This window comes from Hordeum vulgare, chromosome 6H (genome assembly GCF_904849725.1).
Source record: "Hordeum vulgare subsp. vulgare chromosome 6H, MorexV3_pseudomolecules_assembly, whole genome shotgun sequence".
Lineage (NCBI taxonomy): Eukaryota > Viridiplantae > Streptophyta > Magnoliopsida > Poales > Poaceae > Hordeum > Hordeum vulgare.
The window spans coordinates 301,425,601-301,497,689 of record NC_058523.1 but is presented as its reverse complement, the minus strand read 5'-3'; positions in this window follow the sequence as shown (position 1 = coordinate 301,497,689).

Here is a 72,089-nt window from a genome sequence, read left to right as displayed (position 1 = left end):
TCCAAAACCACGTCCGGAGACCGTGGTTTCGACCCCAGCCTCTCTCTGTGCCCCTTGCACGCCACGGTGAAACCACCGAAGCTTCCTGCGTGTTGCACCGTCGTAGGCCTATATAAGGCCACCCCCTCGCTCCAGCACCCCTCACTCCACTACACCTTGACCCTAATCACCTCCCTAGCCACCCCATTGAGCAAGCAGAGCCCCGGTGCTCGAGATCGACTAAGGCCCCTCCGCCTCGGAGCTCCGGTCCATCTCCGGCTACACGTCGGTTCTCGCGTCCCTCTGCCCACCTACACACTCCCCGTGACCCCAGGATCATTTCCCCCCTCTTCCCCGAGCGATTCCGTGCCCGTAGACACCACCTCCACCATTCACCGAAAAATCTCCGCCACGGCCACCTCGCCGCTGGTGAACAAGGACCCACCCGTCGTCGACTCGACCACCAGCAGGTAGGCGACGACGAGCTGGACCCATTCCCGCCGTTGTTAGGTCCTAGGGACGTTGGTAGCCACGCCGACGTGCTCCTCCCCCTCTCTGTCCAGAGGTAGGAGACAACCCCGACAGGTGTGCCCCACCTGACGGTGGCCCATCCTCCTCTCCCTCGCTCCCCGCAGTCGCTGACCGCAGGGGCCCGCGCGTCAGGTTCAAACCTGACGGCGCGCGCGCCTGGGCAGGCAGGCTGGCTGGCCATCTGGGCCGACTCAGCCCTAGGCCGAGCCAGGACAGGGTTGTTGCCCTTTTTATTTTTATTTTAAACTCTGTTTTAAAATATTTTCATAGACAGATTTAACAAGTGGAAATTAATGATTCTTCCACTAATATATTTCTCAAATTGAGGAGTATTTAATAGAAGTGGTAGGCAAATTTTTAGGACCACTTATCTGTTTTATAATAATTAAAAATGCTATTTGGAATAGTTTTGCTTCTATTAAATTGATTTTTAAAATATTGCTTTCATTAAAACCAGAGATAAATATTTTTTATATAACAATATGGATTTATCAGAATTTAACAACATTTTAAAAGTGATTTTCTGATCTGTTTTTGAGTGAGCTACTTGTTGCTTTTATTTAAATACGATGATAGAAACTATTCTTCACAAAGGAATTGGACTTGAAGACCCTGAAGAACCCGGATACTTAGCTGATCGAGGCATGCATCCCTTTGGCCATGTTTGAGCATTTGTTATAATGCATGCTAGCGTAGCAAATATTTTCGTTGCATGTGACCGTATGTATCGGTAAACCATTGAAGTGATGTTACCGATGGCTCCGCCGGAGCACCTGCATGTTGGGCATGATCCTACCACCTATGAGGGTCACGCTAATATCATGTTGACAAGTAGATCTAATCATAGTAGCATGAGCATGGTGTTGGTATAAATCAAAGGTTTATGTAAACCCCGTCGGGTGCCACTAATGTCCGAGGGTGATGATGAGTTAGGTGGCCACTTTTGGTGAAGTGGTGCACCGGGTATTTTGTGTGTGTATGGTTTCAGAAATGCGAATACATTTATGATGTGTTGACCGTACCAACTTTACATATGCGACCACGTTACCCCTTTATGGGATGCAGCTTTGTTGATTTCCCCGGTCGATGCTATCAAAGAGCCACATTACTAGTGACGGGAGTGATGTGTGCTGACTCTCGTGATGGGGTCATGCCAGGTAGGGCGACTATGCCGTTTTTACGTGTTCCTAAGCACACCATTAGTCCCCGCATGGATGATACTGTCCAGAGTCGATGCTCGTAAGACGTACAACATGTCGGCTGGGTACCAATCGAGTGGACCTGTTTGTCTAATATCGCCAGGGGAAAGGCATTGATCGGGTACTTACCTCGGGTATGTTCTATACCGCGAGTATTGGATGACACGTAATTTTCCCAGATCTCGTGAGTACATGATACAACCTTTGAAGAGTGTAAAACTATTCGAATAGCCGTGTCCACGATCGAGGACAGTTGGGTGGTGGTGCTTAAACTACGTCCAGTCATTTCCGCATAAACCAAGTGTGTGTGTGTTTAATGGTTTTAAAAAGGAAAGTGTGATATGACCTAGTTTGGTGACTTGGCATATCGGGTGAACCTGGAGCGTTCAACCCTTATCAGATATATTGATATTTGTAACCTGTTCTACTAAATACCATCTAGCTTATGTTGCACATCCATGATCATGTTTATTTACAGTTAAGTTGTTATCCACCAAACTACATATACTTGTTATTCTACCAACTGCATTGTTCATATCATGGTCTGTTTGCGAGTACATTCAAAGTACTCATTGGCTTACCACTTGTTATGTTATTGACCAGACATGGAAGGACCGGAGTTTGGAGAAGAGTACGTCTTTGGAAATGGCCCTACGAACTAGGACGCTTCCCAACCAGAATGCCTGTTGGTGTAGGCTGATGGCATGGGTACCCGCTTAGCCCTAAGATTTCCGCTACTAGTTGTATCCGTGTGATTCGGCCTTATAGGCCCTACCTTGTGAACTTGACCCTTCGGTCATGTGTTGTAATAATTCGGTAACATCTGTGTGTTCGGTAACATTGATCTATGTGATCGCTAAGCACGTTCATTTGGCGATCTCGACTCAAAAGTCGGGGTCCCCACAGAGCTGGTATCAGAGCCATCTTGACTGTAGAAAGCCTTAGGTAGCATGGACGATAGCCTAGACGAGTAGTGCACTCAGCGTTTGCACTTGAGATTTTATGCACCCACCAAAAGTTTAAACCCCTCTCCTACAAACTTGTAGATGGCCACCGTACGTGAAGTGCTTCTGGAGACGGGCTTTCCCCTACTTTTGGAAGATAGCCTCGAGAAGTTTGAAGTATGCCGCACGCCCATCTTCCTCAACCACGAGCACTGGGTCAATGCTGACACCAAGGAATATCACGTGGACGTGATAGTGAAGGCTAATGACTCCCCAACTAATTGTTTCTTTGAAGGACCACAGATGGAGGATCTGATGTTGGCACTGGACACAGCCACACGAGAGGCGCTCGTGCGTCTCCACGACATCCTTCCCGAGATTGCTAACGAGCCAGCTACTCGTCACCTGCCTTTTATTAAGGAGGGGATTGACGGGAGTTGGACACTCAACCCATCTTCAGAGGACGAGATGCCACTAAGGTTTCAAACCTACTTAAGCCTCTCCTCCGACACAGCGACTCAACTTATGGTCAAGGAGTCGATGAAGTTTCGCCAGGAACTGCACCAAGTCAAGGACCTACTTCGCCTGGAGAAGATGAAGAACCGCAAGGTCAAGAAGGAAGGAGGACCCGGAGGGCGGTCAGCCATTGCCTTCCGAGGAGGAGTACCACCTCTCTAGGCCACTCCAATTCAGAGTCGCCGTCAGACCGCAGAGGAGTACACTGAGCTCCTCACAGCTTCGCCAACTAAGAGATGTCCTGATGGACAACTTCCATATCCTTGGCCTTATAGGATTTACCTTGTGAACTTGACCCTTCGGTCATGTGTAGTAATAATTTGGTACTTGGATGTAAGACTCTTAATATTCAGCATATGTGTGTTCAGTGACAATTGATCTTTGGGATCACTGAGCATGTTCATTCGGCAATCTCGACTCGTAAGTCAGGGTCCCAGAAACATGTTGCATTCATGGCATAATATCCTGTGTTGCACGTATCTCTTAACCGTAGCTCCGTTCAATGTACTTTTGTGTTAACAGGCTAGTATGTCGTGTAGAATCACATGCTTCACCTCCTGCCATATTAACAACATTTAAATATTGCCGTGTACCTAATCGGGAGTGAACTAAATAATCCTTATGTGGAGTTTCGTCAATATGCAACTCGTTGCATACTGAGCTTCACTTATTGTGTAGTGTTTGATTGTTGTGAGTTGCCATGCCATGACCTCCATAAATGAACTGATCATGCATCATATTAGGGTGAGCATCATACCGTGCATGTGTCTGGGTAAATATCATGTGTTGATTCTTGTTTCCGGTTTGCTTCGTCTCGATAGAGTTCCGCTAGCGTGTCGGAATGTGAGGATCCGGTCAACTCCATCGGTTCACCTGCTTCACGGATTCGTTCTTCTTCAAAGCGGGTTCTCAGGCAAGATGATCATTTCCCTAGATACCATTACTATCATTGCCATTCTAGTTTTCTCATGTCTCATTTCCTACCACCTGTTAAATGTCACCCTCTCAACATTGCCATGAAACCTTCAACCTTCTACAACCTAGCAAACCACTGATTTGCTATGGTATCGCTTGCTTGACCAAGTGTCAGCGTTGCTAGTTGTAGGTGCAGTTGCTCCATGTGATAACATGAGTTCCTTGTTATATCACCATACAAATGCTATTTAAATTAATGCACCTATATAATTGGTAAAAGGTGGAAGGCTCCGCTTCCTAGCCTAGTATTTTGTTCCACCTTTGCCGCCTTAGTTTCGGCTGCCGATGTTATATTCCGTAATTGAGCGCACCTAACACGATCGGGGTTGTTCTGGGGACCCCCTTAATAACTCGTTATAGTTAAAGACTAATCTGGCAAGGCCCAACTATGGTACTATTTGCCTAATAACTAATGAACCACATAGGGAGTAGTTAACCCAAGGAAAGTTAATGAACAACCCGGGCCAGTGCTCCGCATGAGTGTTGGTCCGAACCGGGTGATGTCCGGCGCCCCTTGGTCACCCGAGGTTTCAGCCAATCCAACGTCCTGCTCATCCGGTCGTTCCCTGAGAACGATATACGCGGCCCCTATCGGGTCTGTCGGCATGCGGGCGGCCTTGTTGGATTAGTTTTACCTTTAATGAAGTATCTTCTGCATTGAGGTTTTCCACTAAGGAATCTGAGGAGATCACGAGTTTCCTGATCGAGGCTTTCTATGCGGCTTGTGGTAATTTGCGATGGACTAGTTGGACCACCCGTGCAGGGTTAAATCTTCCGGAAACCCATGCCCCTGGTTATGTGGCAAACGTGGAAACTTTGTTAAATATCCAGTTCTAGATAACTTTAAGTAAGCTTAATTAAAATATGCCAACTGTGTGTAACCGTGAGTGTCTCTCTCGTGAGTTCCTTTCTCCGACTGTGGACATGGTGGGGTTATGTCTGAAGTAAGTAGGTGTTCACGATCATTTATTTTATCATTAATAATTCACGTCCAATTATCCTTAGATCATCCCTCTTTTATTCTTGTACATGTAAGGTAGCCACCACAAATAAATGCTTAGTCGCTTGCTGCAGCCTCACCACTTAACCATACCTCACCCATTAAGCTTTGCTAGTCTTGATACCTTTGGAAATGAGATTTCTGAGATCCTATCGCTCATAGGTTACTACAACACCAGTTACAGGTATAGGTAAAATGACATTAAAACATGAGCGCGATGATTGTGCTATTTGGAGTTTTCTTCTTCTTTATCATCGATCTAGAATGGATTCCAGGCCGACAGTGTGGGTTAGCAAGGACGGACGTCATTATTTTATCGTTTATTTTCGTCTGTAGTCGGATCCTCCTCTTCTTTATGCTGACCGGATTTTGTTTTATTGATGTGAACTTTTTGTAGCTTGTGGCGAGTGTAAGCCAATTCAATATACTCATCTATTCTATACATGTACTTGTAACGATATCCACTCTTGGGAAATGACTATCCATCTAGCGCTTCTATCCCTATCGAGGCCCTAGCGACAAAATAAGGATAGGGTCACATCTTGGACGTTTCATGGCCATGAAAGAGTGCGTCGATGACATAATGATGCATGCCAAAGCCGCGCTATCGAGCGCGTCAGAGAGCATCCCATGTTTGACCTTACTCTCGTGCCTGTTTCCGACTTCGTCGAGCCACTCCCTCACGCCATTCGAGGCGCATGGGCATCCACAATGATCCGTTCTATTGCCCCCTCTCTCTCTCCAATGACCATCCCGACGCGTGCCGAATGCCGCTCGAGGCGCAAATTCGGGAGCTCACATGCACACGTCTCTCTCTCTCCCTCTTACTTCCCCTGGTCGTGGACCTCGTCTTCGAGCACCCCCCTGGCCCATTTGCCTCCTCCCATGAGCCGTGGCGTCGCACCCGACCCCGTCATGCTCCCTGTCCATGGCAGCTCCGGCTACGGCTATAAAGGGACCCCCCGTGGGCCTCCCTCTCAATCCCTTTCGCACGCACCTAACCGCCGAACCCCCATTCCACTCCCTTTCCGCTTTTCTCTCTATGTGGTCGGAATCGAGCCGGTTGCCACCGCTTTGGGTCGCCGCCCTTCAGGAGGTAAAGAGCCCCATTTATCCTCCCGTCGCCTCCTTTGTGCCCCCTTGTCCGTTGGTCGTATTCTAGACGGAGCCAAGCCCCCCTCTTTGGGATCTTCGGCCACCGCTCGGGCTCGAAGCCGTCGATGGTTCGGTCACCTCCGGCGACCTAGGTCCCCCACTCCACGGCTAGCAACGGTGCCCTGAGCAGGCTCCTGCCCTCGGCGCCTTAAACCGTTGTGCAGATTGCTGCCGGTGAGCTCCCCTCGCCCCTGTCGAGAGGTAGAAGACGACCATGGTGTGGGACCACTGCGTCGGTCTCTCCTTGCTCTCCCTCTCTTGCTGGCAGACAGGGCCCGTATGCAGGTTTAAATCAAAACCTTCCGCGCCAACCCCTCGCCGCCAGTGCAGATTTCGCATGGGCCGGCTGTGCCATGCTGGTTTCGACCTGTGGGCATTGTCCAGTTTTCCCTTATCTTTTTTGTCTCTTTTACAAAAAATCCACAAGATTAAATAATAATCCAAATGCAGTAATTCCAAATCCTAAATTTTCCTAAAAACCTAAGCTATTTCATGGTGTGACTTGTGTAATTTTTACAAAAACTTTAACACACTGTTTTATTTATAAATTTTTAACCTTCTGTTAAAATGTATTTCTCAACTTTTTACACTTCAAAAATAAAACCCAGCAATTTTCACAATACCTACACTCACCCTAGTATTTTACAAAAATACGGTGACATTTTTCTAAGTAAATTATTTTCCTTGTTTTTGTGGTGTTCTTATTTTTCCCATTAATATCTTGACGATAGATTGCGTTGCTGACGAGGGATTTGGACGAGAAGACTTTGAAGACCCAAGAGACTTTGTTGAGAAAGGCAAACAACCCTTTGACCATTTCTAAGAAACCATTTATTTTGCATCCATATAGCACTATATTCTGTTGCATTTGATTCATGATGAGTCGGTGACAAACTTGGTGGGTTGTGCGAGCGTGAAGTAGATAGATTTCTGATAGTTTCTATGCAAATGGCACGAGACTATGCATGGTGATGTGAAAGAAATAATTGCAAGGGATTTCGTGAACCTGGTCGGGTGCCACTAATGCCCGAGGGAGATGGTATTGAGATGGGTAACCACTTGGGGAGATGGTGTACCGAGAAAACTATTGTGTGAGTGGTTTCGAAAACAGGAGAGATTTACGATTTCTCGATCGTTCGAACCTTACATGTGCGACCATAATACCCTTATGGGACGGGACCTTGTCGATTAATTTCACCGACTCATGAGTCGAGATCGCTGAATGAACGTGCTCAGTGATCCTAGAGATCAAAGCTCACCGAACGCACAGATGCTGAATAATAAGAGTCTTACATCCAAGTACCGAAATATTACAACACATGACCAATAAGGTCAAGTTCACAAGGTAGGGCCTATAAGACCAAATCACACTGATACAGCTAGTAGCGGAAATGACGGGGCTAAGAGGGTCCCCATGCCATCAATCTACACCGAAAGGCATTCTGACTATGAAGCATCCTAGTTTGCAAGGCCGTCTCCGATGACGTACTCGTATCCAAACTCCGGTCCTTCCATGTTTGGTCAATAATATACCCAGTGGCAAGCCAATGAGTACTATGAATGTACTCACCAACAACCCATGATATGCACAATGCAATTGGTAGGATAACAAGTAATATGCACTTTGGGTGGATAGCAACTTAACTATAATAGATATGATCATGGATGGATGCGTAACATAAGCTAGATGGTATTTAGAAGAACAGATTACAGATATCAACATATCTGATGTGGGCTGAACACTTGCGGTTCACCCGATATGCCAAGTCACACAACTTGGTCATATCAACGCTTACTCAGATAACTCCATTACACACACGCACACTTGATTTATGCTGAAACGACTGGACGTAGTTTAAGCAGCACCACCCAACTGTCCTTGACCGTGGACACGGCTATTCGAATAGTTTTACACTCTACAGAGGTTGTAGGCTGTACCCACGAGAGCCTGGAAACTTCTTACGAGCCCGAGGTAAGTACCCGATCAATGCCTTTCCCCTGACGATACTAGACAAAGAGATCCACTCGGTTGGTACTCAGCCCACATGATGTACGTCTTACGAGCACCAACTCTAGATAGTATCATCCATGCAGGGACCAACGGTGTGCCCGAACAAGTAAAAATGGCATAGTCACCCTACCTGGCACGATCCCGTCACGAGAGTGACCACACATCACTCCCGCCACTAGTAATGTGGCTCTTTGCTAGCACCGACCAGAGTAATCACCAAAGCCCCGTCCGCCACATCATAAATCTAATCCCATCTCCGAAAACACTCACACCAAAATATTCGATGCACCACTTCTGCAAAAGTGGCCACCTATCTCATCATCTCCCTTGGGCATTAGTGGCACCCGACAGTGTTTTCATAAACCTTTGATATTTACCATCTTCATGCTCATGCTTCTACTATGCTTAGCTCTACTTGTCAACATGGTATTGGCGTGACCATCATAGGTGGTAGTATCATGCTCAAAATGCATGTGCTCCGAAGGAGCCATCGGAAACATCATACCGATGATTTACCGATACTTATGATCACATGCAACAAAAATATTTGCTCTACTAGCATGCAGTATAGTATTTTCTCAGACATGGTCAAAGGGCGGCTTGCCTTGATCAGCTAAGTATCCGAGGTCTTCAGAGTCTTCAAGTCCAACTCCTTCGTCAAACGTGGTTTCTATGGTCGTAATAAATAATAAGCAATAAGTAGCTCACCCAAAAAAAATCACAAAATCACATTAAAAAAGTTGCTTAAATCCATATTGTTATTTTAAAAATATTTGTCTCTGGTTTTAGTGAAAGGATTATTTTTCAAATCATTTTAAGAGAAGCAAAACTATACAAAAATAGCCTTTTTAATTATTATAAAAGAGAAAGGTTGTCTCAAAAAATTTTCAAAGGCTCTGTTAGATACTCCTCATTTTTAGAAGAAATATGGTGGAAGAATAATAAAAATATGTTGAATAATTATTTTTATTAAAATCTTTCAAAAACAGACTTAATAGAAAAAGAAAAGGGGCTGGGGCTCAGGCCTGGCTTGGCCCGAGGCTTGGGCCGGCCCAGCTAGCCAGCCAGCCCAGGCGCGCGCGTGGCTAGGATCAAACCTGACGCGCGGGCCCCTGCGGTCAGTGGCAGAGAGGAGAGAGCGGGGAGACAGGAGCCACCGACAGGTGAGCCCCACCTGTCGGGGTCGTCTTCCACCTCAGGACAGAGAGGAGGGGAGGCACGCCGGCAATGCTACCGTCGGCTTCGAGCCCAACCAAAGGCAGAAATGGAACCAACTCACCGTCGCCTACCTGCTGGTGGTCGAGGGGTCGGCGGGGATGCCGTGCTTCACCGACGACGAGGTGGCTACGACGGAGCAGATTTGGGAGGCTGATGAACTGGGTGCTACAGACATGGATAAGCTCGGGGAGGTGATGGGAAAGCTCCCTGAGGTTGCTAGGATCCCGTAGGAGGTGAAAGAAGCACCGGAGCTAGCTTGTAGCCCGAGATCGACGAAGCACTGAAGCGGCGGGGCCTCGGTCGATCTCGAGCACGAGAGCTCACTGTGCTCAAATGGAGGAGCTATGGGTGGAATTTAGGCACTGGAGAGTTGGGATGGAGGTGCTGGAGCGAGGGGAGCCCTATTTATAGGCTCCCGACGGTGTACCGAGCCGGTGGTTTCACCGCTGCTCGCAGGAGAGGCATTGAGCGTTCGGGGTCGAAACCACGGTATGTGGACGTGGTTTAGGACCCGCGTGACCCACTGAGAGGGAGAGAAAGCAAGGGGGAGCATGCACACGTGGCCACGGTGTTTTGGTGGATCTGGCGCGCGTGGGCACGCGTTGCTCCGGCCGACGGAGGGAGGGAGAAGGGCCCGTGGAGCTGCCCTTATGCATAGGGGTGGTCGGGGCCTCGAAATGGCAACAGGGGAGGCTCGAATTAGCCGGGGCTGGCAACCTAGGTTCGGGTGCGCCCAGCAGCGTCCCAGAGCATAGTTTTGGCATGCCACGGCATGCTGGCACGCTCTGGGGTGCTTTCGCCTTGTCTGGGCTGTCTTGGGGCTTGGCCTGGAGATGCCTAACCATTTGGGAACCGAGGGGCTCACTGTTGCCCATGGGAGGAGAGGAAAGAAGACATGCCAATGCTATACCAGAACTTAGAATAAGGATTCTGGGGCTTTCTACTTGGATTCAAGGAGGGGCCACTCTCCTGCAGTTGGGGAGTTGTGCTGGCTAGTTGGTCAAAGAGTTTGGAGCGAATAGCTTAAGTGTGGAGTGGGGTAGGAGTTGTTTTGCTATTATGGCAGTAGGTGTTCGATGGTGTTTGGGGTAGCCACACCTCACCACTGGTGGTGAGAGTTAACATGATTAACTTGGGTGAAAAAATAAGATACTCCACCAAATTTGAGCCTCATTGGACAAGTTTGGCAATGCAAATTTGAAATCACCCCCCAAATGGTATATTTGTCCCTTCCAAAGGAAGTGTGTGTAGATTACCTCCTGCTAATCCTATTTTTGGCATAGACTCCTTATTTGGGGTGTTGAACACTCCTGCAAAGTTTCAACCGAATTGGATAAACTTTCAATGTAGAGATGTTTTAACTTGATTCTGGACAGAGAGGGTTTTGGAATTATTTAGTGAACAAAACCACCTTGGAATGAGGTGAAACTTGGTGTGGCCACTAAATATAGCTTGGGAAGGTTTTTGGATTTTAATGGGATTTTATTGAAAATATTCCGAAAGATCAAAATAGAGATAATTGGTTTTCAAGGATTTACTCCAATATTTGAATATAAATAGGGGTTGAAAATCTTATGTATGGAAAATATATGTCCTCTGAGTATCTCCAAAATTTCTTAGTTTTTTCTAAGGTAGAAAAGTATTTTTCATATAGGAATATCATTTCTGGCCTCAGAAATGGACATGAAAATAAAATAGAAAAATAATTCATAAAATATTTATTTTATGGTTTTGGAGAGTAAAAATAGTTTTACAACCAGATTACCATCTTTGGGTGAAAGCACTCCCTTGCTGCCAAGGACTTGTAGTTCAACCAAAGGATGGTTTTGAAATAGCCAAAATAAGAAAAAGAGTTTTGGAAATATTTATGTTAGGAAAAATACGGTTTTGATGTTACAAAATCAATCATACAAGCATACAATGACAACCATGGCACTCACATCATTGGTTTTTGAAAAGTTTTAATAAACTCAGATTTTTGAACTATAGTAAAAGTGAGGTGAAAACAGGGTGTGACAGACCTATCCCCCTTACAAGAATCTTGTCCCTAAGATTCCAAGGCTAGGTGCTAAAAAGGTACGGAAATTCGGATCAGAGATAGTCTTCACGTTCCCATGTTGCTTCTGCTTCAGTGTGGTTGCTCCACTAAACCTTGAAGTACTTGATGGTGCGGCTTCTGGTGCAACGTTATGCTTCATAAAAGATGCGGATCGGCCTCTCATGGTACGTGAGGTCTGGTGGAGGTCGATGGCGTGATGGTCAATGTCCTCATAAAGATCTGGACGGTTCGGCGCTTGCAGACACTTCCGGAGTTGTGACACGTGGAAGACGTTGTGCACACCCGAAAGTTCCGGAGGTTGCTCCAACTGGTATGCAACTTCTCCACGCCTTGCCGTAATCTTAAAAGGTCCAATGAACCTTGGAGTGAGTTTCCCTTGATGTGGAAACGCTTGATTCCTTTGACAGGTGTGACGCGGAGGTACACCTGGTCTCCGGGAACGAACTCCACTTCTCTCCGGTGAGAATCCGCATAACTCTTTTGTCGTGACTTGGCCGCTTTTAAGTTTTCCCGGAAAAGTTGCACCTTGTCTTCTTCTTCTTGTAGAACATCCAGCCCGAAAATCAATCCTTCGCCGGTTTTGGACCAATTGAGCGGGGTGTGGCACTTCCGTCCGTACAACACTTGAAATGGGGCCATCTGGAGACTAGACTGGTAGCTGTTGTTGTATGAGAACTCAGCGAATGGCAGACAATCTTCCCATTTGGCACCATGTGCCAGGACATATGCGCGGAGCATATCTTCGAGTATCTGATTCGCTCTCTCAGTTTGTCCGCCCGTCTGCGGGTGGAACATGGTGTTGAAAGAGAGCTTGGTTCTGAGGGATTCTTGGAACTTCTTCTAGAATCTTGAGGTGAACTGTGTGCCTCGGTCAGATACAATCTCCTTGGGAACTCCGTGGAGACTCACTATATAGGATAGCCAACTGGCTACCATCATAAGTGGTGTTGACTAGAATGAAATGGGCCACCTTGGTTAGGTGGTTGAAAATGACCCATGTGGAATTGTGCCCTTTGCTTGATCTGGGCAAACCAGTGATGAAGTCCACGTCGACTTTATCCCACTTCCATTCAGGCACTTGGAGAGGTTGTAGTAGTCCAGCAGGTCGTTGGTGTTCAGCCTTGACCCTTTGGCATACGCCGCACTTGGCGACGTAAGACACTATTTCCCTCTTCATGCCATGCCACCAGAATTTTTCTCGGTGGTCTCGACACATCTTGGTGCCACCGGGGTGAATAGAGTAGGGTGTGTTAGGAGCCTCCTCAGGATCAGATCCTTAAGTTCTACCTTGTTGGGTACGCATAAACGTTTCCCAAACCACACTACCCCTTGGTCATCCACCGAGAATTCTGGGACCTTGCCTTCCTGGATCATCTTCTTGATGCCTTCGATGCTCTTGTGCCCCTTTTGGGCCTCCTTGATGTCGTCTGCCAGCGTTGGTTTGACTTCAAAGTTAGCTAGGAATCCTGGTGGAACTAGCTCCAATGCGAAGCTTTCCATTTCTTCATACAAGGCGGGTAGCCTTTCCATGAGCATAACATTCAAGGTGCTGGCCTTCCGGCTTAAGGCGTCGGCCACCACATTGTCCTTACCGGGGTGGTATTGAATGCTGAGGTCGTAGTCTTTGATTAACCTCAACCATCTTCGATGCCTCATATTCAATTCCCTTTGAGTAAAGATATACTTCAGAATTTTGTGGTCAGTGTATATTTCACATCGCTTCCCTAGAAGGTAATATCGCCATGTCTTCAGGGCATGCACTACTGCTGCCAATTCGAGATCATGGGTGGCATAGTTCTCCTCATGCGGTCGCAGTTGCCGTGACAAATATGCCACGACCCTGCCGTCTTGCATTAGGACTCCACCGAGGCCGGTTCTGGAGGCATCACAATATATCACAAACTCCTTGCTCATATCTGGAGTAGCCAATACCAAGGCGGTAGTCAATCTCTTCTTCAACTCCTGGAAGCTTGCTCCACACTACAGCGTCCATTCGAACTTCTTGCCTTTCTTCTAGAGCTGAGTCATGGGTCAGACGATGCGGGAGAATCCTTCTACAAACTTGCGGTAATATCCCGCGAGTCTGAGTAAGGTCCTGACTTTCTTCACATCGATTGGCGACTCCCAATTGGTTACCGTGGTAATCTTGGAAGGATAGAGAAACAATCCGTTTGTCGTCATGATATGGCCCAAGAACCCAGCTCTGTGCAGCCAGAATCGGCATTTGCTAAATTTGGCATAAAGTTGGTGCTATCGAAGCTTTCCAATACTAACCTCAAGTGTTGCTCAGGCTCTTCTTCGGATTTGGAGAAGATTAGTATGTCATCGATGAATAAGACGACAAACTTGTCCAGGTATTCCATGAAGACCTTGTTCATAAGGTGCATGAATTATGCTGATCAACCCAAATGACATGACAGTGCACTCGTATATACCGTACCGGGTCAAGAATGCAGTCTTGGGTATATCTCCGTGTCGGATCTTCAGTTCGTAATATCGAGATCGGAGATCGATGTTGGAAAATATTTTGGCTCCATTTAGCTGGTCAAATAAGTCTTCAATCTTGGGGAGTGGGTACTTGTTCTTGATCATGACTTCATTGAGAGAACGGTAATCGACGTAGAGTATGATAGTCCCATCATTCTTAGACACGAATAGAACAGGTGATCCGCAGGGTGATGCACTCGGACGAATGAATCACTTCCTGAGTTGCTCATCCAGCAACTTCTTCAACTCTGCTAGATCATCGGATCCCACCCTATAAGGCTTCTTATAGATAGGCCATGACCCGAGCATGAGCTCAATGACAAACTTGATGTCTCGGTCGGGAGTCTTCCCTGGTAGCTCATCAGGAAACATGTCCGGGTATTCACAGACTATCGGAACTCGTCCAGCTCTTCTCCTGATAGGCAATTTAACTGCGGGATTTGAGCTGACGTACGGTCAACCCCTTGCTTGCTTGTCATGGTAATAGTCCTATCGGCACAGTCTAATATGCACTAGTGCTTGGCCAACCAATCCATTCCAAGGATCACTTCTAAGCCTTGTGACTTAATGACGATGAGATCTGCTGAGAAGCTTATCCCATTAATATTGATCCCGACTCCTCTACATCCTAGGTTGGTCCTTAGCACTGCTCCCGGGGTATGCACTATCATTTGCACGTTAAGTAGGGTAGGCTTCAAACCACATTTTTCCGCAAACTTCTGAGTAATAAAAGAATGCGAAGCACCACAATCAAATAATACTGTTGCTGGGGTGGAGTTCACGAGGAACGTACCCATAATGCAGTTCAGTTGTTCCTATGCTTCTTCTGTGGAGATGTATGTCCCCTACTATGGTACTGCTAATTGTGGGGACCATGGTTCCTGCCTGGTACTCCTTGCCCTTGTCCCTAATTTGGCGCATTGGGGCGTGGTGCATCAGGCTTCTTGTTGGGGCACAACCTGGAATAATGCCAGCTTGTCTACATCCAAAACAGGTAACCTGTCCCGGGATGTTGGTCACTATTGTTCGATGGGTTGAATGCTGGCTTGGTGTTGACTTGATGCTGGGCAGGTATTTCTGGCGGAATGTTGGTGCCTTGTACTGCTGTTGCTGATAACTGGGTCTTGCTAGAGCTGACTGCCATGGGCGTGGTTTCGGGTTATTGGGTCCTCCACTACCCATCAGCTTGCGCTTACAGGTGTCGTCCATTGCACGATGCTTATCTTCCAACATGAGGGCCTTGTTAACTAGATCGCATAAGGTCCAACATTCACAAACAACCAGTTGATACTAGAGTGACTGCTACAATCCTTCCATAAAGCATTCCACCTTTGCGGCCTCTGTGTTGACGTCCTCTTGTGTATATCTCGATAGGAGGTTAAACTTCTGGAGATACTTCTTGACGGTTCCACTACCCTGCCTTAAAGCTCGGAACTCCAGCTCCTTAATGGTGATCATTCCGGGAGGAATGTGAGCAGCACGGAATCCTTCCTTGAACACTGTCCAAGTGATAGCTTGCCCTTCTCACATGATCTAGAACCTGTCCCACCAAGCTCTGGTCGTGCCCCCGAGTAAGTGAGAAGTATAAAGGACTTTCTCGCGATCATCGGTGCACTTGACCAGCGCGAGGAGGTCTTCGATAGTGCGGATCCACTCATAGACATCCAATGGTTTAGTTGTCTCCGTGAATATAGGAGGCATTGTCTGCATGGACTCATATGGAGTAGACCGACTGTTTCCATTTCCGTTTGGCGGAGGATTGTTCACCAAGACTTGAGCCAACTATTGGATGGCAGCATTATTGGCTTGACGTTCCTCTCGAAGAGCTTGGAGGAACTGAGCCATAGTTAGGCTCTCTCGAGGAGGCGGTGGCGGAGGAATATCGCCTTGCTGCTGCTCGTGGTGATCTCCAACTTGAGTGTTCCCACCGTTTCCCTGCTGTTGGCCGGAGGAGACAGAGCCAGGGTTGCTGAAGGTGTTGGTGCGAGTTCAAATTACCATCCTGTTAGCGGAGTAGACAAGTCAACATGCCGAATTTGTTGGGAATCAAAAGGGATGATCCTCTAAATAAGGGGTTTTGGTACTGTGCTAGTCTGATATTTTAAACAAAGGTTTTTGGAAAAACTAATGCATTAAATTGAAACAACTGATGTAGTTGCTTACAAGCTGCCTAAGGCAGAAATGCGGCTTGCATCATACATGTTCACACAACAATCATGGTTCACATGAACTGATACACGGACTCGACTACGCTTGGGGAAGACTCCTAATTGCCTAAGTCATACTTCTAAGCGGCGGACTGCTCGGTCTTGTAGGCAGGCTATGTAGGGTCTTCATCTTCATCCTCATCGGTACTTTCCTCCTTCAGAGGTGTGGGAGATGGTAGTGGTCCGTCACGACGTCTCTTAGTCTGTGAATCGGTGAGGAGCTCATTGTACTCTTCCGCGGTTAGACGGAGACTCTGAATAGGAGTGGCCTGGAGCGGTGGTATTCCTGCTCTGAAGGCAATGACTGAGTGCCCTCCGGGTGCTCCTTCCTTCTTGACCTTGCGGGTCTGTGGCACCCCGGCTCATAGGAAAATGGAACACCCCATATTCCAGCCCAAGGCCATGTCTTCTGGAATACGGAACCGTAGGCACAGAACAAATTAGCTCTTTATTACAATAGAAAAGATCACAACGATACCTGAATTACATCGCCATGGCGATACTACACCTGCCTACGGTAAATCCTACGCTAGCAGCGGAAGAGCTACCGATGTGATGAACTCCACTCCGCAGGGACTCTGGCTGGAACGCGCATCCTAGCTCGCAACTCGGAATCTTCGACAATCAAGTAATCAAGGCATGACCTGCAAACTGGCATGACAATCCAGGTGAGTACTTTGAATGTACTCGCAAGCTCACAACAAACATTAGCACTAAAGCAAGACAACATCATAGCAATCAAGATTAAGTAAAGGGTTGTTATTACTAAAGAAGTAACAGTGAACTAACTATATCAGGCTACTCTTACCATACTCGGGTGATACTAACTCATGTGATCTTACCAAGATCCTTTAGCGAGTATCCTCAAGATACCAGGACTTATCACCGGCACGATGCCCAACTGTAACACCGGCACGATGCCCGACTGTTACACTGGCACGATGCCCAACTGTAAGACCGACACGATGCCCAACTAATAACACTGGCACGATGCCCAACTATTACGTACTCAGACGAGTTCTTCCATCATTACTATCGTAGATATGGTTGACCATCTACTGAGGTTTTGTCGGGCTGTCCATTACCATGGACACGGCTATTCGAATAGGTTTGACACTCTTTAGAGGTTGCACACTTTACACACACTGTGGAGCACTGACCTCGCGATCCCATTCAGGTGGACCAACATTGCTCCAATGAGACTTGCCTGAACCGTGACCCTCTCATTGTACCACCGGCAACCACTCCCCTCTGGAGTCTTGCCCTGGGTGGCCATGCGTCCTCATGACACCTGTGTGCTCATGACACCTGCCACTATCGTGGCCAAACAAAATTGTCCCAACCGGGGACGTGCGCACAAAACAACTCAACTGGCTCACAAGGTTATCACCGCCTACCGGGCCAAGGTAGCACGCGTGCATAACCCTCCCTCTTTGGAAGTACCAATGAGAGCGATCACGCGAACAACTCAAGTCACGGTCGCCCCATATCGGCAAATGTGGTTGCACTGATGAGCCCACACAGGTCACTCTGATCAACCAACTAGGTTATCTTATCTCTGAATAATCTATCACAGCTGATACCTCGATGTCATAGCAATCCGATAATTAATAAGTCAAGCCACTAATGTTTATCCATATTCAAAAAGTAATCATAGACAGTAATCTCAACCTCATGTTATCGACTAGTGTGTAAGACACTAGTCACTAACGATCCCGTACTCATCTCAGTAATAATTTATTCAACACTTCATACTCACATTCCAGATTATCAGCAGATATATTTATTATTAAAGTAGTTAATGAGACTATAATGTTGCAATGCAATAAAGCAAATGAAAATTGTGGCTGGCCTGGGATGATGGAACCACCGGGAAGAAGCGTGAGAAACTCGCGTTAGGAATTGCCAGAAATAGTTCTCTCTCGGAGGAGGGCTATTTCAGCAAGGGCAACACTGTCATTTCCACTGTGAGATCACATGGTGAAAACGATACCATATTTACAGGCTCGACGAGACAAAGACGTGCGCTTTGGAATCACTGGAATCGGAGTTACGAATAAAAAGTTATAAAGGTTTTGATGCTAGGGACTAATCTGAAATAAAAATATTTGCATCGGGGTCCGTGGGCAGAACGGCTGGTATGAGGGCGAAAGCCTTCGGCAGGAATGCGCTTTCCAGTGGGGAAAGCGGAACGGCATAGAAGGCGCCTCCACTTATCCACGCTAGCGGCTCCACTCTCACAGACAGTCGGGGCCCATGGCTCCTACTCTCTCCTCCTCATCTCACCTTCTTCTTCCTCCCGACAGAAGGTACAGGGGAGGCTAGCAGGGCACGGCCGCTGAGGGCCATGGCGGCTCCGGTCGTCTCCGGCAGTGGCGAGACCGCCGGTGGCATCGGGAGACCACGCCGCACCCGTCTGCACCCTAGGTGGGTGTCGGAGGGGCTCGGAGCAGCGGCGCCGTGCGGAGGCAGAGAGCGGCGGTGACCGGATCTTGGGCACGCCAGCACAGGGCCTCCGGGGATGAGGTGAGGGAATGGGGAGAGTCAACGATGCTTGGGGGTTCCTCTCGGCACCGAAGATGGAGAGGAGAAGCCTGGCATCAGGCGAATTGAAGAGGGGCTCGACGGCGGCCATGCTGGCAATGTGAGGGCAAGGTGGCCTCCGATGATGGATGGATGGGTTGGCGAGGACCAGAGGGATGCGACAAGGGCCATGGACAAGACGAGAGGGGCTCAGGGCCCTTAAATAGCCTCGGCGGCGATAGGGGATGAGTTCGGCCGCCGTGGCGATCTCATCTTCGCACTGGAGCTCACGGGTGAGCTGGCTGGACGGTAGGGGCGTCCAACAGCTTCTGGGAGGAACGGGGCCGACTCCGGTGAGGCCTGGGTAAGATCGGGAGGGCTCCGCGATAGGGCGCGACAACGACGACAGCTGCAGGTCACCGGCACGGTTGCCGCACAACAAAGGAGGGGACTCGAGAGGGGGAGATGTGTCCAGGGCGAAGGATTACGACACGGGGAAGCTCCTAGACATGCTGAGGTGTCGAGGGGAAGAAGAAACCGACAAGGCCGAGGGGCTCCACTGCACAGAGCGCGCGTTGGGCATGCCACAGGCGTGGTCACCACGCGCACTGGTGCTGAGGAGACAAGAGGGACTGGCACACCTTGTCTGGGATGGAGTCCTTGGTCCCCAAGGCAGCCTGGAGGTGATGGATCACTAAAGGAAGCACTCGGGTGATGGGAAACTTCACTGCAAGATTGTTGTTGCCAACTCGGCACCAATACTGTGGTCAACAGGAAAGAGATAAGAGCAAAGCATCATGTCTGGGAGGCTTAGGGTAGGAAGGATTATAATCCTGTGAAGTTTTAGGATCACAGGATCAAAATTTGATATAGTTGCTTTGGAACTAGCTAATCTGGTCCAAAATAGGATTTTTGAAGTGGCACTCACATACGTGCTTGGATTGAGCTCAAACTTGGAGGAGATGAATAACTTGGGAAGGAGAGGATGCTCTATAAATTTCATGCCATCTTGATAAGGCCAAGTGGCACTTCCTTCATACAGTTTCTCACTGCACAGAACTTTAGAAGAATTACTGGAATTAATTGGGTACATAAAATGACCTCAAAATTGGTTTAGCAAGGTTTTATAGATAGGAGAATGTCCTAGTAAAAATTTCGAATTTATGGAGCAATATAAAATATAGTTGCTTCACAAATCCAAATAATGACCACAGACAAAGATTTGAAGCTATGGTCACATGGTTAAAGGTGTGATGCTCATATTTGGTGGAGATGCATTATTTGAGCATATTGAAATAATGGCAAAGATTCAACTCATTTGAACACTCCTAGCTAGCACTTGCTTCACAAAGCTTCTTTTGGATCAGAAACTTTGGAAATTTGCCAAGAAGTATTTACTAGCTAATTTGAGTTGAATTTTGGAATGAGGCAATGATATGGCTAGGAAAGAGTGCCCACAAATTTTGAGAGCAATCCAGCAAATGAAAAGGGTACTTGCTTCACAACTTGGCACGGAGGGCAGAATCAGAAAAGGAATTATTGAGGAATATTTTTGAACATGGCAAGGAAATATTTTGTCATATCTGAGGAAGATATGACGCAATAAATTTATGAGAATTATTTGGGAATTTTTGGAGAGATATAAATGGGGGTTGCTTCATAACTCAAGGCAAACAGGATTATTCCTTTAAAAGAAAAAGGAATATTCCCTTGGAAAAGAATCTTGGAATTGGCTCAAGATGGAATGGCTAGGTCTTGGGGTGGTTTGAAGATTGGCAAGCCACTTAGAAAAAGAATTCAATGGTAATCCCTTTAGGTTTCAAAACTATCAGACCACAGGAAAGCAAATCCAGATAAAAATCAAAGAAAAAAGAAATGGGCAAAATCTAGGGTGTTACACGGTCTTCATCTTTTCCAGGCGAAGCAGGTGCTTGACTTGGTGCAGTTCTTGGCGAAGCGTCATCGACTCCTTGACCAGATGGTCGGTTAAGGTGTCTGAAACCTGAGTGGTGTCCCGTCCTCTTAAGATGGGTTGAGTGTGCAACTACCGCCAATCCCATCCTTAATAAAAGGCAGGTGACGAGTAGCTGGCTCGTTAGCAATCTCGGGAAGGATGTCACGGAGACACCCGAGCGCCTCTCATGCGGGTGTCTCCACTGCCAACATCAGATTCTCCATCTGTGCTCCTTCAAAGAACCATCTAGTTGGGGAGTCGTTAGCCTTCACTATCACGTCCTGGTGATATTCCTTGGTGTCGGCGTTGACCCAGTGCTCGTGGTAGAGGAAGATGGGTGTGCGGCGTACTTGACACTTCTTGAGGCTATCTCCCAAAAGTAGGGGAAAGCCCATCTCGAGAAGCATCTCAGGTACGGCGGCCACGTATAAGGTTGTAGGAGAGGGTTAGAAATTTTTGGTGGATGTAGAAAATCTCAAGTGAAGCGCTGAGTGCACTACTCGTCTCGGCTATCGTCCATCCTACCTAAGGCTTCCTACAGTCAGGATGGCTCTGATACCAGCTCTATGGGGACCCCAACTTACGAGTCGAGATCGCCAAATGAACGTGCCCAGAGATCCCAGAGATCAATGCTCACGAACACACAGATGCTGAATAATAAGAGTCTTACATCCAAGTACCAAAATATTACAACACATGACCAATAAGGTCAGGTTCGCAAGGTAGGGCCTATAAGGCCAAATTACACTGATACAGCTAGTAGCGGAAATCTCGGGGCTAAGCGGGTGCCCATGCCATCAGCCTACACCGAGAGGCATTCTGACTGGGAAGTTTCCTAGCTTGCAGGGCCGTCTCCGATGATGTACTCTTCCCGAAACTCCGATCCTTCCATGTATGGTCAATAATATAACAAGTGGCAAGCCAATGAGTACTTTGAATGTACTCGCAAACAGCCCATTATATGAACAATGCAATTGCTAGGATAACAAGTATGTGCCGTTTGGTGGATAACAGCTCAACTGTAAATAGACAAGATCATGGTTGGCTGTGTAACATAAGCTAGATGGTATTTAGAAGAACATATTACAAATATCAACATATCTTATGTGGGCTCAAAACTCTGGGTTCACCCGATATGCTAATTCACCAAACTTGGTCATATCAACTCTTTCTCAGATAACACCATTATACACACACACCCTTGGTTTATGCGGAAACGACTGGACGTAGTTTAAGCAGCACCACCCAGTTGTCCTTGACAGTGGACACGGCTATTCAAATAGTTTTACATTCCGCAGATGTTGTACGATGTACCCACGAGATCGAGAAACTTCCATGTCATCCACGAATCTTGGTATATAACATACCCGAGATAATTACCCAATCAATGCCTTTCCCGTGACGATACTAGACAAAGAGATCCACTGGATTGGTACCCATCCCACATGATGTACGTCTTACGAGCACCGACTTTGGATAATATCATCCATGCGGGGACCAACGGTGTGCCCGGAACACGTAAAAACCACACAGTCGCCCTACGTGGCACGACCCCGTCATGAGAGTGACCACACATTACTCCCGCCACTACTAATGTGGCTCTTTGCTAGCACACACCAGAGTAATCAACAAAGCCTCGTCCCATAAAGGGGTAACATGGTCGCAGATGTAAGGTTGGGACAGTGGACACATCATAAATCTAATCCCATTTTTGAAACCACTCACAGCAAAATACCCGGTGCACCACTTTCCCAAAAGTGGCCACCTATCTCATCATCACCTTCGGGCATTAGTGGCACCCGACGGGGTTTTCATAAACCTTTGATATTTACCATCTTCATGCTCATGCTTCTACTATACTTAGCTCTACTTGTCAACATGGTATTACTGTGAGCCTCATAGGTGGTAGGATCATGCTCAAAATGCAAGTGCTTCGGAGGATCCATCGGAACATCATACCGATGATTTACCGATACTTATGATCACGTGCAACAGAATTTTTTTCTTTACTAGCATGCAACATAGTATTTGGTCAGACATGGTCAAAGGTCTGCTTGCCTTGATCAGCTAAGTATCTGGCGTTTTCGGGGTATTCAAGTCCAACTCCTTCGTCAAACGTGGTTTCTATCATCGTAATAAATAATAAGCAATAATTAGCTCACGCAAAAACAGATCACAAAATCACTTTGAAAATGCTGCTTAATTCTAATAAATCCATATTGTTATTTTAAAAATATTTGTCACTGGTTTTAGTGAAAGGATTATTTTTAAAATCATTTTACAAGAAGCAAAACTATTCGAAATAGCCTTTTTAATTATTATAAAACAGAAAGGTTGTCTCAAAAATTGCACAAAGGCTGTGTTAAATACTCCTCATTTTTAGAAGAATTATGGTGGAAGAATAAAAAAATAAATTGAATAATTATTTTTATAAAAATCTCTCAAAATATATATTTAGCAGAAAAAGAAAAGGGGATGGGGCTCAGGCCTGGCTTGGCCCGAGGCTTGGGCCGGTCTAGCTAGCCAGCCAGCCCAGGCACACGTGCGGCCATGTTCAAACCTGACGCGCGGGACCCTGCTGTCAGTGGCGGATTGGAGAGAGGGGAGAGACAGGAGCCACCGACAGGTGAGCCCCACCTATCGGGGTCGTCTTCCACCTCGGGACAGAGAGGAGGGGAGGCACGCGGGCGATGATACGGACGGCCTCGAGCCCAACCAAAGGCAGAAATGGAACCAACTCATCGTCGCCTACCTAATGGTGGTTGAGGGGTCCGTGGGGAGGCCATGCTTCATTGGCGACGAGGTGGCTACGGCGGAGCAGTTTCGAGAGGCTGATAAACTGGGTGCTATGGGCGTGGATTAGCTCGGGGGTGATGGGGAAGCTCCCTAAGGTTGCTAGGATCCCGTAGGACGTGAAAGGAGGATCGGAGCTGGGCCATAGCCCGTGATCGACGGATCTCTGAAGTGGCGGGGCCTTGGTCGATCTCGAGCATAAGAGCTCGCTGTGCTCAAATGGAGGGCCTATGGGTGGAATTTAGGCACTTGAGAGGTGGGACGGAGGTGCTCGACCGATGGGGTGGCCCTACTTATAGGCTCCAGACAGTGTACCTAGCTGGTGGCGCTGGTGGTTTCACGGCTGCTCGCATGAGAGGCAGTGAACTTCGGGGTCGAAACTAGAGCATGCGGACGTGGTTTGGGACACGTGTGACTACCCGAGAGGGAGAGAAAGCAAGGAGGAGCTTACACGCGTGGCCACGGTCTTCTGGTGGATCTATCGCGCATGGGCACGCGTCGCTCCGGTCGACAGCTCCCATTCTCCCCTCCTTCCCTCGCGCCGTCAGGGCGACCGCAAAGCGCCACCGTCGCCATGGAGACCTTCGGCCCGAGCTCGTCGCCGGCATAGGCCGTGTCTCCCTCCTTCCCTGACCCTGCGAGGAGAAAGAAGATGCGAGGGGCATTCGTCTTTCGAGAAGATCCGGCGCCAAGGACTCCTTCCACAATGTCCACAACGGTCGGCTCCTTCCTCATCTCCGGCGAGCACCTCCTGCAGCAGCTCAACGCGATGTTCCCCTCCGCCGCCGTCCAACCTTTCTCATCTTGATGTCGTAGCGCATCATGTTCGTCGCGTCTCCGTCGTGGCTCTGTCGCGAGCAGAGCAGTGCAATAACGCTTCGTTAGTTCGGCACCAGCATCGCTTCATAGTTTCGCGTGGCAGCAGCGTCGTCATAGTTTCGTAGTAGCAGCAGCTGCAGTGCTCGAGTGCAAACCCGGGGACAGTTTTCCCCGCGAGTTGTGTGCGCTAGTTGTTGCTCCGGTGAGCGTCGTCACCGGCGCCTCTTTGCCAAAGCAGACCAAGCGCCCCCTATTCTGTGTTTACCTAGCGTGGTTTCCCCCTCCTAAACAGTAGCACAGCACCAGCTTAACTAGATTTGTCCCCGCGCATAGACCGATAGGTATGGGGTCCGAGACCGAGCGCCCCCTTTTTATGTTTTGCGGTTTTCCCCTATGCTGCACCGTGTCATAGCCTAGTGGTACAGGTGTGTGTCTGGTGTGGAAGAATTGGTGGGTTCGAACTCTCACCAGCCCCTTTTCTTTTCTGCTATTTCTGTGTAGTGTGTGGTGTGCCACTGATAGTGGGGCACACGGCCCGCATCGCGTGCACTTGGTGTCCCTGGTACCTATGACCAGTGGGGTCCCCTATCAAATTAGGTTGTGATTTGTTTTATTCTATTTTTGTGTTAAATTCCATTTTGGAATGATTCCCTATATGGAATTTTCCTAATCTAGTGTATACCAAATGTAGCAGGTGCAAGAACAACCCCTGTTCTTGACATGAGTAGATTTTAATCATGTGTAGTATTTCTTTACTGTTTTGTGGTTTTTTTCTACATGAAAGTATAGTAGTATGATATATGGATTTGGGTTACAAAACCACAGGAATCCAATGGTGGCATTGGATTTCAGTTTTGAGCAGTTCTACAAAAGTTCCATGTTGTGATGAGGTGGCACTTTGCCATTTGAGTAGGTTTGTTTCTGTGCATATTTTGAAGTTGTGGATACATGCATCATGTTGTCTGTTGCATTATCATTCGCTGGTGTTTATTTTCTGTTGGTTTTTTGGGTAGCATCAGGTACGGGAAACGAGTTCGAGGAGTCCGGTGAGTTTATTCAGGAAGACCAGGAGCGGTTGCACTATAAAGATATCACATGCAAGATGATCGTGACCTTGACACCGTTTCTAGCTTGTTATGCATAGTTGATTCGTTTCCATCGTTAATTCTCCGCTGCCTACCACATGATATATAGGCCATCAAGCATTTTCATGAAACCTCAAACACCTTCCCTCCTAGAAAATATTGTTTGGCTACGTTAGGCTTGCTCAACCATTCTTAATAGCGTTGCTAGTTGCAGGTGCAAGCTGGTCCATGTGATAACATGAGCAATTTGATATCATCTTATTTAAATGCTATTTAATTAGTGCACCTATATACTCGGTAAGAGCGGAAGGCCTGCCCTTTTGCCTGGTGATTTGTTCCGCTCTTGCCGCCTTAGTTTCAGCTACCGGTGTTTTGTTCCGTAACTGAGCGCTCCTAAAACGTTCGGGGTTGTTATGGGGACCCCCTTGGTAAATCGTTTAGTGTTAAGGATTGTTTGGCAAGACCCAACTTTGGTGTTAATTTGCTGACAACTTTATAATAAAAGGATAGGGAATAGCTACCCGAGGAGACTAATCAACAACCCGGGCCAGTGCTCCTCATGAGTGTTGGTACAAAGTAGAGCCACTTGCGGGGGGCACCTGGGGCAACTCGGGGGGTTTCTATCCGTCCATTGTACGTATTGCTCATCCGCCGTGTCCTGAGACTGAGATACGTGGCTGCTATTGGGTTCGCGACACGTCGGGTGCTCTTGCTGGACTTGTCTTACCTTAACGATATATCTTGCGCATTGGGATTCTCGTGAGACTTTGGGTCTTCTAAGAGTTGAGGTTTTCCTCTAAGGAATCAGACAAGATCGCGACTTTCGTCGTTGAGGATTTCTATGCAGCCTATGGTAATTTGTGATGGATTATTTGGAGAACCCCTGCAGGATTAAATCTTTCGGAAAGCCGTGCCCGCGGTTATGTGGCAATCATGAGTATTTTGTTAACATCCGGTTCTAGATTACTTAAAGTAACTTAATTAAAACCTACCAACTGTGTGCGTAACCGTGACTGTTTCTTTCAAAGCTCCTTCTTTGAACGATTTCACGGTGGGGTTACGACTAACGTAAGTCGGGGTTCAGGATCACTTAGTGATTATATTAGTTTACGACCGTCATGCGTAGACCACCATATCTTTGTTTATTGTTCAACGTAAGTTAGACACCATAAATGCTTAGGTTGCTACAAACTCAAACACATACCCCATCCTCACCTAATGACTTAGTTAGATTCGATACCATGCTCATGAGATTTTTGAGTCCTCGTGGCTCACAGATTACTACAACCACCGACAGGTACAGGTATCCCAGATGCAAATGTTTCCGAGGATACCCAAATGAAGTGGGAGTTCGACAAGGCCAATGGCAGGTTGTACGCGACATATCTCGAGGACTAGAGGCACTTGGTCATGATCGTGGGCCTAGCAACGCGGGGTAGCATTAGCTTTTGTGGTTTATCTTGTCCGTAGTTGGTCCCTGTTTTCCATTTGAATTATGTCAGACTGTGTGGATCTTTTATTTAGCTTGTGGCGATTGTAAGCCAAAACTTATTACTCTTCCATCTATTATGCAATGCAATGTGTATCCTTCTTGAAAAAGGATGAGATTCGACTCTTTCCCCTTTTGTGGCCTCGCCCACAAATAAGGAAAGTGACAAGTTATGTTTGGTGTTATGTTTGGTGTGTCATCCTTCTCGGCCCTTTCTATGTAATACTTGACATTAATGGTCTCTATTTGTATCAAACGGTATGTATGGATGTAAGACTCTTCCTATTCAGCTTCTATGTGTCCAGTGACCATTGGTTTGTGGGATCATTGTACATGTGCATTGGGTGATCATGACTTATAAGTCGGGGTCCCCAGAGATCTGGAATCAAAACCATCCTGACTGTAGGAAGCCTTAGTTAGCATGGACATCAGATAGGATGAGCCCCTTACAAAAACTATACCTAGTGTCTATACTTAGGAGTTTCTGCACTTCTTACCTCTTCCACTCTACTTTCAATAGCAATACATACACCCTCCCCTTGAACCTAGTAGATGCCCGTCATACCCGGAGTCCTCCTAACATCCTGCGCTCCCCTACTCCTTGAGGACATCCTTCAGAAATGCTAGTTCTCCCTATCACCCGTTCTCCTCTACCACGAGCACTGGGTCAATGCCACCAAGAAGGAGTTCCACGTTGATGTGGTCATGAAGGCAAGCAACTCCCCGACGACTTGGTTCTTTGAAGGACCATAGATGGAGACATTGGCGCTAGTTGTTGAGACAGCTGCACAGAAGGTACTCGTCCACCTTCGAGACATCATCCCAGAGATGGCTGATGAGTCGGCTACTCGCCACTTTCTGTTCCCGAAGGATGATATTGGCAAGAGTTGGACGTTGACCCAATCCCCGGAGGATGAAACACCACTCAGATTCCAGACCTACTTCACCCTCTTCGCCGACAGTCTAGCCCATAGCCTTATTGAGGAGTTTGTGAGGCTCTGCAAGGAACTTATTCACACTCGTGAGCTACTCCGAATTGCCAAGGCGAAGCCAGGCAAGATCAAGAAGGATGGAGCCCCCGAGGGATGACTAGATATCGCATACAAAGGAGTACCCCCAGCCACAGATGCGCCCACACGACATCATCGCTTGAGTGCAAAGGAGTATCGTGAGATATTCACCGTTCCATCGGCGAAGCATCATCGAGATGAACCTCTTCATCCTCCGCCCCCCTCGACAGGAGACGATGCACGTACAGATGATGAAAAATAGGAAGACCGAGAGGAACGTGAGTACGAGACCGAGAATTCCACCACTTGAATACTAGAATCCCTAGGGTAGGATAAGTCATGTATCCCTCATGCGAAATCGAGTCTCGGTAATGGTTCATATGAAACCATGTGTGCTTGTTGTTGTTTTACTGTTTGTGTTTCCATGCAAGTCGCACTTTTGCCTTAGGCAACATGTAAGCGACTACATCGTGTATCTTATCTTAATGATGTGTACTGGGACTTTTCGACCTTTGATTGTCACACTTGCACCTTACCAACCCCCATTTTCTCTTGTTGCTATATCTTGCCTATATCAATCCTTTGACTCAGCTTCTCCAAATAGGATGGTGACCGCGACTCGCACCAATACTTTTGGCAACCCCAACACCGACAACACTAGTCACCAGCCGGGGAGAAGTGGGTTTGCTCAAGCTGGAGATCACCAACAGCGACCACAAGGCGACATTCCCCCGCCACCACCTCCACCGGAGAACATTACCATAGCTTAGTTTCTCCAAGCTCTCTGGGAGGAGCGCCAAGCCAACAATACCGCTATGCAGTAATTGGCCCAGACCCTTGTGAACAACCAACGGCAAAGCAGGAATGGCAATGGCCGCTCCACTCTACCAGATTCATGAGGAATTCACCACAAATCTTCACCCAGACTGTTGAGCCTTTGAATGCTGATGATTGGATCCGTACCATCGAGGACCTCCTTGCATTGGTCAACTATAATGAGGATCGTGAGAAGGTTCTTCATGACTCTCACTACCTCGGAGGTACTACTAGAGCTTGGTGGGATGGGTTCAAGGTCATGCAAGGCAACCGTGTGATCACGTGGGCTGATTTCGATTATGGGTTCTGCACCACTAACGTCCGTTCTCGGATTATGCCTATCAAGAAATGGGAATTCTGAGCGCTGAAGCAAGGAAGTAGCTCTATCAATGAATACCTGCAGAAGTTCAATCTTCTATGAAGGTATGCACCTGAAGACATCGGCACTGAGGCAGCCAAGATAGAAAGCATCGTGGAAGGGCTCCAGTAAGCCCTGCAGTATCAACTCGATATCTCTGACTGCCAGACTTTCTTTGAGATGGTGATCAACGCTGTGATGTTTGAAAACAAGCGTTGTGCCATGGAGGACACTCGCAAGTGCAAGATGATCAACAAGTGCAGTTCCAGCAACCAGAATTCTTGCGCCTCGCAGCCAGCCCCAGCAAAGCCGACTTATCAGCCTCAGCACGTCAAGCCCCCTTGCGCCTTGTCTGACCTACTAGCCGCAGCAGTATGCCAACCCTAGGACGGCATACAACAATCCCAACAACAGTGGTGCCAATAACAACAACTCACATCAAGTCACATGTTTTGGATGTGGATACTGTGTGCACATCTCGAGGTCGTGCCCCAACAAGAAGCCTGATGCACCATGCCCCACTACGCAAAATCAAGGATAATGCCGTGTAGCGCCACCCAAGAACCCCGCTCCTTCCAACGAACCCAACTATGGCAAATCTAGTCTGTACCACATCACCGCAGAGGAAGCCCAGGAAGACCCAGATGTTATATTGGGTACGTTCCTTGTCAACTCAACCCTAGCTACAGTTATGTTTGATTCTGGTGCTTCGTATTCTTTTGTTACTGAGAAGTTTGCACTAAAGAGTGGTATGAAGCCCACACCTTTCGCTAGTCTGGTGATGGTACAAACCCTGGGTCCAGTATTAAGGTCTAAGATAGCATGTAAAGGAGTTGGGATTAATATCAACGGGGTAGACTTCTCGGCAGATCTTATCATCGTGAAGTCGCAAGGCTTGGATGTGATCCTTGGCATGGATTGGTTGACCAAGCACCAAGGCTTGTTTGACTATGCCAAGAGGACTATTACCATGAACAATAGTTAGGGAGTGGAAGTCAAGTATGTTCCCAACCCCGCCTCCGCTCAATCCCCCCATGTTAATTGCCTTTCAAAAATTGAGTTGGACCAAGTGACAATGGTATGTGAATACCGAGATGTCTTTCCAAATGAACTGCCCAGAACGCCTCCTGATCATGACATCGAGTTCATTAATGAGGTTATGCCTGGAGCAAGACCCATCTATAAGAATCCCTATAGAATGGGGTCCGAACAATTAGCTGAGTTGAACAGGCAATAGGCTGAGCAGCTGAGGAAAGGATTTATTCACCCTAGTGCCTCTGCTTGGGGATCGAATGTACTATTTGTGTCCAAGAGGGATGGAACTTTGAGACTCTGTATTGATTCCATTCTCAGAATGAAATCACTATAAACAACAAGTATCCACTCCCCAAGATTGAAGACCTCTTCGGTCAATTAAATTCTGCCAAAGTGTTCTCCAAGATCGATCATAGGTCCGGGTACTACCAATTGAGACCCGAAGATATTCCGAAGAAGACATTTGTAACCATGTATGGTATCTACGAGTGCACTGTTATGTCGTTTAGGTTAACCAATTCCCCAACCTACTTCATGTAACTCATGAACAAAGTCTTCATGGAGTATTCGGACAAGTTTGTCGTTGTCTTCATTGAGGACATACTCGTGTTTTCCAAGTCTAAAGAAGAACATGAGAAACACTTGAGGATGGTCCTCGATAAGCTTGGAGAGCACCAACTTTACGCCAAATTCAGCAAATTTGAATTTTGGCTGCATGAAGTTGGATTCTTGGGTCATGTGACGACAACATGAGGATTGTCGGTTGACCCCGCCAAGATTGAAGTCGTGACAAAGTGGCAATCTCCAACCAATGTGAAGGAAGTTGTTGAAGGGTTCTCAAGCATCTCCCAACCAATGACATACTCTTGAACAAGAACAAGAAGTTTCAGTGGATGCCGAAGTGCGAAGAAAGCTTCCAGGAGTTCAAGAAGAGATTGACAATGGCCCCCGTTGTGTCCACCCCTGGTATTTACAAGGAATGTTTTATATATTCTGAGGCATCAAGGACCGGGCTTGGTGGTGTTCTAATGCAAGAAGGCAGAGTCGTAGCCTATTTGTCCAGATAGCTTTGCCCTCATGAAGAGAACTATGCCGCTCATGATGTGGAGCTGGCGGAACTAGTCCATGCCTTGAAGACATGGCGACATTACCTTCTAGGTAAGTGATGTGAGATATACGCTGACCTCAAAAGTTTGAAGTATATTTTTAATCAAAAGGAATTGAACATGGGGAAATCTAGATGGTTGGAGTTGATCAAAGATTATGACCGTAGATTTCAATACCACCCCGGAAAGGCCAATGTGGTAGTTGATGCCTTGAGCAGACAGGCTTGTTCCTTGAATGCTATGTTCAAGGAAAGGCTACCCGCCTTGTGTGAGGAGCTTGAAATCTTCGGACTCGAGCTAGTCGCACCAGTATTTTTGGCCAACCTTGGAGCAAAGCCTACGTTGATGGACGATATCAAGGAAGCTCGGAAGGGACACGAGAGCATTGAAGGCATCAAGAAGAAGATCAATAAAGGCAAGGCCCCAAGATTCTCAGTGGATGAACAAAGAGTTGTATGGTTTGGGAATCGCATTTGTGTACCCAACAAAGTTGAGCTCAAGAATCTTATCTTTCAATAGGCACATGACACTCCATATTCCATCCATCCTGGTGGAACCAAGATGTACCAAGATCTCAAGGCAAGAGACTGGTGGCATGGCTTGACGAGAAAGATAGCTTCTTATGACGCAAAGTGTGACATATGCAAGATGGTCAAGGCTGAGCATCAGCAACCCCGCTAGACTGTTACAACCTCTCAAAGTGCCAGAATGGAAGTGGGACAAGGTCGGGATGTACTTGATCACCAGTCTTCCCAGATCAAGCAAAGTACATGATTCCATTTGGGTCATAGTCGACCACTTGACCAAGGTAGCCCATTTTATATTCGTCAATACCACCTATGTTGGAAGCCAGCTAGAAAACCTCTACATCAATCACATTGTGAGTCTACTCGGCAAAGGAGATCAAGTCAGATCGAGGTACTCAGTTCACCTCAAGATTCTGGAAGAAGTTCCAAGAAGCTATGGGGACCAAGCTCTACTTCAGCAGTGCTTTTCACCATGAGACACGCGGACAGATAGAAAAAGTAAATCAGATACTCGAGAACATGCTCCTCGCTTGCTTTTTGGCATATGGAGCCAAGTGGGAAGATTGTTTGTCTTTGCCAAGTTCTCCTACTACAACAGCTACCAGTCCAGCATACAAATGGCACTGTTTGAGGTGTTGTACGGACGCAAGTGCCGCACTCCCCTCAACTGGCCTGAGATAGGAGATGGACTAATATTTGGATTAGATATTCTCTGGCAAACCGAAGAGCTAGTTCAACTCATCAAAGAACGGTTGATATCCGCCAAGTCAAGACACAAGAGCTAGGACGACAGCCATCGCCGAGAAGTAAATTTCTGCGTCGGAGACCATGTCTACCTACGGGTCACCCCTAAAGGGAAACAAGTGTTTCCACATCAAGGGAAAGCTCGCGCCAAGGCATATCGGCCCCTTCAAGATCACCGCAAAGCGAGAAGTTGTTACCAGCTAGAGCTACCTTCCGAGATTTTGGATATGCACAACGTCTACCACTTGTCACAACTCTGGAAGTGCCTCCAAGTCCCAACCGTACGGACCTCTAAAAGGACATCGATCATCAAGCCATCGACCTTTAGCCCGACCTCAATTATCGTGAAAGACCAATCCGCATTTTGGAAGAATCTGAGCGTTGCACCCGAAGCCGCAGCATAAAGTACTTCAATGTCTAGTGGACATTCCACACCAAGCAGAAGCCACGTGGGAGCGTGAAGACTAAATTTGATCTGAGTTCCCTTATCTCTTTAGCGCTTAGCCTAGGAATCTCGGGGATGAGATTCTCGTAAGGGGGTAGGTCTGTCACACCCTGTGTTTGTACCACTTTGCCACATAATGTTTTACAAAATTTCGAACCAATTAAATTTTTTGAGTGCTTGTGATGATTGATTTGATTGCATCATGCTTGTGTGATTGGTTGTGTTTGAAATCACCAAAATTATTCTTCTCCCTAAAACTCCTCTCCTTGACAACAAACTCTTGCCCAATGACAATGCCATGTGTATAGGATGAGAAACTATTTTTTTATAAGAATATTATTTCAACAAAAGGGCTATTATTTATTTTAAGGTTCCATAAACCCCTAAGTTGGGATTTGTACTACAAGTCCCTAATTTAGGGGCCATGTTTTACTCCAAAGATTTATTTGGATTCTATTATCCAAAAGGCTTCTCAAAACCAGAAAATAATTATGTTAAAGTTATTTCCCCATTTTATTTAAACACCTTTTTTTGAGTACATAATTGATCTTGTGTGGGTAAAAAATATTTTCTTGCTTAACGATATTTCAGAAAATTTAAGGAAACTTAATGGACATATATTTTCCATACATATGAGTTTCAACACATGGTCATGTTCAAAATATTTGATAAAACCCCTAAAAACACTTTCTGCCTATTTCAATAAATTCCACGCATATTCTAGCTAGTCACACATAATATATGTGGTGACCGAGCAAAATCTCATCTCAATACAAGTTGATTTGATTCACCAAAGAACACGAAAACACTCCGTGTCCAGAACCAAATTTGAGCAACTTTACATTTCCATGTTTATCTAATTGATCCCAAATTTTACAAAGGTGATCTAGACACCAAATAAGGATGCTACACCAAGTTGTGCATTTGTGGGAGTTGATTTCGTCACCAAAGTCATCAGGAGTCTGATTTTGTCTATTTTTGGGGATTTTCATGTTTACGTTGCCAACTTTGCTCAAATGAGCTGAAACTTGGTGAACACTCTTGGGTTTTACATCAACCCTATAATGTTAACTTTCACAACAAGTGGGGCAGGTAACTTGCCCGAACAATCATCAAAAACCTTCTGGTAGTTGGGTAAAGTTGTTGCTTTCACACCTTTTCCTCATCAACTTCGTCATCTTTTTACCACATCATCCTCTGGTGTTAGTTTATCTCCAGTAAGATTCCCACGACCATAGCTCAATTATTGATGGGATAAAACCCCCATTTATCCTTCTCGGCAACAGGATTCCATCTCTCTCCACTCGTCTCCCTCTCTCATGGCCTCCAGAGTGCTTCATACCCCTTTCTGTGTTGCTTACTCTCCCCCTCAGATTTTGGATAGGAGTGGCTGCGCCAGAGTGTGTTAGTGATGCAATGATGGCGGCCAAAGTCGTGCTCTGGAGCGCCCTAGAGGGCACCCGAGGTTTGATCTCACTCTCCTGCCTGTTTCCGACTCCCATGAGCCACTCCCACGCACTAGTCAAGGCGCATGGGCATCCGCGACAATCCCGCCTGTCGCCCCCTCTCTCTCTGCAATGGCAATACCCGACGCGTGTCCGATGCCGCCTGGCCAGCCAATGCGGGTGCTCGCATGCGTATGTCTCTCTCTCTCCCCCTCTTTCTTCCCCTAGTCATGGACCTCATCCTCGAGAACCCCTCGACCCATATTTCCTTCTCCCGGGAGTCGTGGCTTCTCCGCCGACCCCCTGATGCTCCCTGTCCGCGGCAGCTCCTTCTCCTTCCCTTTTGCACCCACCTAACCACAATCGAACCTCCATTCCACTCCCTCTCTGGTTTTCTCTCTGTGTGCTCGGAATCGAGCCGGCAACCACCGCTTCTGGTCGCCTCCATTCGAGAGGTACAAAGCCCCATTTCCCCTCCCATCACCTTCTCTGTTTCCCCTGTGGCCCGCGACGCTAACCTCCTAGTCCCTTGGACGTATTGCAGACGGAGTAGAGCCCCTGCTTCGGGCACTTCGGCCACCGCTCGGGCTTGACGCCATCGACGGTCCGATCACCTCCAGTGACCTAGCTCCCCCCTCCTCGGCTAGCGACCTTGAGCAGGCTCCTGCCATCGGCACCTGAAACTGCTCCATAGATCGCCACTGGTGAGCCCCCCTCGCCCCTATCAGGAGGTAGAAGACGACCGTGAGGTGGGACCCATGTGTCGGTCTCTCCCAGCTCTCCCTCTATTGCTGGTAGACTAGGCTCGTGCACAGGTTTCAATCAAAACCTGCCGCGTGCACCCCCTCGCCGCGTGGGCCGATTTCGCGTGTGTCAGTTGTGCCGCACTCGTTTCCTCCCATGGCACTGTCCATTTTTCCGTTTTTCTGTATTTTACAAAAATTCCAAATGATTAAATAATGATCCAAATGGAGTAATTCGAAATCCTATTTTTTCTAAAAAACTACGCTATTTAATAGTGTGACTTGTATAATTTTAATAAAAACTTTTACACAATATTCTATTTAGAAACCCAGTTTTAAACATTTTAACCTTCTCAAGTTTTAACACTTAAAAATAAAACCCAGTAATTTTTACAATACCTACACTCACCCTAGTATTTTACAAAAATAGGGTGAAATTTTTCTCAGCAAATTATTTCTCAGTTTTTGTGGTGTTCTTATTTTGCCCATTAGTATTGCGACGGTAGATTGCATTGCTGACGAGGGATTTGGACTAGAAGACTTTGAAGACCGTGGAGACTTTGTTGAGAAAGGCAAGCAACCCTTTCACCATGTCTAAGAAACCATTTATTTTGCTTGCCATATAGCACAATATTCTGTTGCATTTGATTCACGATGAGTCGGTGACCACCTTGGTGGGTTGTCACCGAGAATCCCCTCGCCGATGCTTGCACTTGAGAATGATCCTACCACCTATGAGGGTTGCGTAGGTGGGAAGTAGGTAGATTGCTTGTAGTTGCTACGCATATGGGATGCAACTTTGCATGGTGACGACGAAAGACATGATTTCAAGCGATTTTGAAACCTTTGTTTGGTGCCACTAATGCCCGAGGGAGATGGTCTTGACATGCGTGACCACTTGGGGAAGAAGTGGTGTACCAAGAAAAGTATTGTGTGAGTGGTTTCGAAAATAGGAGAGATTTAAGATTTGTTAACCGTGCCAACCTCACATGTGCGACCACAATACCCCTTATGGGATGGGGCCTTGTCGATTACTTTGGTAGATGATAGCAGAGAGTCCGCATTACTAGTGGCGAGGGTGGCGTGGGTTCTCTCGACACGGGGCCGTGCTAGGTAGGGCGACCGTGAGCTGTTTTCACAAGAGTCCGGCACACCATTCGTCCCTTCATGTATGGTACTATCTAGAGAGAGGCTCGTATGATGTACATCATGAGGGATGGGTACCAATCGAGTGGACTTTTTTTTACTATCGCCACGGGAAGGGAATTGTTCGGGATCTTACGTCGGGTATGAAATATATCGCGAGTCGTGGATGACATGGAAGCTCCCCAAGTCTTGTGGGTACATCGCCCAACCTCTATAGAGTGTAAAACTATTCGGATGGTCATGTCCACGATGAAGGACAGTTGGGTACTGCTGCTTAAACTACGTCAAGATATTTTCTCATAAACCAAGTGTGCGTGTGTGAAAAAGGTGATGGTATGAGAAAGATGATACTTGAATGATCCCGGAGTGCATCACTCGACAATGGTCAAAATTATCTTTAGTAACTAGAGACCCAAGGACATGTTTCTCTATTATGGAGGTGATAAAAGAGTTCGTCGTAAAGGGTTACGTTGATGCAAGCTTTGGCATCAATTTGAATAACTCTAAGTAGCAAACCAGATTCTTATAGTGGAGCAGTCATTTGGTATAGCACCAAGTGAAGTATGGTAGAATTGTCTACATTATGACATAGAGAGTTCCAAAGTACAAACGGATCTCAATATTGTAGAAATGTTGACTAAAACCTCTCTCACAAGCAAAATATGATCAAACCACTGAACTCATTGGGTGTTAATCACATGGTTATGTGAACTAGATTATTGACTTTACTGCAAGTGGGAGACTATTGAATATATGAGCTAGAGGCATTTGTTATTATAATGTTTCCTTGTTCATGATAATCGTTTATTATCCATGCTACAATTTTATTGATTGCAAACTCAAATACATGTATGGATACATAGACAACACAGTTTCTCTAGTAAGCCTGTACTGGACTAGCTCATTGAAGAAAGATTGTTAAGGTTTCTCAGCCATAGACATGAGTTGTCATTTGATAATGGGATGACGTCATTAGGAGAATGATGTGATGGACTAGACCCAAACCGTAAGCATAGCATTTGATCGTATCAACTTTATTGTTATTGCTTTCTGCATGTCAATGTATGTGTTCCTATGACCATGAGATCATGCAACCCCCTAACACCGGAGGAATGCCTTGTGTTTATCAAATGTCACAATATAACTGGGTGATTATAAAGATACTCTACAGGTATCTTCGAGGGTGACTCTTGGGTTGGAATGGATCGAGACTTGGATTTTTCACTCTGTATGACAGAGAAGTATCCCTGAGCCCTCTCGGTAATACAACATCACAATAAGCTTGTAAGAAATGTGACTAAAGAGTTAGTCATGAGATTTTCTATTACTGAACGAGTAAAGAGAATTGTTGTAACAAGACTGAACTAGTTATGGAGATACCGACGATAGAATCTCGGGCACGTAACATACCGATGGGCAAAGGGAACTTCATATAGGATTGACTGATTCCGTCACATCGTAGTTCGAATGATATAGATCTTCTTAGGATATGTAGGAACCAATATGGGCATCCAGGTCCCGTTATTGGTTATTGACCATAGAGATGTCTAGGTCCCGCATGGTCTACATGCTTAATGTTCGGTGACGATATAGTACTGTCGAGATATTATGTTGGTGACCGAAGGTTGTTTGGAATCTTGAATGAGATCTCGGACATGATGAGGGTCTTTGAAATGGTCCGGAGGTAAAGATTGTCTAAGTGTATCTAGTGCCTCATAGTGATTTTGGTGTACTGAAGACTTATATGTTAAGGGACTAATATGTTTGTGAGTGTACACACGCAATATCGTCACCTAAAAATGAATGTATTCAACTAAAGACTTCGGTAATTTCCTGATGATTTGGAAAGTGAGGAAATTGGTGTGTCCTTGAAGATATTCATACGAGTACTTTGAAGCATGAAGACTTTTGTTTTCATAGTTTCATTTCCTTTCTTTTGAGTCATAGGAACATCGTACTATTAAAGGAGGTCGAGGTAATACTAAGTAAAAATTTCCAAGTTATGCTCATCTCAAAGCCTACACACAACAAATCCTTCGATTGAAGCCTTTGGAAATCTCTTGCAGTTCAGTCAATTTCTACAGTTACAAAGACAAAGTTCTTATGGTCTATGAGGAAATTGTTCTGGATGAGGAGTTAGGATTTCCCTAGTGTGAATTGCCTACATGTGAGGAACATGATGGATTTGCAGATTTTCATAGTTTGAAAATTCCGACCATTGTTGTGGTTTGCGCTAGCTGTCCCAAAACCTTATCCACAAGACATTCATATTATTAGGAGGCATTTATGCCATATCAAGTCGGTATTTCTTCGAGGCTATAAATAGCCGCCCCCTACAACCATTGGCTAGTTGGTGCTCTGAGAGAGAACTTGACACTTGTTAGCTGAGAGCATCCCATCTTCTGAGGAGTTTGAGAGAAAAACATCTGTGCGGAAAAACCCAAACACCCAAACCAAAACCAAAATAAAAACCCAATGTTATTGAGCATCACTAAAGAGATTGTTCGTGTGTCGAACCGACGGTTATTACCTTTGAAGACTGTGTATCTTCTAGACAGTTAGGTGTCAATGGTGTAAAGCATCCAGTAGTAAATTGTGGACTGTCGGGTGGCTGAGCTTGTGAGGGTTTGGAAGTCTACCTTGAAGACTTACCACGAGTGTTGGGCGAGGTCTATGTGACCTTAGTGTTGGAAATATGCCCTAGAGGCAATAATAAATTGGTTATTATTATATTTCCTTGTTCATGATAACCGTTTATTATCCATGCTAGAATTGTATTGATTGGAAACTCAAAATCATGTGTGGATACATAGACAACACACTGTCCCTAGTGAGCTTCTAGTTGACTAGTTCGTTGATCAAAGATGGTCAAGGTTTCCTGGCCATAGACAAGTGTTGTCACTTGATAATGGGACACATCAGTAGGAGAATGATGTGATGGACAAGCCCCAAACTATAAACGTAGCATATGATCGTGTCAGTTTATTGCTACTATTTTCTGCATGTCAATGTATCTGTTCCTATAACCATGAGATATGCAACTCCTGTACACCGGAGGAATACCTTGTGTGTATCAAATGTCAGAACGTTACTGGGTGACTATAAAGGTGCTCTACAGGTATCTGTGAAGGAGTGTGTTGGGTTGGCATGGATCAAGACTCGGATTTGTCAATCCGTGTTACGGAGAGTTATCTCGGGGCCCACTCGGTAATACAACATCACAATAAGCCTTGCAAGCAAGGTGACTAATGAGTTAGTCACGGGATCTTTTATTATGGAACAAGTAAAGAGACTTGCCGATAACGATATTGAACTAGGTATGGAGATACTGATGATCGAATCTCGGGCAAGTAACATACCAAAGGACAAAGGGAACAACATACGGGATTAACTGAATACTTGACATAAAGGTTCAACCGATAGAGATCTTCGTAGAATCTGTCGGAGACAATATGGTCATACAGGTCCTGATATTGGTTATTGACTGGGAAGTGTCTTAGGTCATGTCTGCACAGTTCTTGAGCCTGCAGGGTCTGCACACTTAAGGTTCGGTGACATTTCGGTATAGTTGAGTTATAGGTGTTGGTGACCAAAGGTTGTTCGGAGTCCCAGATGTGATCATGGATGTCACGAGGAGCTCTGGAATGGTCCGGAGGTAAAGATTGATATATATAGGAAGTCATGTTTTGGTCACCGGAAAAGTTTCGGGCTCATCAGTAGTGTATCGGGAGTGCACGGAGGGTGTCGGGGGACCACGGGGAGGGGTATGATGACCCAAGAGCCTTTTGGTTTGTGTGAGGAGGTGGACAATCCCCTGGTGGCCTAGCCGAAGCCTCTCTCAAAGCCCATGCGGCTAGGAGTGGAGATAAAAGGCAAAATTACTTTAAAAGGTATGGAAGGAGGAGTCCTCCCAAAGTAGTCCACGTCACTTGTGGGAAGGTGGACTCTTCCGTGTAGTGTTTAGCCGACCCCTTCTCATTGGAGTAGGGGCCAAGGATGCCTCCTCTCCCCTCCTCCTATATATACTAGAGATTTTGAGGCTTCGGATACATAGAAATCAGCCACGGCTGCCTCTGTCTCCCTGTAGATTTGTTTCTCCTCTAGCCTAGTTCAGCGGCGTTTAGGCGAAGCCCTGCTGGAATAGCTACACCACCATCGCTGTGACGCCGTCGCGCTGCCGGAGAACTCATCTACCTTTCTGCCCCCTCTTGCTGCATCTACAAGATAGATATTGTAGTCGTGATGTACGTGTGCTGAACACGGAGGTGCCGTCCGTTTGACGCTAGATCTGGACGGGTCATGGGACAACTTCGATTTGGATCGTGAAGACGTTCCACTACATCAACCGTGTTTCTTAATGCTTCCCTCTTAGCGATCTACAAGGGTATGTGGATCCAATATCCCATCTCATAGATGATCATCACCATGATAGGTCTTCCGTGTGCATAGGAAATTTTCATATTGATATTTATCGCTTCTTGGGCTGTATTTCACTTCACGGTGCAATTCTTATGCCTTTTCTCTCTTATTTTACAAGGTTTACATGAAGAGGGAGAATACCGGGAGCTGGAATTTTGACCTGAAAGTGGAGCAAGTTTGAGGTACCTATTCTTCACAACACCAAACGCCTTAAAAATCAACGAGGATTTTTTTCCGGATTTATAAAAAATACTGGGCCGAAGAAGTGCCAAAGGGGCGCGTGCAGGTGGCCACAAGCCTCCACGGTGTGGTCAACCCCCAGGCCGCACCATGAGGGCTTGTGGGCAGCCTGCTGGCCACTGGCCCCCCTCTTCTACTATATGAAGGGTTTCGTATGGAAAAAAAAACAGGGAGGAGCTTTTTCGTGGTTTCGCCGCCGCCACGAGGCGGAACTTGAGCAGAACCAATCTAGAGCTCCGGCAGGACGATCTTGCCGGGGAAACTTCCCTCCCGGAGGGGGAAATCATCACCATCGTCATCACCAACACTCCTCTCATCTGAGGGGACTCGTCACCATCAACATCTTCATCAGCACCATCTGATCTCCAAACCCAAGTTCATCACTTGTAACCAATCTCCATCACGCGACTCCGATTGGTACTTGTAAAGTTGCTAGTACTGTTGATTACTCTTTGTAGTTGATGCTAGTTGGATTATTTGGTGGAAGAGTTTATATTCAGATCCTTGATGCTACTCATTACCTCTTTGATCATGATTATGACTATGCTTTGTGAGTAGTTACTTTTGTTCCTGAGGACATGGGATAAGTCATGCTAATAGTAGTCATGTGAATTTGGTATTCGTTCGGTAATTTGATATGTTGTATGTTGTTTTTCATCTAGTGGTGTTATGTGAACGTTGACTACATAACACTTCACCATTATTTGGGCCTAGAGGAAGGCATTGGGAAGTAGTAAGTAGATGATGGGTTGCTAGAGTGACAGAAGCTTAAACCCTAGTTTATGTGTTGCTTCGTAAGGGGCTGATTTGGAGGCACTAGATTAATGCTATGGTTAGACTTTGTCTTAATAGTTATTTTGTAGTTGCGAATGCTTGCGAGAGGGGTTAATCATAAGTGGGATGCTTGTCCAAGTAAGGGCAGTACCCAAGCACTGGTCCATCCACATATCAAACTATCAAAGTAACGAACGCGAATCGTATGAACATGATGAAAACTAGCATGACAGAAATTCCTGTGTGTCCTCGGGAACTTTGTCTAGGCTTGTCCCTTGCTACAAAAGGGATTGGGCCACTTTTCTGCACCGTTGCTACTTTTGTTACTTGTTGCTTGCTACGAATGATCTCACCACACACTCACTTATTACCGACAATTTCAGTGCGTGTAGATTTTACTTTGGTGAAAACCACTTGTCAGATCCTTCTGCTCCTCGTTGGGTTCGACACTCTTACTTATCGAAAGGACTATGATTGATCCCCTATACTTTTGGGTCATCAAGACTCTTTTCTGGCGCCGTTGCCGGGGAGTGAAGCGTCTTTGGTAAGTGGAACTTGGTAAGAAACATTCATATAGTGTGCTGAAATTTATTGTCACTCGTCACTATGGATAGTAATCCTTTGAGGGGCTTGTTCGGTGTATCTTCACCTCAAATGGAAGAACAAATAGTTGCTCCTCAACCTGTTGCACCTACTGAAAAAAAATTCTTTGAATTTCTTTCGGGTATGCTTGAGAAACTGCTGGCTAATCCTTTTACAGGAGATGGAACATCACATCCAGACTTGCATCTAATATATGTAGATGAAGCTTGTGGTTTATTTAAGCTTGCAGGTTTGCCCGAGGATGAGGTCAAGAAGAAGGTCTTTCATTTATCTTTGAAGGATAAGGCGTTGACATGGTATGGGCTATGTGATGATACTGGATCATCGAACTACAATCGGTTGAAATTGGAATTTCATCAAAAGTTTTATCCTATGCATTTAGTACATCGTGATCGGAATTATATTTATAATTTTTGGCCTCGTGACAGAGAAAGCATCGCTCAAGCTTGGGGGAGGCTTAAATCAATTTTATATTCATTCCCCAATCATCAGCTCTCGAGATAAATTATCATTCAGAACTTCCATGCTCGGCTTGCTCATGATGATCGCACCATGCTTGGCACTTCTTGTACCAGTTCTTTTATGAAGAGAGATATTGACTTCAAATGGAATTTATTGGAGAGAATTAAATGCAACTCTGAAGATTGGGATCTTGAAGAAGGTAAGGAGTTAGGTATGAATTTCACGTTGGATTGCGTTAAATCCTTTGTTGAGACAAATACTTTTTGTGACTTTAGCGCTAAGTATGGACTTGACTCTGAGATAGTAGCTTAATTGTGTGAATCCTTTGCTGCTCATATTCATCTCCCCAAAGAGAAGTGGTTTAAATATCATCCTCCCTTAGAAGTCAATATAGTTAAACCCACTACAATTGAAGCGAAAGTCATTGCCTATAATGATCCTATTATTCCCAGTGCTTGCATTGAGAAACCACCTTTCCATGTTGGGATAAAGGATCATTCCAAAACTTCAACTATGATATGTAGAGGCTACACTGGAACACCTACACCCCCTCAGCAAATTAGAGTTGAACCTAGCATTGCTATTATCAAAGATCTTCCGTCCGACGATGTTGAGGGACATAATATTCACTTCTGTGAAGATGCTGCTAGAATTGCGAAACCTCACGCTAGAGACAAACATAGGCCTGTTGTTGGCATGCCTGTGGTTTTTGTTAAGATAGGAGATCATTGTTACCATGGTTTATGTGACGTGGGTGCTAGTGTTAGTGCAATACCTCAATCCTTATATGATGAAACCAAAGGTGAGATTGCACCTATTGAGATAGAGCATATTGATGTCACTATTCAGCTTGCTAATAGAGATACTATCTACCCTGTGGGAATTGTTAGGGATTTTGAAGTCTTGTGTGGTAAAATGAAGTATCCTGCTGATTTCGTCGTTCTTGCCACCGCACAAGATAGCTTCTATCCCATCATATTTGGTAGACCTTTTCTCAATGGTGTCAATGCTCATATTGATTGTGAGAAGCAAACTGTCACTGATGGCTTTGAAGGTGTGTCACATGAGTTCAATTTCTCCAAGTTTGGTAGACAACCTCATGAAAAGGAGTTGCCTAGTAGGGATGAAACTATTGCCTTAGATTCTATTTTCGTGCCTCCTACTGATCCCTTAGAGCAATACTTGCTTGAGCATGAAAATGATATGCATATGGATGAAAGGGATGAAATAGATAGAGTTGTCTTAGAACAATATCCTATCCTTAAGAATAACTTGCCTGTTGAACTGCTTCGGGATCCACCTCCACCATAGGGTTATCCCGTGTTCGAGATTAAACAGTTGCCTGATACTCTTAAGTATGCCTATCTTGATGAAAAATAGTTATATCCTGTCATTATTAGTGCTAGCCTCTGAGAGCATGAAGAAAAGAAGTTACTAAAAACTCTAAGGAAGCACTGTGCTGCAATTGGATATACTCTTGATGATCTTAAGGGCATTAGTCCCACTCTATGCCAGCACAAGATTAAAAGTGATCCGGATTTCAAACTAGTTGTTGATCATCAAAGGATATTAAACCCTAAGATGAAAGAAGTAGAAAGAAAAGAAATACTAAAGCTCCTGGAAGCGGGTATTATCTATCCTGTTGCTCATAGCGATTGGGTCACTCCGGTGCATTGCGTTCCTAAGAAAGGCGGCATTACCGTTGTCCCTAATGATAAGGATGAATTGATCCCACAGAGGATTATTACTGGCTATAGGATGGTGATCGATTTCAGGAAACTGAATAAAGCCACTAGGAAAGATCATTACCCTCTGACTTTTATAGGGCAAATGCTAGAAAGGCTGTCTAAACACACACACTTCTGCTTTCTAGACGGTTATTATGGCTTCTCCGAAATACCAGTTGCACAATCTGATCAGGAGAAAACCACTTTCACCTGCCCTTTCGGTACCTTTGCTTATAGACGTATGCCTTTTGTCTTATGTAATGCACCTGCCACCTTTCAAAGATGTATGATGGCTATATTATGTGACATTTGGGAAAAAGTTGTTGAGGTTTTCATGGATGACTTCTCCGTTTACGGGTCTTCCTTTGATGATTTCCTCAGCAACCTTGATCGAGTCTTGCAGAGATGTAAAGACACCAATCTTGTCTTTAATTGGGAGAAGTGCCACTTTATGGTTAATAAAGGCATCTTCTTAGGACATAAAATTTCCAAAAGAGGTATTGAAGTCGATAAGGCTAAGGTTGATGCAATCTAGAAAATGCCATACCCCACAGATATCAAAGGTATAAGAATTTTCCTTGGTCATGCTGGTTTCTACAGAATGTTCATTAAAGACTTCTCTAAGATTTCTAGGCCTCTTACCAATCTCTTGCAAAAGGATATTCCTTTTGTTTTTGACGATGATTGTGAGGAAGCCTTCGAAATCCTTAAGAGGGCTTTGATAACCGCACCTATTGTTCAACCACCTGATTGGAACTTGCCTTTTGAAATCCTGTGTGATGCTAGTGATTATGCTGTTGATGCAGTTCTAGGCCAAAGAGTTGATAAAGAAGTTGAATGTTATTCACTATGCTAGTAAAACTCTAGACAGTGCCCAAAGAAACTATGCCACTACGGAGAAGGAATTTTTAGTAGTCGTGTTTGCATGTGAAAAGTTCAGGTCTTACGTAGTTGATTCCAAAGTCACTATTCACACTGATCTTGTTGCTATTAAGTACCTCATGGAGAAGAAGGACGCTAAACCTAGACTTATCAGATGGGTTCTCTTGCTACAAGAATTTGATTTGCACGTTGTTGACAAAAAGGGTGATGATAACTTAGTAGCAGATAACTTGTCTAGGTTGGAGAACGTTCTTGATGACCAACAACCTATTGATGATAGATTTCCCGATGAGCAACTGAATGTCATCAATGCTTCACGTAGTGCCCCGTGGTATGCTGACTATGCAAAGTATATCGTTGCCAAATACATACCACCTAGTTTCACGTACCAGCAAAAGAAGAAATTCTTGTTTGACTTGAGACATTACTTTTGGGATGATCCTCACCTTTATAAGGAAGGAGTAGATGGTGTTATTAGACGTTGTGTACCTGAACATGAATAGGGACAGATCCTACAGAAGTGTCACTCCGAGGCCTTCGGAGGGCACCATGCGGGAGATAGAACTGCACACAAGGTATTGCATTCAGGTTTCTATTGGCCCACTCTCTTCAAGGATGCCTGTAAGTTTGTCTTGTCTTGTGACGAATGTCAAAGAATAGGTAATATGAGCAAACGTCAGGAAATGCCTATGAACTATTCACTTGTCATTGAACCATTTGATGTTTGGGGCTTTGATTATATGGGACCTTTTCCCAAATCCAACGGGTATACTCATATCCTAGTTGTTGTTGATTACGTCACTAAGTGGGTAGAAGCTATCCCCACTAGTAGTGTTGATCACAACACCTCTATAAAAATGCTGAAAGAAGTTATCTTCCCTAGATTTGGAGTCCCTAGATATCTAATGACCGACGGTGGTTCACACTTCATTCATGGTGCTTTCCGTAAAACGCTTGCTAAGTACGATGTCAACCATAGAACTGTGTCTCCCTACCATCCTCAGTCCAGTGGTCAAGTAGAGCTAAGCAATAGAGAGATTAAACCGATTCTGCAAAAGATTGTCAACACGTCTAGAAAGAATTGTTCTAAGAAGCTCGACGATGCACTGTGGGCTTATAGAACTGCCTATAACAATCCCATGGGCATGTCTCCGTACAAAATGGTGTACGATAAAGCATGTCATTTACCTCTTGAGATAGAGGATAAAGCTTATTGGGCAATCAAAGAGCTCAACTTTGATTTCAAACTTGCCGGTGAGAACAGGTTATTTGATATTAGCTAGCTTGATGAATGGAGAACTCAGGCATATGAGAATGCCAAGTTGTTCAAAGAGAAGGTTAAGAGGTGGCATGATAAGACAATACAAAAGCGTGAGTTCAATGTAGATGATTATGTCTTGCTATATAACTCTCGTTTAAGATTCTTTGCAGGCAAGCGTGATTCAATGTAGATGATTATGTCTAAATGGGAAGGTCCCTATGTTGTTGAGGAAGTATATCTTTCCGGTGCTATCAAGATCAACAACACGGAAGGTAATTGTCCAAGAGTTTTAAATGGGAAGAGAATCAAGCATTATATCTGAGGTACTCCCATAAATGTTCAAAGCAATATTATCAATACCTTAACTCTGGAAGAATACCTAAGGGATATTTATCAGCCTGTTTCAAACTCCGAAAACGAAGAGGTATGTGATTCGGTAAGAAAACAGAGTCCAAAACTTTTCCAGTAGAAAATTTTCTCCGTTTTGGAATATTTGAAAAAATACAAAAATTGGAAGTAGTCCGGAAAGTGCATGAGGAGGCCACAAGCCTGCATGGCGCGGGCCCACCCCCTGGCCGCGCCGTGAGGGCTTGTGGCCACCTCGTGCGCCTCCTGGACTCCGTTTTCGTGCAGGGTACTCCTTCTGGTCTGGAAAAAATCATTATATAGACTCCCTTTTGGTCTGACCCCTGCATCACGCAGATTACCTCTGTTTTTCGTTTCGAGCATGTTTTCTGCCGCAGATTTAGAGCAAGATGTCGTCTTTGGAACCTGTGGGGGAAAACAATCTCCCTCGAGCCTATGGAGAAGTAAATTTTGATCTGAAAAGAATGGAGGCCAAGGAGAGGCTACCTGAAGAAGCCAAGGGCAACACTAAGGAGAGGAATCAGGCGTGGGACGAAGTTCAATCTGTGCTCAACAGGGAAGAAGTTGAAGAAGTGGATTTCCTCCAACCCTACATCCACCTACTTTTTCCGTGCTTGATTGAACTTTTGAGGTTTTGGGAAACAACTCGTGCTCGCAATACTTGTCTCACTCGTGAAGTTGTTTTGCTAGAAAAACATATCGCAGATCTCCAAGGTATAAATCAAAGGTTAATGGCCCTCTTGGAGTCAAAGAATGCAACAACGACTCCACCATCACCACCAAAGGAAGACAACTGAGCATTGGTATGGGCAATCCCCTTGGCTTGTGCCAAGCTTGGGGGAGTTTCCCCCGGTATCGTATCACCATCACATGTGCTTGTTTTAGTTTTTCCTTTTCAGTTTTCTCTTTCTCTAGTAGATTAAAAGTCTTAGTGTTTTAGTCTTGAGTTTTGCTTTGTGTCACCCCCGATGTATTCGAGCTCGTGAGCCATATAATAAAGAGTGTCTTAGTTGAAGGGCTTTGCTTCTTGCCATGATCAAAAGAGTGAGAATAGAACAAAAGCATGAAAGATCATGTAATGATCTTATGGGAAGTGATGGCTTCACATATAAAAAGAATGAGGATTGAAACTTTTTGAGGGTAGACAAACGTAGACCTTGGTCATTGTTGCAATTAATAGGAAGTGATAAGGAAGGAGAGGTGCACATGTAATATATCATCTCTGACACCATCTATGATTGTGAACACTCACTAAATCATTGCATGCCTCGAAGTAGATGTTGGACAAGGAATACAACATAATGAATGGTGTTTGCTTGGCTCCGAACAATGTTATATGATTAGAGATCCCTTAGCATGTGACGATTGCTTCCACCTCATATTAGCCAAACCTCCCACACTAAGTAGAGATACTACTTGTGCATCCATAAACCTTCAAGCCAGTTTTGCCATGAGAGTCCACCATACCTACCTATGGATTGAATAAGATCCCTCAAGTAAGTTGTCATCGGTGCAAGCAATAAAAAATGATCTCTAATATGTATGATCTATTAGTGTGTGGAAAATAAGCTTTGTACGAACTTGTGATGAGGAAGACATAAAAGCGACAGACTGCATAATAAAGTTCTTTATCACAGGAGGCAATATAAAGTGACGTTCCTTCGCACTATGAGGACACGCATCCAAACCTCAAAAGTGCATGACAATCTCTGCTTCCCTCTGCGAAGGGCCTATCTTGTACCTTTACTCTTTGCCCTTGAAAGAGTCATGGTGATGTTCACCAATTCCTTATATCGCCTTTATCTTGGCTAACACCATATGCTTGGGAAAGATCTATATTCATATGTCAACTTGGAGGTAAATATTCATGAATTATTATTGTTGACATTGCCCTTGAGGTAAGCAGTTCGGAGGCAAAACTATAAGCCCCTATATTTTTTTGTGTCCAGCTGGAACTTTGATCTCATGAGTACCACGTGAGTTGTAGCAACTGTAGAGAACGAAGGAATGATTGAGTATGTGGATTTGCTTTACAAGCTCTTATTTGACTCTTTCTGATGTTGTGATAAATTGCAATTGCTTCAATGACTAAAGGCTATCGGTTTTTACTTCTCGGTAAGGTTCTTGATCCATGCTTTACTTTGTGAAGGAATTATCACTTTAGCATGAGAGATTATATGTTGATATTGCTGTTCTGATCTTGATCATGATGCATGCATGTTCGTATCTTGTTTTGTCGACACCTCTCTCCCTAAACATGTGGACATAGTTATTGATCTAGGCTTTCGCTTGAGGATAAGCGAGGTTTAAGCTTTGGGGAGTTGATACGTCCATTTTGCATCATGTTTTCATGTTGATATTTATCGCATCTTGGGCTGTTACTTCACTTCATGGTACAATTCTTATGCCTTTTCTCTCTTATTTTGCAAGGTTTACATGAAGAGGGAGAATACCGGCAGTTGGAATTCTGGACTGAAAGTGAAGCAAGTTTGAGATACCTATTCTGCGCAACTCCAAATGCCGTAAAAATCAGCGAGGATTTTTTTCCGAATTTATAAAAAATACTGGGCCGAAGAAGTGCCAGAGGGGCGCGTGTAGGTGGCCACAAGCCTGCACGACACGGCCACCCCCAGGCCACGACATGAGGGCTTGTGGGTAGCCTGCTGGCCCACTGTTCCCCCTCTTCTGCTATATGAAGGGTTTCTCTGGAAAAAAAATCAGGGAGGAGCTTTTTCGTGGTTTCACCGCCGCCACGAGGCGCAACTTTTGCAGAACCAATCTAGAGCTCCGGCAGGACGATCCTGCCGGGGAAACTTCCCTCCCGGAGGGGGAAATTGTCGCCATCGTCATCACCAACACTCCTCTCATCGGAGGGGACCCGCCACCATCAACATCTTCATCAGCAACATCTCATCTCCAAACCCTAGTTCGTCACTTGTAACCAATCTCCGTCTAGCGACTCCGATTGGTACTTGTAAGGTTGCTAGTAGTGTTGATTACTCTTTGTAGTTGATGCTAGTTGGATTATTTGGTGGAAGAGTTTATGTTCAGATCCTTGATGCTACTCATTACCTCTTTGATCATGATTATGATTATGCTTTGTGAGTAGTTACTTTTGTTCCAAAGGACATGGGATAAGTCATGCTAATAGTAGTCATGTGAATTTGGTATTCGTTCGATAATTTGATATGTTGTATGTTGTTTTTCCTCTAGTGGTGTTATGTGAACGTCGACTACATAACACTTCACCATTATTTGGGCCTAGATGAAGGCATTGGGAAGTAGTAAGTAGATGATGGGTTGCGAGAGTGACAGAAGCTTAAACCCTAGTTTATGCGTTCCTTCGTAAGGGGCTGATTTGGATCCACTAGTTTAATGCTATGGTTAGACTTTGTCTTAATTCTTCTTTCGTAGTTGTGGATGCTTGCAAGAGGGGTTAATCATAAGTTGGATGCTTGTCCAAGTAAGGGCAGTACCCAAGCGCCGGTCCACCCACATATTAAACTATCAAAGTAACTAACGGGAATCATATGAACATGACGAAAACTAGCATGACAGAAATCCCCGTGTGTCTTCGGAAGCATTTTTCTTCCTATAAGACTTTGTTCAGGCTTGTCCCTTGCTACAAAAGGGATTGGGCCTGTTTGCTGCACCATTGCTACTTTTGTTACTTGTTGCTTGCTACGAATCATCTCACCACATAATTACTTGTTACCGACAATTTCAGTGCGTGCAAATTTTACCTTGATGAAAACCACTTGTCAGATCCTTCTGCTCCTCATTGGGTTTGACACTCTTACTTATCGAAAGGACTATGATTGATCCCCTCTACTTGTGGGTCATCACAGGACATACGAGATGTTCCAAGCGATGAAATTGGGATTTCAGGCAAGTTCCCTCGTTGAGAGGTATGAGACCTCTGATAAGATTCTTTGTCTACAAAGTAAGGGAGAAAAGCTCAATCGTTGAGCATGCGATCAGATTGTCTCAGTGCTACAATCTCTTGAATCGAGTGGGAGTTGATCTTCTAGATGAGATAGTGATGGTTCTCCAAAGTCACTGCCACCAAGATACTAGAGCTTCGCGATGAACTATAACATATCAGGGACATATATGATGATCCTTGAGCTATTCACGATGTTTGACTCAGTGAAAGTAGAAATCAAAAGGGAGCATCAATTGTTGATGGTTAGTAAAACTACTAGTTTCAAGAAGGGCAAGGGCAAGAAGGGATACTTCATGAAACGGCAAACCAGTTGTTGCTCTAGTGAAGAGACCCAACGTTGAACCCAAACCCGAGACTAAGTACTTCTGTAATGAGGGGAACATTCACTAAAGAGGAACTACCCTAGATATTTGGTAGAGAGAAGGCTAGAAAAGTCGACGAAAGTATATTGGATATAAATGATATTAATGTGTACTTTACTAGTACTCCTAGTAGCACCAGGGTATTAGACACCGGTACGGTTTCTAAGTGTTAGTAACTCGAAATAAAAGCGACGGAATAAACGGAGACTAGCAAAAGGCGAGATGACGATATATGTTGGAAGTGTTCCCAAGGTTGATGTGATCAAACATCGCACACTCCCTCTACCATTGGGATTAGTGTTAAACCTGAATAATTCTTATTTGGTGTTTGCATTGAGCATAGACATGGTTAGATTGTTTTTATCGCAATACGGTTATTCATTTAAAGAGAATAATGGTTACTCTGTTTATTTGAACAATACCTTCAATGGTCTTGCACCAAAATGAACGGTTTATTGACTCTTGATCGTAGTGATACACATGTTCATAATATTGATACCAAAAGATACAAAGTAGTAATGATAATACCACTTAGTTGTGGCACTGCCGCTTGAGTCATATTGGTATAAAATGCATGAAGAAGCTCCATAGTGATGGATCGTTGGAGTCACTCGTTTTTTCGTTTGAGACAAGTGAATCATGTCTATTGGTGTAAACGCATGAAGAAACTCAATGCAGATGGATCGTTTGGACTCACTTGATTTTGAATCACTTGAGACATGCAAATCATGCCACATGGGCAAGATGACTGAAGTCCTCGTTTTCGAGTGAGATGGAACAAGAAAGTAACTTGTTGGAAGTAATACATTTTGATGTGTGCAGTTCGATGAGTGCAGAGGCACGCAGTGGATGTTGTTATGTTCTTACTTCACTCACGACTTGATTAGATACAGGAGTATTTGCTTGATGAATCACAAGTCTGAAATATTGAAACGTTCAAGCTATGTCAGAGTGAGATCATCGTGACAAGATGATAAAATGTCTACGATATGATCTGAGTTGCAAGTTTCGTACAGATATGAGTTGCAAGTTTCGTACACAGTTAAGACAATGTGGAAATTGTTTCACAACTAATGCCACCTGGAACACCGTGGTGTGGTGCAGTGTCCGTATATCATAGCCGCACCCTATTAGATATGTGATACGTCCATTTTGCATCATGCTTGCATGTTGATATTTATTGCTTTTTGGGATGTTATATTACTTGTGGTACCATATTTATGCCTTTTGTCTCTTATTATGCAAGGTTTATTTGAAGAGGGAGAATTCAGGCAGCTGGAATTCTGGACTGGAAAAGGAGCAAATCCTAGTCCACTATTTTGCACATCTCCAAATGCCGTGAAAAGTTTCATGGATTTTTTCTGGATTACATAAAACATACTGGGCGAAAGAACTACCGGAGGGGGGTTGCCAGGGCTCCACAAGCCCTGACACCGCCACCCCCCTGGTGGCGGAGTGGGGGCTTGTGGTCTCCCTGACGGCCCACTAGCCCCCCTCGTTTGCTATATGAAGCGTCCTGGTCCAGAAAAAATTAATCGTGGTTTTCCCGCCGCCACGAGGCGGAACTTGAGCAGATCCAATCTAGAGCTCCGGCAGGATGATCCTGCCGGGGAAACTTCCATCCCGGAGGGGGGAAATCGTCGCCATCGTCATCACCAACACTCCTCTCGTCGGAGGGGAGGCATCTTCATCAACATCTTCATCAGCACCATCTCCTCTCCAATCCCTAGTTCATCTCTTGTAACCAATCTTCGTCTCGCGACTCTGATTGGTACTTGTAAGGTTGCTAGTAGTGTTGATTACTCTTTGTTGTTGATGCTAGTTGGATTACTTGGTGGAAGAGTTTATGTACAGATCCTTGATGCTATTCATTACACCTCTGATCATGATTATGATTATGCTTTGTGAGTAGTTACTTTTGTTCCTGAGGACATGGGATAAGTCATGCTGATAATAGTCATGTGAATTTGATATTCGTTCGGTATTTTGATATGTTGTATGTTGTTTTTCCTCTAGTGGTGTTATGTGAACGTCGACTACATAACACTTCACCATATTTGGGCCTAGAGGAAGGCATTGGGAAGTTGTAAGTAGATGATGGGTTGCCGGAGTGACAGAAGCTTAAACCCCAGTCTATGTGTTGCTTCGTGGGGGGCTGATTTGGATCCACTAGTTTAATGCTATGGTTAGACTTTGTCCTAATTCTCCTTTTGTAGTTGCGGATGCTTGCGAGAGAGGTTAATCATAAATGGGATGCTTGTCCATGTAAGGGCAGTACCCAGGCGCGGTCCACTCACATATCAAACTATCAAAGTAATGAACGCGAATCATATGAACATGATGAAACTAGCATGACAGAAATTCGTGTGTGTCCTCGGGAGCGTTTTTCCTCCTATAAGACTTTGTTCAAGTTGTCCCTTGCTACAAAAGGGATTGGCCAACTTGCTGCACCGCTGCTACTACTTGTTACTTGTTACTCTTTGCTTGCTACGTTTCACCTCGCTACACAATCACTTGTTACCGCTACTTTCAGTGCTTGCAATTATTACCTTGCTGAAATCTGTTTATCAGAGCCTTCTGCTCCTCGTTGGGTTCGACACTCTTACTTATCGAAAGGACTACGATTGATCCCCTATACTTGTGGGTCATCAATATGGTGCATACTATGATGTCGCTTATCGAATTACCACTATCGTTTTTGGGTTAGGCATTAGAGACAACCGCATTCACTTTAAATAGGGCACCACGTAATTCCGTTGAGATGACATTGTATGAACTATGGTTTGGAGAAACCTAAGCTATCGTTTCTTAAAAGTTCGGGGCTGCGACGCTTATTTGAAAAAGTTTCAGCATGATAAGCTCGAACCAAAAGCGGATAAATGCATCTTCATAGGAGACCCAAAACAGTTGGGTATACCTCCTATCTCAGATCTGGAATCAATGTGTTTTTTCTAGAAATGGGTCCTTTCTCGAGAAAAAGTTTCTCTCAAAAGAAATGAGTGGGACGATGGTGGAACTTGATGAGGTTACTGAACCGTCACTTCAACCAGTGTGTAGCAGGGCGCATGAAGTTGTTCATGTTGCGCCTACACCAATTGAAGTAGAAGCTGATGATAGTGATCATGAAGCTTCAAGATCAAGTTACTACAAACCTCATAGGCCGACAAGGTCACGTACTACTCCAGAATTGTACGATAACCCTGTCTTGCAGGTCATGTTGTTGGACAACAATTAACCTAGGAGCTACGAAGAAGTGATGGTGGGCCTGGATTCCGATGAATAGCTGGACGCCATGAAACACGAGGTAGGACCCATGTATGAAAACAAAGTGTAGACTTTGGAAGGACTACTTGATTGTCGTAAGGCTATTGGGTACATATGGATTTTTAAAAGGAAGACGGACGATGATGGTAAGTGTCATATTTAAGAAAGCACAACTTGTCGCAAAGATGTTTCCGACAAGTTCAAGGAATTCACTATGATGAGTCTTTGTCACTCGTAGCGATGTTAAAAGTCCGTTGGAATTATGCTAGCAGTTGCTCCATTATTTGTGAAATCTTGCAGATAGGATGTCAAAACAATGTTTCCTTGACGGTTTCCTTGAGGAAATGTTGTATGTGATACAATTAGAAGCTTTTTTCAATCCTAAAGGATGTTAACAAGTATGCAATCTCCAACAATCCTTCTATGGACTAGAGCAAGCATCTCGGAGTTGGAATATACGCTTTGTTGAGATAATCAAAGTTTTTGGTTTTATACGAAGTTTATGAGAAACATGTATTTCCAAAGAAGTGAGTAGGAGCACTATAGAATTTCTCATAAATATATATGGTTGACATATTTTGATCAGCAATAATGTAGAATTTCTGGAAAGTATAAAGGGTTGTGTGAAAGGATTTTTCAAAGGAAATCCTGGATTAAGCTACTTGAACATTGAGCATCCAGATCTATGGAGATAGATCAAAGCGCGTAATAGAACTTTCAACGAAATGCATTCCTTGACAAGATTTTGAAGGAGTTCAAAATAGATCCGCACAAAAGGAGTTCTTGGTTGTGTTGTAAGGTGTGAATTTGAGTAAGACACAAAGCCCGACCATGGAAGAAGAAAGAGAAAGGACGAAGGTCGTCCCCTATTCCTTAGCCGTAGGCTCTAAAGTATGCCATGCTGTGTACCGCACCTGATGTGTGCCTTGCCATGAGTCTGTCAAGGGGTACTAGAGTGATCCAGGAATAGATCACTGGACAGCAGTTAGAGTTATCCTTAGTAACTAGTGGACTAAGGAACTTTTCTCGACTATGGGGGTGATAAATGAGTTCGTGGTATTGGGTTACGTCGATGCAAGCTTTGACACTAATCCGAATGACTCTGAGTAGTAAAGAGGATTCGTATAGTAGAGCAGTCATTTGGAATAGTTCCAAATGGTACGTTGGTAGCAGCACCTACAGGATGACATAGAGATTTGTAAACCACACTCAGATCTCAAAGGTGCATACCCGTTGACTAAAACCTCTCTCACAAGAAAAACATGATCAAACCCCAGAGCTGTATGGGCGTTAGATTCATTACAATAACATAGTGATGTGAACTAGATTACTGACTCTAGTGGAAGTGGGAGACTATTGGAAATATGCCCTAGAGGCAATAATAAATTGGTTATTATTATACTTCCTTTTCATGATAATTGTTTATTATCCATGCTAGAATTGTATTGATTGGAAACTCAAATACATGTGTGGATACATAGACAACACACTGTCCCTAGTGAGCCTATAGTTGACTAGTTCGTTGATCAAAGATGGTCAAGGTTTCCTGGTCATAGACAAATGTTGTAACTTGATAACGGGATCACATCATTAGGAGAATGATGTGATGGACAAGACCCAAACTATAAACGTAGCATATGATTGTGTTAGTTTATTGCTACTGTTTTCTGCATGTCAATATATATGTTCCTATGACCATGAGATCATGCAACTCATGGACATCGGAGGAATACCGTATGTGTATCAAACGTCGCATCCTTACTGGGTGACTATAAAGGTGCTCTATAGGTATCTCCGAAGGTGTGTGTTTGCTTGGCGTGGATGAAGACTGGGATTTGTTACTCCATGTGACTGAGAGGTATGTCGGGGCCCACTCGGTAATATAACATCACAACAAGCCTTGCAAGCAATGTGACTAAGGAGTTAGTCACGTGATCTCGTATTCTGAAATGAGTAAAGAGACTTGACGGTAATGAGATTGATCTAGGTATGGAGATACCGACGATCGAATCTCGGGCAAGTAACAGGTAGGAGCCAATATGGGCATCCAGGTACCGCTATTGGTTATTGACCGGGGAGTGTCTCAGGTCATGTCTGCATAGTTCTCGAACTCGCAGGGTCTGCACGCTTAAGGTTCGGAGACGTTTCGGTATAGTTGAGTTATAGGTGTTGGTGACCGAAGGTTGTTCGAAGTCCCGTATGATATCCTGGATGTCATGAGGAGCTACGGAATGGTCCGGAGGTAAAGATTGATATATAGGAAGTCATGTGTTGGTCACCGAAAAAGTTTCGGGCTCATCGGTAGTGTACCAGGAGTGTCGGGAGGGTGCCGGGGGACCACCCGGAGGGGTCACACGACCGAAGAGCCTTTTGGGCTGCGAGAGGAGGTGGACCAGCCCCTTGTGGAATGGCCAAAGCCTCTCTAAAAGCCCATGCGGCTAGGATTGGAGATAAAAGGCAAAAGTCCTTTAAAAAAGGAAGGAGGAGTCCTCCCAAGGTAGTCCACCTCACTTGTGGGAAGGTGGACTCTTCCTCGTAGGGTTTGGCCGACCCCTTCTCCTTGGAGTAAGGGCCAAAGATGCCTCCTCTCCCCTCCTCCTATATATACTAGAGGTTTTGACGGTTTTGATACGAAGAAATCAGCTACGGCTGTCTATCTCTCCCTCTAGATATATTTCTCCTCTAGTCTAGTTCAGCGGTGCTTAGGCGAAGCCCTGCTGGAATAGCTACACCACCATCGCCGTCACACTGTCGCGTAGCCGGACAACCCATCGTCGAGCTGTACGTGTGCTGAACACGGAGGTGCTGCCGTTGAGCGCTAGATCTGGACGGATCGTGGGATGGCTGCGATTTGGACCGCAAAGACATTCCACTACAGCAACCACGTTTCTTAATGCTTTCCTCTTAGTGATCTACAAGGGTATGTGGATCCGATCTCCCCTCTCGTAGATGATCATCACCATGATAGGTCTTTCATGTGCGTAGGAAATTTTTTTGTTTACCATGCATCGTTCACCAACACATAGCTCAAGGAGATTATGGAATGGATTGTGTGTCCGGGGACTATGTGTCCTTTGGTTTAAATAGCCAGCCGCTCCAAACCAGATGTACGACTGTTATAGCGGTTGGAACCGGGTAATCAAATCACTGTCTTCATCGAGCTTCTAGTTCTATTTCCTCAACTCATCTATTTCCTCAAGACTTGTCGATGAAATTGATCGCTGATCTTTGAAAACTTCGAATGAAGACTTTCTCAATTTCGTCGTCTCAAATTATTCAGTCTCCTTCCCTTGCCTATCCTGTTTACGTGCTACCTGTGCTCCGTGTATATTTTAGTTCATCATGATGAATATGAGGTTGCTATGTTTCGCATGCACATAGTCACGATGAATATCATGAATACTTAATCCGCTACTTTTATTTGGTTGCTTCGAAATTTCCTCAACGAGTAATTCCACGGTGATGAATTTGTTAAAATCTCCAATTCACACTCCCTCTTGTCGATATGACGCACTTTGAATTAGTATCAAAGCAAGGTACTCCCTTGTTCTGTGTGCTTTTGGTTTCACCACCTGGAGTTTCAGTTATGTTGACTGCGAGTATGATCAAGGTATCTGCGGGATATCCTACCTTTGAAGGGACGTAGTACCCCTACTGGAAGAACAAGATGCGCATGCATCTTGAAGAAATTGAGAATGATCTATGGTATGTTGTAGAAAATGGTGTTCCCTCCGTCACCCCTACTATCAACGATGCTGATGTGAATAGATTCAAGAACCTCGACTCTGAAGCGAAAAGTATCATATGGGGCCATCTCAGCAAAGGTTAGTATGGCAGAGTGAGTGCTTTGGGATCTGCAAAGCTCATCCGGGATAGGTTGTCGAAGGTCAACGAAGGCATCTGAACTCAACCATGCCTCATTCAATGCCGACGACCTCTACGTACTCTTTAGCAAGCCGTGGCTTGACGACGTGCTTGCGTTCGAAGAGTACCCCATCGAGGTGCTAGACTGTACCGATCCGCAATTATTTGCAGGGCTGACAGTCTCGGGCGGTGGCAGAAACCTTCGCGTCCTCAAGGAGGTAATGGCCACCGGCTCCACCACGAGCTCCGGTCGTGCTAGGGTGCACGCGGACATGGTTGCCATTGTGTCTCATGCTAGGGGAGATGCTCACGCAGCCGCCACCACGGCTCGTCCTGGTCCCTCTAATCTTCTCTGCTCCACTCTTCAGGGACTGAGCACCACCATCGCACCAACGACCAACCCGGTCACAGCCACGGCCGAGATGGAGACGGCCCGCAAGCAGCTACTCACGGAGGCCACCTCCCTCGCGTCCACCTGACGCCACATGGAGTCCGCGCAGCGTGAGTACAACTCCACGTATGGTCTCACCCCGGCTTGCAACGAGCCCATCCGGCGCGGTGAGGTACGCATGTGCGAATGTGTAGTCGCCAAGATCCTCGGTGGCAGGCTTCCCACCTACGAGACCCCTGCGGCCAACATGAGGGCCGCCAAAGTGGCCTACGAGGATCTACCATGGAGGGCGAGGATCGTGGGCAGCAGGAAATGCACATCGAAGACCTCATCGATGTTGCCAACTTGCAGCACGCTCGGCTCGACCTGGCCCATGTCGGCTCCAAGTCTCCTCGCTTCGAGGACGAGAACCAGTAGGTGGCCAGCGGCCACCAGCAGGCCCAACACTCTTCCTCCCCTCACGGCTCAGGTCGGTGTGCCAACGGGAGTAACGGTAGGCTCTCCCAACATGGAGTCGAGAAGCCAACAGTCTCCAGCCGGTGCAAAGACGCCCCTGATTGAGGCGGCCGGTCAGCTCCCGCCTACACCCCACCTCCGTGGTAGGAGCGAGCACGTCCCCGGTTCTGTTTGTATGGGCTAAGCTTGCGGCCTGGATCGGACCACATGTCCCCCGAAGCGAGAACGACATCTGCCTTTGTCTCGACCAGCTCTCCTAATCCGCTCTCCTCGAGGAAGAGGGCCTGATCGGTCTGGCATGCTTCGGCCCCCGGATCCGCGAAAAGCCGTTTCCCATTGGCTTCCCGCTTACCCAAGACACTCCCAAGTACAACGGAATGGACAAGCCAGAAGATTGGGTGACCGAATACACCACCGCAGTCGGCATCGCCAGGGGAAACAAGCGTTTCACGGTGCGCTACGTGCCCATCATGTTGACCGGATCGGCTCGGACTTGGCTTAATAGCCAGCCAGCCGGCAGCATCAATGCTTGGGTGGACTTCGAGGAAGCATTCGTCCGCAACTTCACTCACGCCTATAAGTGTCCCCGCCGTCCCAGAGAGCTGGCCATGTGCGTTCAGGTGGAGGACGAGCCCCTCCACGACTACCTCACGAGATGGACCGATCTATGCAACTCTTGTGAAGGGGTGCACAAGGTGCAGGCCATCCAATACTTCATCGAGAGCTGCCGAGACGGCACCCTCCTCAAGCACAATCTCATGTGCTCGGAGCCGGCCACCCTGGCGGAGTTGATGGCCAAGGCAGACAAATATACCACAGCCGACTCCGCGAGGAGGATCAAGGTTACCGCAACCAGAAAGGACGACCCACCGACTGCTGCCCCGTGGCCGGCTGCCGATGACACGAGATAGCAGAAGAACAAGAGAAAGGATGACCAGCCGTATCTTCGGTATGAGAGCAAGCAGGCCGCCACCATGGAGGAAGAGCAATCGGCTGCCCAGGCCGCCAGCCAGCCCGTGCGAGGCGGCAAGGGCAACTGGCATCCTAAGCTCAACTTCGAGTGGATGCTCGATGCACCCTGCAAGATACACTCCGAGTGAAGCCGGCTACACACACACTCCAACAGTGCAGCTTCTCCTAGCGACTGGCTCAGGTGAGGGCCTTCCGGCTCCTCAAGCGTCGGCTCCTGCACAGGCTCCGACTCCTCCCAATGGTTGACGCCTCCGTGACCAGTTCCCCGACCAGGACGGGGCCTACGTCATCTTCACCAGCGAAGGCAGTGACAAGCATAGCTAGTACAACGCTGACATGAGGTGAACACCATCATGCCCTCGGTCGCACAGTATAGGCATTGGTCTGAGAAGCCGGTCACCTGGAGACGGGCTGACCACCCGACCATCATGCCAAACCCTGGTAGCTACGCCCTCGTCCTCGATCCCACCATCGCTTCCAAGAGGCTCAGCTATAGGTTCTCACGGGTACAGGTCAATGGTGGCAACAGCATCAACATCTTCTACCACAACACGCTGCTCAAGTTGGGTCTCAAGGAAAAAGACTTGCAGCCAACGGTGTTCCATGGCATCTTGTCGGGGCAATCATGCTCCCCCGTTGGCAAAATCCAGCCTGACGTCCTCTTCAGTGACAAGGCCCACCTCTGCCACGAGCCAATATAGTTCGAGGTGTTGGACCTGGCCACCCTTACCATGCGCTCCTGGACAGGCCGGTGCTCGCCAAGTTCATGACGATCCCTCACTATGCATACCTCAAAATGAAGATGTCGGGTCCCAAGGGCATCATCACCATAGTCGGTGACTCCAAGAAGTTGATCCATTGTATGCGCAATAGCAGTTGGCTGGTCGAGGCGCTGGTGATCATGGAGGAGAAGCGCCAGCTCGACCGCCTCGTGGTCCAGGCCACCGAGCAGCCGGCTGTGTCGACTCCCCTGTCCCAGCCGGCCAGTGAGACTGTGTTCCAGACGTCCAAAGACACCAAGCAGGTGCCGCTCGACCCGGCTAACCCCAAGCAATGCATCACCATCGGCGCCACCCTCAGCAGCAAATAGGAAGGCGATCTCATCGTCTTCCTCCGTGAGAATCGGTACATCTTTGCATCGTCTCGCAAGGACATGCCGGGTATTCCGACAAAGTACGCGAAGCACAAGCTTCATGTGCGGTCGTATGCAAAATCCGGTCAAGCAACCCGTGCATCGTTTCTCCCAGGAGAAGAGGCGTACTATAGGAGAAGAGATCGCCTAGCTTCTTGCAGCCGGCTTCATCATGTAACTTTTCCACCTGGAGTGGCTGGCCAACCCAGTCCTGGTGCTGAAGATGAGCAAAACTCGGCGCGTGTGTATCGACTACACCAGCCTGAACAAGGCATGTCCAAAGGATCCATTCGCCCTGTCCCAAACCGATCAAGTGATCGACTCCACGGCCGACTGCGATTTGCTATCATTCCTGGACGCCTATTCTATCTACCACCAGGTCAAGCTCGACCCGGCCAATTGGCTTAAGTCCTCCTTCATCACCCTGTTCGGGGCCTACTACTATGTTACCATGTTATTCGGCTTGAAGAACGCAGGCGCCACCTGCCAGCGCTGCATGTAGAAGTGCCTCGAGCTCCAAATCAGTAGGAACGTGCACATCTACATGGATGACATCGTCGTCAAATCCAAGAAGCACTTCAGCCTCCTCGATGATCTCCGTGAGACCATCGCCTACCGGCGCGAGTACAAGGTTCGGCTCAACCCGGAGAAGTGCGTCTTCAGCATCCGAGCCGGCCAACTCCTAGGTTTCTTCTTGTCCGCACGCGGCATCTCTAACACCATGTGTTTAACTCTCCTGGCTGAATTGACTTATCTCAAAATTAGGACCAATTAAATTTTTTGTGAATGTTTGTGTTGCTTGATGTGATGTGTGCTTGCTAGCATATTGCTTGTGTTTGAATCCAATGAATCCTGCTACTCTCCAAAGTTAGCTCCTTCACCCAAACCCTTGCCTAATGATCATGCCATGTGTGTAGAACCAAAACCTATTTTTACCAAACCATATTTTCTCCCAAATGCATTTCCTTGATTTAAGCTTTCAAAAAACCCTAAGTTCAGATTTGTACTACAAGTCTTCAAATTAGGGAAGTTATTTTGCACAAATAATTTATTCAAAATCCATTATCAAAATGGCTTCCCAAAACCACAATATTATTATTTTAATAGTCATTTTACTATTTTATTTAAATACCTTTATGAGATGCCAGAAATGGTCCCTTATGAAGGGAAAATATTTTTTACTGCTTTCAAAATATTAGAGAAAATTTAAGGAAACTCAATGGACATATATATTCCATATACACATGGCCATGTTCAAAATATTAGGCAAAACACTTCAAAACCCTTCCTACCTATTTCAAGCTTTTGAAATATTTCTATAAGAAATATTCTCAATAAATTCCTACAAAATTCTAGCATGTCAGATATCATATATGTGATGATCTTGCCAAGTTTTCATCTCAACCCAAGTTGATTTGATTCCCCTAATTATTCTAAAACCCTATTTGTCCAAATCCAAATATGAGCAGCTCTACATTGCCAACTGTCTCCAATTATGCTCAAATTTGGTGGACATGTTCTGATACTCCAATAATGCATCCACACCAACTGGTGCATCAAGGTGAATAGAAGAACTTGTCCCAATCCCCTCAAAACACTGTTTGTTGATTTCTGACTTTGGGAAACTTTACATTATAAAGTTTCTCCAATTGATCCCGGACTTTTTGGGTATGCTTTAATGCTCAAATAATGCCACCACACCAAATAGTGGATTTGTGGGAATTTATTTGAAAAGCTTTTCAAGAAGAAGGCCATTTCTGCCCATTTCATGGGTTTTTCAAGTCTACATTGGAAACCTTCTCCACCAAATCCCAAATTTGGTGTCCAAGCTTATTTTCATCTATTATGTAGTTATGCTAAGTTTCATATCAATTGGAATCCATATGGTAGCCCTAACATCCATCAAACACCTTGTGTGCATTCACCAAAGTTGCTGCTTTCGCCCCTTCCACTGTTTCCCTTGAGACTAAACTTTTACCACAATTATCTAAAGTTACAAGTTACCTCCATTAACCTTCCCATGGCCACTGGTCAATTATTGGAGAGTGACCCCATGTAGCTATCTCTCATTTTACCTTGGCAGCACCATTTTTACCCTTCTTGCTAAACTTTTGCTTAAGCCAAAGCCCTCACATTCATCCAGGGCATTTCTAGCATGCTAATGCATTATTTCAAACCAAGATTTGGCATGCTCATGTGGGAAAAATGAGCAGCACATCTGAAACTTGATTTCTGGATGAAATATAGCTTTGAACTGCCAGTACTAGTTCTACTCCTCCTCCTGAGCTGAAAGTTGGCAGTATTGTAGTTCATGCATGGTTAACACTGCTAGACATAGTTTCCCCCCAAGACTCCCCATTTGAATATCACTTTTCTTAGCTCCAAGTTTGCTATTGCAAACTTGACCATAGTCAAAACCCATTAAACCCAGCTCCACAAGAGACCAAACTCCTCAGTCAGACCCCAGCAAGCATGCGCCACACCCCATACATCTTTGATTGGTCATAAGGACCCTATAGACACAGGTGGCCATGGTGACGACCACCTTGGCATGCAATAAGGGTGCTCTGCACTTTGTTTTCTTCCTCCAGGCCATATCCGACCGTTGCAACCTGTCTAAGCACGCCACGGGACCCCCCTTGACCAGTCCAACCCCTCGGCGACGCCAAGATGCAGCCAAGGTGGCTCAGGCACGCGTTACCACCTTGCATAGAGTGCACCGAGAGCTCCCGAGACTCCCTTGGAATATCCCCTCCATTTGAAGCTCTCCCCCGAGCCCTCTCATGCACACCATCACTCCCTCCTCCCTCCTAGGAACCTCCTCAGCCTCCTTTTCGAGCCCTGGGTTCTCCTCCTCCTCCTTCTCTAATGGCCGAAGCCCCATCGGCGGCCTCCACTCAGGCTCGTGCACCAGGGGCTCCCCCTGGACCCTAGCCTCCCGTAGGGACACTCCTAGCCGGCACGATCCCCTCCCCTCTCTCCGTCTTTCCCCCCAAGTGGTCAGAGAACCGCTCCCATGGCCACCATCGCCACCCTCCGCCTCGGCCAGAGGCACGATCGCGCTCGGCCTCCCCAGTGTCATGGACTCACCCATGTGGGTGCGGGGGATCTCCCCGAGCCGTAGGTGGCCGGAGCTGGCCGAAGCCACCAGAGAAGGCACACGCACCGGCTCGGGTGGCCATCTCTTCCTCCCCTGCGTGCGAGCAGGAGGTTAGGGAAGGACCCGACCAGCGGGCCACCCCTATGAGCGAATCAGCGGCCAGGCGCAGCCCGTAAGTGGAGACGCCCCTAGCATATTGCGCCTCCCCCTTGTCGAAGTCATAATCGGCTGAATACGCCTCCTACGTGGCCTGCTGCCTCCAGACTAAGCAACCGAGAAGGCCCATGGCCTATCTGACACCTTGAGCTCAGGGTAAACCCCTCCTATCTTACCTTTGCTTTTATCAGAATCTTCAAAAATCCCCAAGAAATTTATTTGAAGTCCAAATCTAACGATTCAAAATTCTGCAAGTTTCTAAAATCATGTTCTATCCAGATCTATGCATTGCACATTTTTACAAAACACTTTTCTATGAGGTTAATATTCAAATACCCATTTGAATATTCTAACACCTCCATACAAAAATCCTAGAGGATTCAAATCAACTCCAAATGGAGTGATTCCAATTTTCAGAGTCTGCTAAGATCATGCCCTATTTTTGAATCATTAGTCATAACTTTTATCTGGCATGATTCTGTTGCATTAAATAAATAGCTCCTTTTGCTATTTATTCCATGTTATAAAATCCCTAGAATATTCATATCAACTCCAACTCCAGTGAAACAACTTCCTAAATGTTTCTAAAATCATGCTCTGTTTATTGAGTGCCTCCACCCATTTTTGACAGAATGGTTTGTGTAGGCTTCTTTGAGGATCACCTATTCCTCCTTTCGTCCATTCAAAAATCCCTGATGGTCCAAATCTCCTAGAGCAAGCTTCAGGTTTTTTCTTATGACCAGAGAGGTCCAAAAAAATAAAACTCCTATTTATATAGCACTCTTTGTGTCTGCTTGTTGTGTGGCTTACAGTGATTGTTTCGGACGATTGTTGACAGAGTAGACAGATTACTCGGAGTTGGACCGAAAGACCTCGAAGACCCCGAGGACTTATGTGAGCAAAGGCAAGCAGCCCTTTGACCATGTCTAAGAAAATATTTCTATTCATGACACCCTGGTTACTCTATCCCGATGCATATAGTTAAGATTTATCGGTGCACCCCAGCTTGGTGTTTCCGATAGCTCCTCTAGAGCATTTGCATTGAGCATGACCCTATCATCTATGAGGGTCATGCTGATAAAATGTTGAGAAGTAGACAGTAGAGCTACGCCTAGAAACATCATGTGCATGATGATGGTAACACACAGTTGATCTCAAAGGTTTTACGAAAACCCTGTCGTGTCCACTAATGCCCGAGGGTGATGATGTTGAGTTGGGTGACCACTTGTGAAGAAGTGGTGCACCGGGAAAGAGTGGTTTGAGAAATGGGATTAGATTTATAATGTGTCGACCATCCCAACCTTACATGTGCGACCACGTTACCCCTTGATGGGACGGTGCTTTGTTGATTACTCTGGTCGGTGCTAGCAAAGAGCCACATTACTAGTGGAGGTAGTGATATGTGGTCACTCTCGTGACGGGGTCGTACCAGGTAGGTCGACTATGCCATTTTTACGTGTTTCGGGCACACCGTTGGTCCCCGCATGGATGATACGGTCTAGAGTTGGTGCTCGTAAGGCATACATCATGTGGGCTGGGTACCAATCGAGTGGACTCTTTGTCTAGTGTCGTCAGGGGAAGGCAATGATTGATTACTTACCTCGGGTATGTTATATACCGCGAGTCGTGGATGACATGGAATTTTCCCAGATCTCGTGGGTACATCGTACAACCTCTGCACAGTGTAAAACTATTCGAATAGCCATGTCCATGGTCAAGGAAAATTGGGTGGTGCCGCTGAAACAATGTCTAGTCGTTTCTGCATAAACCAAGTGTTTGTGTGTGTGTGAATATAAAGGTTTTGTCTCAGAGAGATGATATGACAAGTTCGGTGACCTTACATATAGGATGAACCTGTGGTGTTCAACCCTCATCACATATGTTAATATCTGTGAACTATTCTTCTGAATACCATCTAGCTTATCATGCATGTCCATTCAAGCAATTAATCGTGTTTATTTACAATCAAAACCTGCTTTCTGCAAAGGCTGCATATTACTTATTATCGTACCATTGGCTTACTACATTATCCATATCATGGGCTGTTTGCAAGTACATTCAACGTACTCATTGGCTTGCCACTAGTTATTTCATTGACCAGGTATGAGGGAACTTGAAATGGTGAAGAGTAACTTGGTGACGTTTCTGCAAGCTAGGACGCTTCCCAGTGAGAATGGTTGTAGGTCAAGGCTGATGGCATGGGTTCACACTTTTGACCAATATTTCTTCTATTGGTCAAGTTTGTTGTGTTTGCCTTCAAGGACCTATATATGTAAGACTTGACCGCAATGGTCATTTATTGTATGAGACAATATGAATGGATGTAAAACTATTGTTATTCAGTTTATGTTTGTTCGGTGAGAATTCATCTCTGGGATCACTGAGCACGTTCATTCGGCGATATCGACGCGTAAGTCAGGGTCCCCACAGAGCTGGTATCAGAGCTATCCTGACTGTAGGAAGCCCTAGTCAGCACGGACGTTAGTTAGGACAAATTGTTTTCTAGACCTTTCAAAAGTACTTGAAAAACATGTATATTTCTCACCTCTCCTAAATTTTCAAAGGAATCACTACTGGAAAATAGTTTTTTGCCATATCCTGCTTCTTTGCCGTCTGCTGGCTGATGGCAAAGACCCTCTTTGCCATCAGCTACCAGAAACCAGACGGCAAAGAGAAGGCTGACGGCAAAGAGGGTCTTTGCCATCTGCTGATTATTTGCCGTCTGCTCGCTCACGGCAAACACCACTCAAGCTCACGGCAAAGATGTTTGCTCACGGCAAACTTAACTTAGGCAGACGGCAAAGCGCTCTGCTGGCCCACCCCGCACCCCGCTCTCCCCCCTAACGACCTCTCTCTTTGCCGTCCTCTTTTCTCGTCTTTGCCGTCGGGAGGCGGACGACAAAGAGGGTGCGCCCCTAACGGCCGTTAGCCCCACCCCCACGCGCCTCTCTCTCACCCCTAACGGCCACCCCACACCCCTATCTCTCACTCCCGACACCACCACCACCCCAATGCCCTCTCTGGCCTCCCTGCGCCGCCGCCCCTCCTTCTCTGGCCTCCCTGCGCCCCCTCCTCGTCCGGCCTCCATGTGCCCCTCCTCCTCCGGCCTCCGGCGTCCCTACGCTGCAGCCCCCTCCTCCTCCGGCCTCCCTGTGCCCTCCTCCGGCCTCCCTGCGCCCCCTCCTCCCTACGCCCCCTCCTCCACCACGCCCCCTCCTCCTCCCCGGGACCTCCTCCTCCACCACCGCTGTCGGAGCACGCCCCTTCTCCACCACCACCCCCTCCACCACCACCGCCGTCTCCTCCACCGCTGCACCCTCCTCCTCCCTGGTCGCACCCCTCCGGTGAGTCTTTTTTTTCTTTTTTTTTGCTAATATACAGATTTAGTTTTGTTTTGTTAATTAGTGGTAGCTAGATTATTGTTAGTAGGTTTAGTGGTAGATTTAGTTAGGTTAGTAGTTTTAGTTAGGTTAGTTAGTTAGCTTGGTTAGTTAGGTGGAGGAGGAGAAGAGGAGAAGAGGAGGAGGAGGAGGACGAGAAGAGGAGAAGAAGAAGGGGAGTAGTAGTAGGAGGAGGAGGAGAAGAAAAAGAAGAAGAAGAAGAAAAAGAGGAGAAGAAAAAAATAAGAAGGAGAAGAAGAAGAAGAATAAGAAGAAGAAGAAGAGAAGAAAAAATAAGAAGGAGAAGAAGTAAAGAAGAAGAGAAGAATAGAATAAGAAAAAAATAAGAAGGAGAAGAAGAGAAAAAAGAAGAAGAAGTTGATTTTTTATTGTTTGGTATTTAGTGGTAGCTAGATTCTTTTTTAGTTACTTAGTGGTAGATTCTGTTTTTTTGCTGTTTAGTGCTATCTAGGTTTAGCGATAGGTTTTGGTAGCTTGGTTAGTTAGGTTAGTTAGTTAGTTAGCTTAATAGAAAGAATAGGAAGAAGAAGAACAAGAAGAAGAAGAAGATGAGGAGGAGGAGAAGACGAACAAGAAGAAGAAGAAGATGAGGAGGAGGAGAAGACGAACAAGAAGAAGAAGAAGATGAGGAGGAGGAGGAGGAAGAGGAGAAGAGGAGGAGGAGAAGAAGAACAAGCAGAAGAAGATGATGAGGAGGAGGACAAGATAAAAATAAGAAGGAGAAGAAGAAAACAAGAAGAAAATAGGAAGAGAAGAAGCAGAGAAGAAGAGAAGAAGAATACCTTCTCCTCCTCCTTCTTCTCCTCCTTCTCCTCCTCCTCCTTCTCCTTCTTCTTGATTTCTTCTTCTTCTCCTCCTCCTCCTCTTTCTTCTCCTCTTTCTTATTCTCCTGACCTTATTTTCCCCAACAATGAGATAATTAGCCCATTTAGCTACAAAATGGCATAAAAACCTTGGTTAGCTCATGAATATTATATTCTTAACTTGTTTTCCTCTAAAATGACATAATTAGAATATTTGTGTTGATCGGGTGGATTTACATGTGATAGTTGTCTCGTCGCTGTGAGGTCTGCTCTGCGAAGACCTGCCTGTGCGTTGTACGAGCTCCGCCCCTGCATTCGTGGTCAGTACAAATTTCATCTCCTCCCCGCCCCTTCATTCACTATGGCTCGGTTTCCGGATGAAAATTTCTAGATTTAGGTAATAAAATTAACTTATCAGTATGCGTGACCAGTATGCATCTCCCGTTCGAAAGGGCGACATCTATAAATATGCATGTATTTGCATATTTATAACCGCCATCCTTTCGAATTGTCCAACATTATCCATGAGTATAAATGCTAAATTATATATAAATATATTTCTTCTGTCTTTAGTAGGTACGCAAGATGAGTGATCATGTGTGGATGTATACCGGTCACCCTAGTCAGAAAGGGATGACGAAAGAATGGTTTGTAAAAACAAAGGAATTTGTGAAAGCCGCATTCGCAAATGGCCAGGAAAGAAACTATTGCCCCTGTCCTGGATGCGACAACTATAAAAAGACGACAGAGGTTGTAATGATTAAACACCTGCAGAGGAGGGGCTTTAAGCCTAATTATACGGTGTGGACATTTCATGGTGAGTCTATACAATGCACAAGAGCTTAGGTGGTCCGTCGTTGCACGGACGAGCATGGTACCGGGATTGAAGACATGGTGCAAGACTTTGATGATGCTCGGGATTCGGAAGATAAGATGGAGGAATCTGCAAAGGCCTTTTATGAAATGTTGGAGTCTTCAAAACGTCCTCTCCATGAGCACACTGAGCTCTGTCAGTTGGATGCAATTGCACAAGTAATGGCTCTGAAGGCTCAGTTCAACTTGGGGAGAGAATGCTACGACGCGATGATGACACTATTTGGACGCTTCCTACCCAAAGGCCATGTCATGCCTGCAAACCTGTACCAGTCGGAAAAAATACTTTGTGTACTTAAGATGCCCTATGAGAAGATAGATGCATGTGAGAAAGGATGTGTCTTATTTAGGAAGGAGTATGCACACTTGGACTATTGTCCCAATTGCGAGTCTTGCAGGTATCTTGTGGTAGACAACGGTATGGGTGAGAAGAGGTAGACTAAAATCACAGTTAGTGTTCTTCGGTATATGGCAATCATACCAAGACTTCAACGTCTCTTCATGGTCGAAGAGACAGCCAGACAGATGACATGGCACAAATTGGGCAAAAGAACCGAACTAGATGCGGATGGGAATAAGATGATGGTACACACATCAGATGGGGAAGCGTGGAAACATTTTGATGGATTGCATCAGGATAAAGCGGCAGATCCAAGGAATCATCGAGTCTGCGCCGCCATGGATGTTTATAATCCCTTCGGCATGACGGCAACCCAATAGAGTTGTTGGCCTGTATTTGTCATTGCACTCAATCTCCCCCCCCCCCCCCCCGGGCAGATTATGCAAAGAAAGAACATATTTATGACGTTTATAATTCCAGGGTCCAATTATCCGGGGAAGAATATGAATGTGTACCTGCAACCGCTTAAGGATGAATTGGAAGAAGCTTGGGATAATGGGGTCAAGACATACGATGCCGATACAAAAGAAAACTTCAAAATGCATGTGTGGTACATGTACTCTATGCATGACTTGCCAGCGTATGCGCTATTCTCTGGATGGTGTGTGCATGGAAGGTTCTCATGCCCCCAATGCACGGCAGCTCTTCAGTTTCATTGGTTGCAGGAGGGTCAGAAGTATTCTTGCTTTGACTTGCATAGACAGTTCCTGGATCCTGACCACCAGTTCAGAAAAGACAAGAAGAACTTTACCAAAGCTAAAGTTGTCAACAACTTGGCACCACCTGCGTTCACAGGCCAACAGATCCTGGATCAGTTAAACGCCCTCAAGCCTGATCCAGAGCGTCCAGGGTATTTCAAGGGGTATAATTCAACACACACCTGGACTCACAAGGCATGCTTCTGGGATCTGCCTCACTTCAAAGACTTCCTTCTTCCACACAATATCGACATGATGCACACTGAAAAGAGTATCGGAGAGGCTATTTTTGGTACATTGTTCGACATAGACGGGAAGACAAAGGATAATACTAAGGCTAGAGTCGATCAAGAGACACTATGTCATAGACCGTTACAAAACATGCTAGAAGTCAAAGGAAAGCAAAAGTGGTCGAAGCCAAAGGCCTGGTTCAATCTTGGAAGGCCAGCTATGACGGAAATTATCTTGTGGGTCAAAATGCACTTGATGTTCCTCGATGGGTTTGCAGCGAATCTAAAGAGGGGAGCGAGTCTTGAAAAATTAAAAATATTTGGTCTCAAGAGTCATGATTGGCACATATGGCTAGAGCGGGTAATGCCGGTCATGTTACGTGGCTTTATTCCTGAGGATGAATGGCTAGTACTGGCGGAGCTGCCCAATTTCTTCCGTGTTCTTTGTGCGAAAGAATTTTCGCTTGGCGTGGTAGAAGACCGGAGTTGTTGTGCAAGTTAGAGAACATCTTTCCATCGGGCTTCTTTAATTCAATGCAGCATTTGATTTTACATCTACCGACCGAGGCAAGATAGGGTGGGCCCGTGCAAGATCGTTGGTGCTATGCAACTGAGAGGATCGAGAAGACCCTTCGAGCTAAATGTACAAATAAGAGTAGAATTGAAGCATCGATGGTTGAGGCATTCATTACTGAGGAGGTGGCAAACTTTGTGACAACATACTACGAAGCCAAAAACCATCATTTGCATAATTCGAAGCCTTGGCACAATGATGCAGACCCCAAAAAAGGTGCGTCCAACCTCAGCCTATTCAAAGGGAAGCTCACACCAGCCGGTGCTTCGAAACCAATAACGTTGGATGTCGAAGAATGGCGGAACATTTCGTTGTATATCTTCAACAACCTAACAGAACTGCGGCCGTACATCGAGTGAGTTCTCGGCACATTTTCCCATAAGTTCTAATTCATTTGAACTGCTCTTATTCCCG